The sequence below is a fragment of the Miscanthus floridulus genome, chromosome 7 (genome assembly GCF_019320115.1).
Source record: "Miscanthus floridulus cultivar M001 chromosome 7, ASM1932011v1, whole genome shotgun sequence".
NCBI classification, from domain to species: Eukaryota; Viridiplantae; Streptophyta; class Magnoliopsida; order Poales; family Poaceae; genus Miscanthus; species Miscanthus floridulus.
This window is the reverse complement of record NC_089586.1, coordinates 75,089,477-75,161,565: the sequence shown is the minus strand read 5'-3', so window position 1 is coordinate 75,161,565 and position 72,089 is coordinate 75,089,477. Positions and strand designations below refer to the sequence as shown.

General features: G+C 47.0%; 2 protein-coding genes and 2 pseudogenes across 5 annotated transcripts; all 4 read left to right on the top strand.

The window, feature by feature from the left end:
* Positions 1 to 22,688: 22,688 nt before the first annotated feature.
* LOC136465671 (uncharacterized) lies at positions 22,689 to 23,318 on the top strand. The gene is made up of 3 exons (XM_066464316.1): positions 22,689 to 22,771; positions 22,862 to 23,089; positions 23,166 to 23,318. Exons 1-3 carry the CDS (start codon positions 22,754 to 22,756, stop codon positions 23,316 to 23,318), a joined length of 399 nt encoding a protein of 132 aa, XP_066320413.1. The 5' UTR covers positions 22,689 to 22,753.
* A 3,150-nt stretch (positions 23,319 to 26,468) lies between these two features.
* LOC136463469 (1,4-alpha-glucan-branching enzyme 2, chloroplastic/amyloplastic-like) lies at positions 26,469 to 44,672 on the top strand. Of its 4 annotated transcripts, XM_066462463.1 has the most exons (5): positions 26,469 to 26,647; positions 26,751 to 26,896; positions 27,899 to 27,967; positions 43,061 to 43,129; positions 44,452 to 44,672. In XM_066462463.1, exons 1-5 carry the CDS (start codon positions 26,551 to 26,553, stop codon positions 44,542 to 44,544), a joined length of 474 nt encoding a protein of 157 aa, XP_066318560.1. In that variant the 5' UTR covers positions 26,469 to 26,550; the 3' UTR covers positions 44,545 to 44,672. The 4 variants fall into 4 exon arrangements, with proteins under 4 accessions (XP_066318560.1, XP_066318563.1, XP_066318562.1 ...); XM_066462466.1 differs by lacking the exon at positions 27,899 to 27,967; XM_066462465.1 differs by lacking the exon at positions 43,061 to 43,129.
* A 1,017-nt stretch (positions 44,673 to 45,689) lies between these two features.
* LOC136465670 (1,4-alpha-glucan-branching enzyme 2, chloroplastic/amyloplastic-like) lies at positions 45,690 to 55,376 on the top strand (annotated as a pseudogene).
* A 984-nt stretch (positions 55,377 to 56,360) lies between these two features.
* LOC136463468 (uncharacterized) lies at positions 56,361 to 57,962 on the top strand (annotated as a pseudogene).
* The last annotated feature ends 14,127 nt before the right edge of the window (positions 57,963 to 72,089 follow it).

Genomic DNA, 72,089 nt, shown 5'->3' with positions numbered 1-72,089 from the left:
TCCACATCCATTGGTACACTTTCATTTAGCTAATCGACTTTGTTCACAAAGCACTGATTCGGTGAACCAATACTAAGGCTCACAAGCTGCACTCCACGGATATAGAAGGCCACAAACTCTAGAACGAGAAGATGCATTTTTATCTATAGATTCAACAAAATTACTGTAGCTAGGTGGGAGGTGGAGTAGAGAGCAATACAAAGGAATATAGAATTCGGTGAAGGAGCAGATCCAGTCCAGTTACCTTAGATCTGGATGGAGCAAAGAAGCAGGGATGGTGCGCTGAAGATTTGTGCACCGGCAAGGTTGGAGGTGAAGGAGCAGTGAGCACGCGAGAGGCTACCTTTCGTCTGATGTTAGTAGGGTGAAGCAGAGCAAGGGAGCAGAGTGGGGATTGAATGGGAGGAAGGTGTGGTAGGACCGTAGGAGAGTGTATATACAGTTCAATAAATTGGTTTCCCCTATACCAGGGCCAGTGTCTAGGGAAGTAGGATGCCTCCAACACATCAACTGTTACTTGGATCTAGTATCATTTACAGTTCAATAAATTGAACACCTAGTTAATCACCTTGCATTTAGTTCAACAATAGTTGTACAAATGTGATAGATTTTAGTCTGACACATCATTTGATACCTGAATCTACTATCATTTACAGTTCAATAAATTGAACACCTGGTTAATCACCTTGCATTTAGTTCAACAATAGTTGTACAAAAGTGACAGATTTTAGTCTGATACATAAATTGATACTTGAATCTACTATAGTGAACTAAGCAACTTGGCAATGAACATACCAAGAACTAAGGTAAGTACAAAATAGGTGAAACAAGAACAACAAGCACATTTCTTTCTCAAAGGTATGAAATCTTCCATCATCTTCATTGGAACCCTAGCCATTTCTTCAATCTATGGCATAATCTCTTCCTCCACCTGCAGATGTTCTTCATTTGTTGTAACAATGGCCTCCGCCTTCAGCTCCCAAATCTTGTTATGTAAATCCAAAATCAAAGTCCTCAGAAATTTTTCATATTGGGGATCATGCCACTTAAAGAACCCGCAATCTAAGTCGGGCTACAAAAAACCAAATTACCATAAGTACAGCGGGATTTCAGCATTTGCGTTGCGAAAACAAAATGAATAAGAAAAAAATTGAGTTCCATTATTTGCCCTGTAGCATCTATGGTACCGACGTCTTGGGTTTCCATCACTCCACGAAATCATCGAGGCATCTTCAAGCTACAGCGACACAAAAGTGGTGGATGGCATGCGTAGGGGTGGTTCTCGACACGACATGGGATGGGCAGCCCCCTCCCATTGTAGCCTCCTCTGCTAGAAGCCGGTATTCTTCTCACGACAGCACACTGGGATAGTGCCGACCACTGGGAGGAGTTGGAGCTAGATGTAGCCATGGAGCAGTCAGGGTACAAAGTATTGCACACTCTCAGCTTAGGTCTTTTGTCTATGCTTTTGCCTCCCACCAAGGCACCAAAACATCCTTGAAAACCCTCACACTCCCACCAAGATGAAATGTTGTGTCACTGACGGTTCAGGGTACTATCCGCCTGTAGAAGAAGGCCTATTTTGGATCCTCTGTGCTTACATAGAGGTGTACGCATGGACCACAATCAAGACCAACTGATTCAATTAACAGTTCAACCGAAGTAATAGTTCAATGATTATGCAGTAGTCATACATACTAATCTAGAGGTTTCATCAGTACATATAAACTTCATTAACATAAAAGTTTCACAAATTCTAAGACTTAATGTTGGATGGGTAGGCAGTTGCTAAGGTACTCAATTGGTTGATGCGGTCCCGAAAGCCAAAGGTAGTGAATAGTAGCTAATATGATAGCATCTCCATCCACGAACACATTGTATCTATAAAGTATGTCTACTTCCTATCTAGTCCTGCAAAGCACAAAAATCTCTCTAGAAATAGGGTCTTGAACGATTCTTGACAAATTTTGTAGTCCGAGAAGGTGATGAACAATGGCTTCAACAATCAACAGTCGGTCCGGGTGAATGCTCTATCTCCAAGTAGCAAACAACATCATCTGGGTCCTAGTACCATCCCTAGCCTCCAAAACGCAAGGTTGCTCGCACTAAAATGGCTTCTTTCGAAGTAAGACATCTGTCGCAATGAAGAAATTCCTAATATGAACAAAACTGATTCCAAACCCAAAACCAATTGGAACCAAATGTAAACAGGGGGTAACCGAATCCATCTAACCTTCATGGGGCATTGTCCACGATGACAATGCAAGGTGCTCGTGGTAGGGCAAGTATAGGTGATTTGTCAAAATTAAGATGAAGCAATAGGTGGGGAAAATGAAGATGAAGCAACAACGGGTGGGGAGAACTAATGGATTCGTATTGGGGGTTTTTAGTTGGTTGAACCGCCACCAAGGCGGCGACACGATCCTAGGGGAGTTGGGTACGGGCCGGGCGCTTCTAGGCTTGTTTCTAAATGGACAGTCCAGATTGATCGGCAGCGAGAACGGACGGCACGGGATAACTTGAACAGTGTCCGCATTAAACTGACCATTGCCACGGTAATCCAACACTATAATACGGCGATTGTCAGCAGTTAATCTGCTTTTAAATTCTCCTGAAAACAATCGCAACCGTACATGACAGTTTTTTCCCTTTTCATTCACAAATATACAGAAAAATTAAAAAACATTCGTTGAGAGATCAAATCCGTGCACTGGCATTTTGGAAGTAGTATTGGAAAGAACTTACTTTTCATTTCATATAAAAATGTGGCATTGAAGAGATCAAATCTGCGAGAATTGAATTTTTTTTCATTAATTGATTATATATATCTAACATATAGATACAATTTGGACGAGTATATGATTGTACTCGTCCAAAAGCATAATAACTAACCTAAACTATTAAAACTACTTATACTAATTATAAACTACTTAATCGCCTCACTCGCTTGGGAGGAGGCAAGGCAAAGTCAGAGCCAGAGTTGTTGTTGGAGTCAAAGTCATCGTCTTTGGCGTCAGTGTCAGCATCGTCCATGTCCTCATCCTCTTCCTTGGGTCCTCCTTCTCGGAGCTCCACAGAGGACTATAATCAGACATCCCATCGACAAAGGAGACGTTCTCCTCGGAGGAGTGTTGGAAAGGCAATTCGTCCTCGCTGGAGGATGGGCTGCTTGGAAACTTGGTGGGGTTGTCCGACATTTTCTTTGTAGATTGGAAGAGAAGGGGATGATGGATGAAGAAGAGGGGTCATTTCACAGGGCACCAGACTTGAAGGTATGTAGAGCAGTGGGTACATGGCTCTTAGGCTTCAGGCGGCGGAAGTAATGGTGATTTGATGGCCTTAGAAGTTGAGGTAATTCAACACTCACGCTAAATTTACCGCCGGTTGACCAAATGCTACTTTAGGGCCGCCAAGCAAAATGCATATCCCAGTCAGCCCAACTTTTCATGTGATGGAGGAAATGCAACCCCAATACCACTGCCACATCTATCGTTAATCTATTGGTGGTAGAAGTCTAAACTGCCGTTTTAGTCCTAGGAGGCCTCGCTATCGTTCCAACCGATGGTGCAAGTATCACACCGTCACTTCTATCGCTATGGCAGTGAAAGTGGCGATAGTGATAAATCAATCTGTAGAAGTGAGAGTTTGGGTGAGAAGGTACAAGATGATGATTTCTCTTATCGGTTCTTGATGTGCCTACCTACAAGGTTTGAAACATTGAGATTGATCATCATAAGAGGAGGATTGAAGGATATAACCCCTAACCAAGTACTAGGTGATATCATGACACAAGAGACATACCATGTGAAAAGGGAGGGGGTTGATAAAGATGAGAAGAAGGATGAGGACAAGAAGAAGAAGAGTGTAGCATTCAAGGCTAGTTCATCATCCAAGAGCAAGGGGAAAGCAAAGAAAGTAGAATCAAGTGATGATGAAGATGCTAGTGACATTGATGATGAAGCCATGGCTTTCTTAGTGTTCAAGATGGGCAAATTCATGAAGAAGAAGGGTTATGGTGCAAGAAAGAGATGAGATCATAACAAGGAGTATGTGAGAAGATGCTACAAATGCAAGAGTAAGGATCACGTCATAGTGGATTGTCTTTACAATAGTGACAATGATGAGGATGAGAAGAATAAAGAAAAGAAGAAGGAAAAGAAAGAAAAGAAGATGACATTCAAGAAGAAGAAGGAGGGTGGAGGCTATGTGGTCACTTGGGATAGTGATGGCTCTTCAGATGATGATGACTCTAGTGATAATGGCAAGAAATCCATTAGGAAGGCACTGGCAAGCATTGCCATTAACAATAAGCCCTCCATCTTCGACACTCCATCGACTTACCTCATGGCAAAGCCCACCAAGGTAAAATATGATATGAGTGATAATGATGACTATGAAAGTGATGATTGTAGGAGTGATGATGATGATGAGGAGTACTCAAAGGAGGAGCTCATGGACATGTTGGATCAAGTTCATACTTGCTTCGAGATAAAGAGAAAGGAGTGCAAAGAATTGCACAAGAAGGTTAAATCTCTTGAGCAATCCTTTGATGAGCTCAATACCACTTATGAGAGGCTAATGGAAGCCCATGAGAAGATTGGCAAAGCTCACTCTAAGCTTGAAAAAACTCACTCCCCTCTCTTTGAGCAAGCCAAGAAGGACGACATTGTGACTTATGATGTGGGTTCTACATGTGATCTAATTAATGAATCTTTCTTTAAGCCTATTGTTGTTTCTCCTACTAACCCCTCTGTTAGCACTTTCACTTTTACTTCACCTTTGAGTGATGGTTTCACTTGTGATGCTTCACTAATGGTGGAAAATGAAACCCTTAAGGAGGTGAATGAGTTCACTCATGCCTTAGACAATGCCTATGGTGGAGATGCCCGCTTGCTAAAGTGCTTGGGTAGCCAAAGGTTTTCTCTCAACAAAGAGGGATTAGGCTATACCCCTAAGAATGACAAGGCAGCCTTTGTCACTCTCAAGACTAGTTTTGTGAAGGGCAATGGTCGGTTTTGCAATAGATGCAAGCAAGTTGGGTTCATAAAGCAATATTGCAATAACAAGAACAAGCAAACTAATGTATCCTCAATTAAGTTTGATTCCTGTTATTTGCTTACCAAGGGTGCCAATGGTGTGCATGCTAAGTTTATTGGTACTCCAATTGTGAGCTTAAAGAAGAAATCTATTTGGGTGCCAAAGACCTTAGACACTAACCTTCAAGGACCCAAGCAAGTTTGGGTACCTAAAAAGAATTGATCTTCTTTTGTTTGTCAATTATAAAGTTGGAGGAAGGCATTGGGTGCTTGATAGTGGGTGCACACAACATATGATCAGTGACTCAAGAATGTTCAATTCAATCAATACAAATGATAGCAATGGGTTTGATAGTATAACATTTGGTGATAATGGCAAAGGCAAGGTAAAAGGGCTTGGTATGATTGCAATATCCAATGACTTGAGCATATCTAATGTGTTACTAGTAGAGAGCTTGAACTTCAACCTATTGTCAGTAGCACAACTTTGTGATCTTGGTTTCAAGTGCATATTTGGTGTGGATGATGTAGAGATCATAAGTGTAGATGGCTCTAACTTGATATTCAAAGGATTTAGATATGAGAATCTATACTTAGTTGATTTCAATGCTAGAGAAGCTCAATTTTCAACATGTTTGCTCACTAAGTCTAGCATGGGTTGATTATGGCATAGAAGGTTTTGTCATGTTGGAATGAACCAATTGAACAAATTGATTAAGCATGATCTAGTAAGGGGCTTGAAAGAGGTCACATTTGAGAAGAATAAGCTATATAGTGCATGTCAAGCCAGAAAACAAGTTGGTAACACACATCCTAAGAAGTGCATGATGAGCACATCTAAGGTATTTGAGTTATTGCACATGGATTTGTTTGGGCCAACGACATACATTAGTATTGGTGGAAACAAATATGGATTTGTGATAGTGGATGATTTCACAAGATATGCATGGGTCTTCTTTCTTATTAATAAGAGTGATGTGTTTGCTACATTCAAAACATTCATCAAGAGAATTCACAATGAGTTTGAAACTACAATAAAAAAAGTGAGAAGTGACAATGGTAGTGAATTCAAGAACACTAGAATTGATGAGTTATGTGATAAATTTGGAATTAGACATCAATTCTCGGACAAGTATACTTCACAATCAAATGGCCTAGTTGAGAGAAAGAATAGAACACTCATTGATATGGCAAGGTCTATGCTTAGTGAGTACAATGTGAGTCATTCTTTTTTGGCCAAAGCAATCAACATGGCTTGCTACTATAGCAACCGCCTCTATTGTCATCCATTGAAAGAGAAGACCCCATATGAGATATTGAATGATAGAAAGCCCAACATTGCATACTTTAGAGTCTTTGGTTGCAAATGCTATATTTTGAAGAAAGGCACTAGATTTAGTAAGTTTGAGAAGAAATGTGATGAAGGATTCTTACTTGGATACTCCACTACTAGCAAGGCCTATAGAGTTTGGAATTTGGCAAGTGGTACTCTTGAGGAGGTTAATGATGTTGAATTTGATGAAACCAAGGGTTCACAAGAAGAAGATGAGAATCTAGATGATATGAGAGGCACTCGGTTGGTCAATGCAATGAAGAACATGGACATTGGTAATATAAGGCCTAGAGAAGTGATTGATGCTAAAGATGACAAGAATCAAGTGTTGTCTAACTCAAAAGTGCATGCTAGTGGTTCTCATGATCAAAATCAAGCTAGTACAAGTGGTGCCCAAGTGCAAGATCAACAACAAGTGGCTAGTTCATCATCTCAACCAAATGATCAACTAAGTGCAAGCAATCAAGTTCAAGTGCTTCAACAAACCAATATTACAAGAGATCATCCATTGGACTCTATAATTGGTGATATCTCAAGAGGTGTGCAAACTAGATCAAGATTGGTATTATTTTATGAATATTTCTCATTTGTGTCATCCATTGAACCAAAGAAGATAGATGAAGCTTTGAAGGATGTTGATTGGGTCAATACCATGCATGAAGGGCTAAATAACTTCACAAGAAATCAAGTATGTGAGTTAGTTGAGAGACCTAAGGATCATAATGTGATTAGAATCAAGTGGGTCTTTTGTAACAAGCAAGATCAAGATGAGATAGTAGTAAGGAACAAAGCAAGATTGGTAGCACAAAGCTATACACAAGTTGAAGGTCTTGACTTTGGTGAAACATATGCCCCGGTTGCAAGATTGGAAGCAATTAGGATCTTGTTGGCCTATGCTTGTGCCCACAACATCAAGCTCTATCAAATGGATGTAAAGAGTGCATTTCTCAATGGGTACATCAATGAGCTAGTCTATGTTGAGCAACCACCCAGTTTTGAAGATGAGAAGAAACCCAACCATGTTTATAAGTCAAGAAAGGCATTGTATGGATTGAAGCAAGCACCAAGAACATGGTTTGAGAGGTTGAGGGACTTTCTACTCTTTAAGGAATTTAAGATGGGCAAGGTTGACACCACTCTCTTCACCAAAAGGATAGGCAATGACTTGTTTGTGTTGGAAATCTATGTTGATAATATCATGTTTGGATCAACCAATCAAGACTTTTGTGAAGAGTTTGGAAAGATAATGGCTAATGAGTTTGAGATGTTCATGATTGGAGAGTTGAGTTACTTCCTTGGTCTTCAAATCAAGCAATTGAAGAATGGTACATTTGTGAGTCAAGAGAAGTACATTAAAGACATGATCAAGAAGTTTGGCATGAATGAAACAAAGGCCATTAGTACACTAATGGGGACAAATGGAAACTTGGATAGTGATGCTAGTGGCAATATGGTGGATCAAAAGTTATGTCGCTCTATGATTGGAAGCCTACTCTATGTGACCGCATCAAGGCTGGATGTGATGTTTAGTGTATGCATGTGTGTAAGATTTCAAGCCTCACCAAGAGAAAGTCACTTAAAGACAACAAAGAGAATATTGAGGTACTTGAAGCATACATAAAATGTTCGATTGTGGTATCCCAAAGGAGCTAGATTTGAGTTGATTGGATATTCAGACTGTGATTATGCGGGATGCAAAGTTGAGAGAAAGAGCACATCGGGCACATGTCAATTGTTGGGAAGATCACTTGTGTCTTGGTCATCAAAGAAGCAAAATAGTATAGCACTTTCAACTGCCGAAGCGGAGTATATTTTGACCGGTAGTTGTTTTGCTCAATTACTTTGGATGAAAGCTACTCTGAGTGATTTTGGAATCAAATTCAAACAAGTGCTATTGCTATGTGACAATGAGAGTGCTATGAAGCTCACCAACAACCCGGTTCAACATTCAAGAACAAAGCACATAGATGTCCGTCATCATTTCATAAGAGATCACCAACAAAAAGGGGACATTTGCATTGAGAGTGTTGGCACCGATGATCAACTTGCTGATATTTTCACCAAGCCACTTGATGAGAAGACGTTTTGCAAGCTAAGGAATGAACTGAACATACTTGACTTCTCAAATATGTGTTGCTGCACCATCATTATATGACATGCCTCTTCTTCGAGCAAATCAAGGTAAAATTGATTGACATGTCATTCATCCTTTGCTAAGGACTTGTTTAGTCCATCTAGTCATTCCTCACATGTCTTAGGCTCATTCATAAAAATCAAATGAATTTGATGCTTGTTGGTACCACTATTGCCTTTATGCTTGATATGATCTAGTGGTAGCATATGACATGTTTGTGGGCTTGTGAACCAAGTGTTTAATCTAAAAAATGAGCTCTAAGTGTTTAGCTCAACATTGTCAAGATAACCCTTGAAATGAGGTGTGAAGAAGCTTGCCATTGGATCAAACCGAGTTAAATATCTTTGGTGCATGATCTAGATTGAACCAAATATGGGAAAATGATCCCCACTTCACATGGTTTCACACCAACCTATCTAAAATTTGAGCTCACCTTTTGTGTTAATTAATGACAAAGGGGGAGAGAAATTCCCAAAGATAATTAAAGGGGAGAGATTTACAAAGATAGATAGGGGATTAACAAAGGAAGGGGGTCAATTAAAATTTAACGCACACAAGTAGGGGGAGCAAGCTCATAAACTTGTATGTTGCATTTGTATGTGCATTACATATGTTTGCTTGCATAGCACAAGGTCTTAATTCCATGTCCATGCATGTGTGGTGTATGCTAGTTGTAGGAGTGATTGATGAAATGGAAAACTAGCATTCATAGGATGATAGTTAGATGTGCCTTGCTTACATTACAAGTGGTACTAGAGCCTTATTTCTAATGTGATCTCACGAGGTATCTAGTGTTTGTGTTTTGCAAGTGCTATCTAACTACCCATGATGCTAAGGATGGTATTACTGGCAACTCCGATTGGTATCATGCTTCAAAGGTCCATTGTTTACACCTTAGCACTATTTGGTAGCCATTACTCTCCCACACTTCCTAATCCATGCATATGTGCAAGCTTTCAAATCCAAACTCTTAGCACATGTATAGGGGGAGCTAATGATACCAATTCGGGTTTATGAAACTTGTTCATATCCTTTACACATGGTAAAATGCTTGGGCAAGCAACATGAATCCAAGAAAATTTTATTGAATATCTTTGTGAAAAGGTTGTCATCAATTACCAAAAAGGGAGAGATTGAAAGCCCTAGTCTAGTTTTGGATAATTGATGAAACCTAGTGTACTAACCCTTGTTATCTAGTGTTGTGAGATAGGGTTGTACACACTAAATGGTGGGGCTAGATGATGGTCATGGTGATGGTGGTGACCAAAAGAGTTGATCAAGTGCTCCAACTTGGAAAAGAAGAAAGAAAAAACAAAAACCAAGTGTTGATCAAGGCAAAGGTATCAAATAGGTTTTTGTTTTGGTGATCAAGACACTATAGAGAGTATGACCACATTTAGGATCGATAGTCGTACTATAAAGAGGGGAAATCTTTGGATAAGCTATTATCGAGTGCCACTAGGTGACATGATTCTTGCATATGCATTAGGGACCTAGTGTGCTAACAATTAACCCTTGAAAAAATGCTTGGAAAAATGCTAACACACGGGCACATGAGTTGTACACTTTGTGGTTAGCAACTTGGAAGCAAGGGTGAAGTGTTTGAGGAGATAGAAAAAAGGAGGCGATGGTCAGTGACCGGACTCTGGCCCGACGCATCTGTTCAGCGGTCCACCACTTGGCCAAGAGCGCCTAGGAGGATTAGACGCTGGACCGAATGCATGCATGGCGTCAGATCACACGGTCCAGAGAGGGTGCAGCGTGGCTTCACGATCAGATGTTGGTGGCATTGCAAGATCAGATGCGCAGGGGGTGCGTCCGGTTACGATGGTGTGGTGCACGCAGAGAAGAGTGGGTGACGATCAGACGCTCGGCGTGTCAGGTCATCGTTGACTGGACACGTCCGGTCACAAAAATACCTCTCTGTGTAGTTTCTGTACTCGACTGGACTCTACGTGTTGGTACATTCGGTCATTCGAGCAGCGCATCAGGTCACAACTTAACCACGCTAGCGATCGGCTAGTGACCGTTGGAGATGGACGGGCAAGGTTTAAAGGGAGGACACATGGCGGCCATCGGTTGACCAGATGCTAGGGTGTGTCCGATAGCACCTACGCAGAGGAACAGCTCTATTCGTTTGAGGGGGTCTATAAATAGACTTTGGCTGGCTTGGGGCTCACACTCTTGACATTTTGACATACTTGACATCCTTGTGAGCCTAAGCAAACACCTCCCACTCATCTCCATTTTTTTCATCATCATAGTGAGATTAGGAGTGATTCCTAGTGCATTTTGCTTGCGTGATTGCATCTAGTGGCACTTGGGGATCGTTGTGGTTGTGGAATTCTTGTTACTCTTGGTGGTTGCCGCCACCTAGACGGCTTGGAGCAGTGGAGGAGCATTGATACGAGTTGGTGATTGTTCATGGCCATCTCCGGGTGATTGTGAGGGGTCTTGTACCCTCCCCGGCAGAGAGCCAAAAGGTAACTCTAGTGGATTGCTCGTGTCATTGAGTTACCTCACTTGTGGGTAGGTTCTTGCGGCGCCCATTTGTTGGGCTAGTTTATGAAACACCTATTAGCCGCTGAACCACCAAGTGTTGGTCGACACAACGGGGACTAGCGTGTCGGCAAGCATGTGAACCTCAGGAGAAAAATCTTGTGTCAAGTTGTGATTGTAATTCTTCCAGTGATTCATTTGGTATTCATTGATTGGTTCATCATCTCTTGCCACAGCGGTATAATCACCCTACTCACTCTCTTGTATTTACATTCTAGTGTAGCTAAGCTTTTTAGTGTAATTAGTTTTGAGAGCTAGCTTGTTTTGTTGAGTAGTGTGGTTAGTGGGGCTCTTTAGTCTAGTCTTGGAGAGCTCACTAACTTAGCCTGTAGCGACTTAGCCTTTGATTGTTATAGAGATCATAGACAACTAGAATTGTGGCATAGGTGGCTTGCAACCCTTGTAGAGCTAGATCAAAATTACATTTCGCCATTTAGGTTACTAACCATTTGCTCTAGTGATTTTGTAGAGATTTTTATAGGATATTCACCCCCTCTTGCCATTTAGAACCTTTCAGCCCGCCTAGGCCGCAAGACCATGGAAGCCGCACCATTGCTTGGGGACGTGTAGAGCCACCTCCTGGTTGTCATCGCCCCTCTCGCCCTCCCTTTCTCCCTCTCAATAATAGCCCCGGGCGTTGTCGCCACCACCCTCATGACGATCGCCGCGTTCGCGCACCGCGGACGACAGTTCACAGAGTGTGAGACTATTGCGCTCTTAGGAGCGCACAACATCAGAAAGGTGCGGTGCAGGTTCTTCGCAGACAGGATCTATGTCTCTACGACTTTTGCTTGGACGGCGCACCGGACGACTCCATCGACCCGGACATGGTCGGCGAGATACGTGGTGTGCGGCGGCGGCGACGACGACGCGGCGCCGATGGAGATGGTGTACTAAAGGCAAGGCTAGGAGGTGGACTTCAGAGCGCACTACTACACAGAGCTACTAGAGGGTCGGGGCATTCTGCGCGTTGACCAGCAGCTCATCGCGAGGAGCACCGTGCGGTGGGTGCGCGTGTACGCATCCAAAGCTCGCGGTGATAAGATGTTCCATGAGTATTTGGCACATGCCATGGTTAAGCTATCGACGCTCGCGTCGCTTACAGGGTTAGCCAGGCAGTTATAGATTAGCTGCTCCAAACCGGGGTCAGTGCACAAGCGCTCGTCCAATCGAGACGGCCGGCGAGGCACCAGGCACCAAGGGCCGCCGCACAGGGCATCCGGGCGTTGTCTTGCTACTCGTTGCTCCTCTCCTAGCGACCGGTGCTGGGCGAGGCCACAGCCACACCACCTTCGCCTAGCTCAGCGGCCACCCATGCTCGAAAAAAAGAAAGAGGTGAGGAAGAAGAAAGAGATAGGGGCATAAAGGATATTTCACTGCTCTTCTCTCTCCTCAAAACCTAGAAATAAATATTTTATTCGGTCCGATGTCCACCAGCAAATTTGACAAAAAGCATAGCAAACTGCTCTATTTGACATGCCCAGCAGAAAAGGGAGGTCACTTTGAGTGTCCCATAGCCAATTTTGACATATAATTATGCATATATGCCCTTAAACTCGGCTTGATCCGCTTCTTTTTTCATCCGGAACAGTGTTTTCTCTCACACATTCCTCCAGAATTCCTCCGAACCATCCAAATTCCTCTAGAACCATACCATCCAAACGGGGCCATAGTCATTTTGTGTAGCAGTGCAGATCTAAAATCATTTTTTCTGATATAATAAATGGTGTGCACATGGTAGATCCGGCACATACCACGTCGTTAAATAAGAATCTGACACATGGACAAACCAGTGAATGATACGTATAAGTGTCAGGACAAGACACGTGGGCCAATACAAACCAAATACGTGATACAAATCCATCATGCCACATGGTCGAATAAAAAAAGACGTGTGGGTAGCTCAGGGCACGACACGTGGCCCAATAAAACACTGACACGTGGACGTACAACATCGTGACACGTGGTCGAGTAAAAGAAAGACACGCGGGGTACTGTGGTCATACCACGTGGACCAATAAAAATACGACACATGGTCCAATGAAAGAAGTGACATCTGGTACCCGACACGTGGTCCAGTTAAATCTTAAAACGTGCAAGGACAAGAGAGGGCCACATTGTGTAATAAGAAGGTGACACGTGACCCAAACCATCTCCAATGCAATCGGCTATAGGATGCACACGTGGAAATCATCTCCAACGGAAGCATTCGCCAGCGTGGCTGCCCCTTGCCACGTATACCAAAACAGTTCTATGACGGTCAATTTTTCGTCACAAATCGAGCCACTTCTATGACGAGTTTCTAGATTCGTCACAGAAGTTCAAATATGACGCGCTTTCTATGACGAGCCATTTTTGTCATAAATTCATCATAAAATTAAAATTATGACGAATTTGGTTTCTTCAGTGACGAAAACCGTTCGTCATGAAAGTGCAGATTCCTAGTAGTGAAGGGAATTTTACTCTAAAAATTTATCTACCTCTTCTTTTATAATCTTTAGATCAAATCAACCTCACAACTCAGATATATAATCCAGCTTCTAGCAATCTAACTTTTAAAATTTAGCTTCCACAATCTACGATGTATCAAAACAAGGCCTATGTCTAGTCCAATACTCGTATAAATGGTACGCCCACAAGCATGTTGGAAAAGATGTCAAACAAGTGATGGTTAGGATGAGCTTTGTGCCATTGGGTGAGATGCAACTCTCCATTATTTGAGGAAATATATGTAAGAAAAATACCGGCCACCAAAAAAAGAGAGTTACCGAAGAATTGCTAAAACAAAAAAAACATCATTATCCCTAATATAGTTCTATAAAATAAAAGGAGCTATTGAGGAAGTGCTAAAGATGCTAGGTTGTTAGTTTTCGTGTGCCTAAAGCTGCCAATGCACACAAAAACATATCTAAATCAAGATGAACAACGATGGGTGTAGTCTTATCCCAAATCCCATGAGTTCCATCTCAAATCATGTGTTTTTACTATTTTCTTCATTTCAAACTGTAAGATATTTGAATTTTTTAGATATATATAGTTTTTACTATACATTTAGATATACATTATATCTAGATATATAGTAAAAATAATATATTAGAAAATAACACATATTATAATTTAAAATAGAGGGAGTACTATAGAAAACAGAGATTAACTAAGACCTTTGAGCTTCACGAAATTCATGCATGGACGTTGTGGTGCCACATCTTTATCCAAAAAGCTTGACAGGGAACATTTCTTCTCTTGCCCTCTTCACGTCAGGACATGAGGCCAGGACCGCAGGGCGTCGTCACCACACACCAGGGCCAGGCCATCCAAATTGTGCCTGATGCTTCTTCTGGTTTCCACATCGAACCTCGCCATGTTGCCGCCGGTGGGCACGCCGCCGCAGAGCCGGCACAAACTTAGCACACCTGGCCAGATGTGCAGTTGCAAATCAATCACCTGTGCCGCTACAAGGAGCAAAGGATGGAAAGACAAGTGCGTCTCCGTCGCAGCAGAAAACATTTTCACCGCTCATCGGCAAAGATATTTTGCCGACGGTCCAGACATCGACAAAGACAGGCCATTGCCAAAGCCGATCTTTGCCGATGGCAAAGCCATCGGCAAACCCGAGCCATCGGCAAATACTAATCTTTGCCGACGGCCAGGCCATCGGCAACGTCCGACCATCGGCAAAATTGGCCCAGGGCAGACGCCGACCGACGCCGTGCCCTTTGCCGATGGCCTTGCCGTCAGGCCGTCGGCAAAAGGGAAGGCTATGCCGACGGCCGTGGCCATCGGCATAGACAGGCCACGTGGCCGCCTCAGGAGCTGCCGGGCCCACCGTCTATGCCGATGGCTGGCCATCGGCAAACCTACTTTGCCGACGGCCTTAACATGCCGTCGGCATAGTTTGAATTTGTTTTTGTTTTTTCAGCCCATTTTTTTCCTGGTGCCTTCCTACATCAAATATAACCCAACTTCAAAAGTTGGGACAATTTTGAGTTTTTTAGCTATATTTCGTTAATTATTTCTGTTTCTTTGCATTTTTCCGGCGACTCCAAATTTGAACTGCAGGTACATGAAATAATGGGATTTTTTGATTCGAAAGATGGTATTCATGATTCTAGGAGTATGCTGAGTCTGTATCTAGGAGCTCGCATGAAATGACGACCATGTTGGCGTCGTAACATGGGGAGTTACGTGCGTGGAAAGTATTTTTAAATTATATAAAATCCATACGAAGTCCGAAAATGACGAAACTTGACGAGTTGTGTTGTCATGGCATGTGGAGGCCGTGGTAAAAATTTCAAAAAGTTTCGAGCAAGTGGTAACGTCGGATGGCCAAAACCCATACATCTCCACAAGTACGAAACTTGACGAGTTGTGGAGATGTATGGGTTTTGGCCATCCGACGTCACCACTTGCTCGAAACTTTTTGAAATTTTTACCACGGCCTCCACATGCCATGACAACACAACTCGTCAAGTTTCGTCAATTTCGGACTTCGTATGGATTTTATATAATTTAAAAACACTTTCCACGCACGTAACTCCCCATGTTACGACGCCAACATGGTCGTCATTTCATGCGAGCTCCTGGATACAGACTCAGCATACTCCTAGAATCATGAATACCATCTTTCGAATCAAAAAATCCCATTATTTCATGTACCTGCAGTTCAAATTTGGAGTCGCCGGAAAAATGCAAAGAAACAGAAATAATTAACGAAATATAGCTAAAAAACTCAAAATTGTCCCAACTTTTGAAGTTGGTTATATTTGATGTAGGCAGGCACCAGGAAAAAAATGGGCTGAAAAAAACAAAAAAAAATTTAAACTTTGCCGACGGCATGTGAAGGCCGTCGGTAAAGTTTCTTTGCCGATGGCCGGGCCCAAGTAGCCATCGGCAAGGTGGAGGCCCAGGACGGCCCCTGAGGCCGCCACGTGATGGTTCTTTGCCGATGGCCATGGCCGTGGCCGTCGGCAAACACATTTTTTTTAAAAAAAAATTAAAAGGCAGAGGCCCAGCCAGCCCATCCCAACCCTAACCCCATCCCCATCGCGCCCGACCCTAACCCCATCCGCCGCGTCTCCATTGCGCCGCCGCCACCACAGCTCCGCCGCGCCGCCGCATCTCCGCCAGCCCGCCGCAGCTCCCTGCTCCCTGCCGTAGTGCCGCCGGCCCGCCGTGTCCCCGCCGCCCCACCGCGGCCCCGCCCTCCGCCGCGGCTCGACCGGCCGGCGAGGACCGCCGCCGCCACACCCGACCGGCCGGCGAGGACCGCCGCCGCCACGCCCGATCGGTGAGGAGCTCGGGGCTCCTCTCCCCACCGAGCTCCCCCCTCTGTCCCCGCCGAGCTCCCTCTCCCCCCCAACCCAACCGGCCCGCCGTGTCCCCACCGACCCGCCGCGGCCCCGCCCCCCGCCGTGGCTCGACCGGCCGGCGAGGACTGCCGCCGCCACGCCCGACCGGTGAGGAGCTCAGGGCTCCTCTCCCCGCCGAGCTCCCCCCTCTGTCCCCGCCGAGCTCCCTCTCCCCCCCCAACCCAACCGGCCACAGGAAGAAGAGGAAGAACAAGGAGGAGAAAGAAAAAGGAAGAAGGAACAAGGAGAAAGAGAAAGAGGAACAAGGAGAAGGGAGGAAAGAGGAAGAAGGGAGGAAGAAAAAGAAGGGGAGGAGAAAAGAAGGGAAAAAGGAAGAAGAAGGAGAAGGAAGGAAGGAAGGAGGAAGAAGAAGAGGAGGAGGAGGGAGGAGGAGGAAGAACCTCGGACCGATGACCTTCCGTACCGTTCGTCCACGCCGTCGTCCTTGCGCGTCGCCGACGAAGAAGGTAAAGCCCCAGGGTTATCGGCCTTCGTGTCGATGTGTCGTTGATGGCCTTCGTGCCGGATTATGGTTGTGTGAGCCATCGTGCTCGAAATGTGGACGTCGACCATCGTGCTGGCTTTTTCTTGTAGGTTTTGGAAACCTCCCCGCACAGGGGAGGTTCTGTCGAAATTTTGTACTTATAGTGTTGTTTTTCTTGTTTTGCAGAGCAGGGCTTGTCGGAGGGGACCCGGAGCACCTCGGCAACCCTGATCGTCGACCGGCCCGCTACCCGCCTCTGCGCCCCCACCCTAGGTATAAATCACCTCTGTTACTCGCTTACGTTTGCGCATGACAGAGGATGGCTGACCGTGAGTGGATGTACACGGGGTTCAAAGACAAGACAGAGGAATGGGTAAAGGGGACCGGTCACTTCCTAGAGCAAGCATTTGGCCCAGCTGCTAAAGGGGCAATTCGGGTGTGGTGTCCCTGTAGCAAGTGTAAGAACGACAAAAAGAAAGAGAGGCGGCCGATGTACCATGATATTTGGAAGAACGGATATGTTCCAAACTATACCCACTGGATCCTCCATGGGGAACGCCAATGGCTTAGGGAGGCGGTGGTGAGACCGAACCTCGAGGGGTTTGATGCAGATGCCGGAATGGCAGACTTGCTGGTAGACATTAATGAAGCGCTGTTCGTTCAAGGAATGGAGGTGGAGGAAGAAGATCCAGAGGAGACCGCAAAGGCGTACTACACCATGATGGAGGCGGCACAGCAGCCCCTTCACGCGAACACCCACATTTCTAAACTGGATGCTATTTCACGCCTAATAGGGTTGAAGCCGTCACTGGGCATCAGTCGAGATGGTTTTGATCTCGTGTTGGCGACTGTTGGCGGGTTGCTTACGGAGCTTCACTGCCTGCCGAAGAGCACGTACGAGTCACAGAGGCTCCTTCGAGCACTCAAGATGCCGTATGACCCGATGCAAGCCTGTAAGAATGGGTGTGTCCTGTTCCGGGGAGACCACGAGACAGCAACACACTGTCCGAAGTGCAAAGCCTCTAGGTACGTGGAGGTAGAAGGCAGTGATGGCAATAAGAAACAGTCTAAGATCCCCGAGATGGTCATACGGCACCTTCCTATAGTACCGAGGCTGCAACGGTAGTACATGACAGAGGAGTCCGCGAAACAAATGACGTGGCACAAGAATGGCAAAAGATACAGTGACAAGATGCAGCACCCAGCAGATGGTGATGCATGGAAGCACTTCGATGCCATGAATCCTAGCAAGGCCGAGGAGGCTCGGAATGTACGCGTAGCGCTGGCAACAGATGGGTTCAACCCATTTGGAATGATGGCGGCCCCATACACTTGTTGGCCCATGTTTGTGATCCCCCTCAATCTTCCCCCCAGCATCATGTTCGAACCCAAGAATGTGTTCTTGACATTGATAATACCTGGACACTCGGGCAACAATATGGGTGTGTTCATGGAGCCAGTGTGGGATGAATTGCACAAAGCTTGGGAAGAGGGGGTACTGACGTACGACCGAGCTACAAAGACGAACTTCACGATGCATGTGTGGTACCAGTACTCAATGCATGACTTCCTGGCGTATGGCTTATTCAGCGCGTGGTGTGTTCACGGCAAGTTCCCTTGCCCAATATGCAAGACAGATGTGATGTTCACCTGGCTGGCCAAGGGTGGCAAGTATTCTTCTTTCGATAAACATCATCAATTTCTAGAGGAGGACCATGAACTAAGACGAGATAAAAAGCACTTCACGAAAGGTGTTCAAGTCACCGGCCCCATCCCTCAGGAAAAGCGCCCAGCTGACATCCTTGCACAGATAGAGGCTCTCGAAATTGATGAAGAGAATGGTGGTGGTTTTAAAGGATATGGTACCGACCACATGTGGACTCATATATCGGGCTTGACTAGGCTCCCCTACTACAAGGACCTTCTTCTTCCACACAACATCGATGTAATGCACACAGAAAAGAATGTCACCGAGGCACTATGGGCAACACTCATGGACATTGGTAAGAAGTCAAAGGACAACGTTAAGGCTAGACTGGACATTGAAATGATTTGCGATAGACCAAATCTAGTGATGAAGACCCCTGCTCCAAGCAAGAGATGGAAGAAGGGCCCGGCCGATTACATCCTGAAAAGGTCACATAGGAAGGAAGTACTGGAGTGGATGAAGACGCTAAGGTTCCCCAATGGGTATGCAGCGAATCTGAGTAGGAGAGTGAACGTGCAGACTGGCAAAGTCTTAGGGATGAAGAGTCATGACTTCCACATCTAGATTGAGCGGATCCTTCCTGCGATGACCCGGGGATACCTCCCCGAGCCAGTGTGGCGCGTCCTGGCAGAGTTGAGCTTTTTCTTCCGCCAGCTTTGTGCCAAGGAGTTGTCTCGGGACGTTTGTCTTGAACTGGAGAAGGCTGCACCTCTGTTGCTCTACAAGTTGGAGATGATATTTCCACCCGGCTTCTTCCTGTCCATGCAACATCTGATTTTGCACCTACCAAGGGAGGCACGGTTGGGGGGGGGGGCGTGCAGTTCTGTTGGTGCTATCCAATCGAGAGGTGTCTAAAGCTTCTTCGAAAAATGTGTAGAAATAAAGCCAAAATTGAGGCTTCCATGGCAGAGGCATTCATTCTGGAGGAGGTGTCGACATTCACATAGGCGTACTATACTGAGGCACTTCGCAGACCGCAAGATCCAACCCCTCGTTACAACATCGACGAGAATTCATGCACCCTCAGCCTTTTCAGAGGGGATCTCGGAAGAGCAGGCGCAGGGACCAACGTGTACTTGCTGCATGTTGAGTGGCACACTATCATGATGTACTTGTTGTTGAACCTTGACGAAACCCAAGATTATCAAGAGTAAGTCCTCAGCTACTACGCCACCACTATCCTCCACCTATCAATCCGACCCCCGTTGTCTATTGTTTCCCCAGGGAATATATTAATGAACACTGGAGCGGCAATACGGATCCTACTGAGGAAGAAAAAGACCATCTTCTCAGACATAATAAGCCCGATTTCGTCAATTGGTTCTGTACAAAGGTACCATCCAACTAACCTAGTTCCCACTTTGAGATTCCACTTTGCTCCTATGAGCGAGTAATGTAACTATCTACCTGTCCTAACCTTGCAGGCTAATTGTGATGCGGAAATGAGTCCTGCATTGAGATGTGTGGGCAAAGGCGCCGAGCGACATGTCAGGTCATTCGACGTTTATGACGTGAATGGCTATCGCTTTCGCACGAGAACCTACGAAGAGAAACGGGGCAACCTAAAAACCACGTGCAGCGGAGTTCGTACTCCCGGCACGGATGGGAAGGACTATTACGGCATCGTCGAAGAGATATTGGAGCTTGACTTTGGCAAAGACCTAGGTTGTAAGCCAGTGGTATTCAAATGCCATTGGTTCGATCCTGAGTTCACAAAAAAGGACCTTAAGATTGGGCAAGTCGAAATCCGACAGGATTCCAAATATGGAGGGGACGATGTCTATATTGTGGCTAACCGAGACGCCACGCAAGTTTATTACCTCCCATGGGCAAACCAAAATGACAAGCGCCTTGCGGGTTGGAGCCTTGTGCAGATGGTATCGCCACGCGGTAAAGCAGCGGTCCCAAACGATGATGATTACAACTTTGACCCAATGACAGATGAGTTCTATCAACCTGAGGGGCAAGAAGGTAGGTTGGAGATAGACATTCTTTCGCTGATGGGTATGGAAGTAAACAACGACATCGATGAGGACGAGGGTGATGAGGTGCACGATGCTGAGGACTTACGAATCCTTAATGAATGGCAGATGCGACGCGATGTAGTTGTTGCGGATGATGTTGATAGTGATGACAACTTAAGAGAGCTCGACAATATTGATAGTGATGACGACAGTACTGATGATGACGACGAGCGCTCGCCAGCAATATTGCCTTTCGCGGAGATAATTTCTAATTCATGTAATACTATATTGTTATTAATATTACCTTGCAGTTATTAATATTACCTTGCAGTTATGTTTCTTTATAGGTACTTGTTATTAATACAAACTCTTTTAATCTTTGTTATTGCAGGCACTCGACAAAATGCCAGGCGGAGGGCGGCCACGACGGAACGTCACCTCGAAGTACATGGCGCCGGTCGACCAGGACGAGGAGGAGGAGGAGCACGTGGCGGCCGACCCCTGCGAGGACGAGGACGAGGACGAGGAGCTTGAGGTGGAGCCATCGACCAGTAGGGGTGTGAGGGCCCCTAGCGGACGGCACCGCATGCCGTCGAGGAGGCTGTTTGAGATGGCCTCCCAGGAGGGGGCGACGACGACGACAACCGGTGACGGTGACGGTGGCGGCGTCTGCGGCAGAGACGCCGAGGGCGACGACGACGACCTCGGCTGCGGTGACGAGGAGACAGCGGGCAGCTCTACTTCCACAGCTTCGGCCAAGCCCTTTCAGCGCGGCCCCACCAGGCTCCCTAGCCACCTGCCAGTCACTAACGAGCGCCCGGTGATTCGGCCCGCGGGCAAGTAAGTAACCATTGTTGATTTCTCTACTTGTTCATATGACATTTTCAAATTCAAACTGCATACTAACAATTGTGTTAATGACTCGTGCAGGGGCTGGAAAAAGGTGACAAAAAGGGGTTCTTCACGCTGTCCCACTAGCATCCAGGGCCTGCTAATTAAAAAGCACTTCCCTGGCTTGGTCCTCACCGCCGAGGGTAACCACATCATGCCCGAGAAATGGCACCACTTCTCCCTTGTCAAGGACGAAAATGACGAAGTCCTTGCTGACAAGATCAAGAGGGAGTTCTGGGTGAGTCTTTGCATCGCATCGCATATCTCAATACAACGGATTTGTTGGACTTTCTTCAAACAATGAAATGATGTTTGATGCCTATGTGCAGTTGTACTTCCAGTTGGAGGAGGGGCAAGACCTCGGGCAGGCGTCATGGCATCAGGACTTGGTGTGCACTGACCGGCTCAAGGACATGTTCTACGAGGCGCGTACCCAGGCCGCCATCAGCTACTACGCCAACATCAAGAAGGTGAAGGTAGATAAGGAGCAAGCCAGGGAGATGATGTCTCATGAGGAGACCGACCTCACCGAGGAGCAGTACATGCAGGTAATATCAAAAACTTAAGTAATTGTCAGGAAACATCCGTTATGATTTCTTACATGACACATTCAATTCATTATCTGGAATATAAAAAACTTGAATGTCATGCAGATGCCTCCGGGCTGGTGCAGCAAGTACGAGGACTGCTGGCTTGTAATTGTCAGAGGGTGGCGTACGCCGGTGGCGTACGAGGAGCGCAGAGCACGTCGGGCGAAACGCAAGGCAGAGCTCGATAGGTCAGGGGTCTCACACCACCAAGGGAGCCAGATCCTGCCAGAGTTCATGGAAACATGGGTATTCTTCTATTGATGCATTTGTTATAGCACTCAATTGTCACTACTTGTAACCATGTTTGTGTTTGTCCGCAGTCGGCGACGCATGGTGGGGAGCAAATCAATGAGTTCACGGGGTACGCGCTTGCTCACATTGGCAAAGCGAAAGCGCCCACCACCGTGTACAGCTCGTCGCTCGAGCCAGAGAAGTACACCAGCCCGGTCGTCTACGACAAGCTCACCAAGTACGCCGCAGCAGCTCGAGAGCGCCATGGCGATGACTACGACCCCGCCACCGAGCCCCTAGACACTGACCTCGTGATGAGGATTGGAGGAGGGAAGCAGCATGGCCGGTACTTTATGGCCAACAGCGTCATCGACCCGTCATCTGTTCAGACGCTGAGCCAGATCCGCAAAGAAGACCGGCAAAGGGGGGCGGATCGCAGATCCCCATAGCGCCTCGGCAGCAGAGCAGCGCGCAGATGATGACGACACTTCAGGTAAGTGGAGTTTCATTCGTCGTTCACTCGTTTCACGCATGATGTACCTTGCCTTCAAATACCATCAACCATTCTGGTGTAATATTGCAGGCCACGGTCCAAGAGCTGCAGGCGGCCCAGGCAGCCCAGGCGGCTATCCAGGCGCAGCGGGATGCGGCCCATCAGGAGCAGCTGCTGGCACTTACGCAGCACTACCAGAGACAGTTGGCGGACCTGTCCCTACACTTCCGGGCCCAGATCCCGGGAATGCAGGAGCCTCCTGCCTCGATCTTCGCTCCACCACCGGTAGTTCCACTGCCTGTTCCTGTACCTGGTCAGGTGAGTACAATGATTGTCGCTTTAGCTTGTGCGGCCAGCCTACAGGTACTAATTACATCACTTGGTCTTTGTGCAGGCACCATCGGCGGGTTCGAACCCGACTCCAAGTGGTAGCCCTCCACTGGGTCCTTCTCCACCGCACGGCTGGGCACCTTACCAGAGCTTCCCCACGCAGCCGTACGTCTGGCCTCCTCCACAGTCGCAGGGGTACTCCTCCTGGCCGCAGTAGGGGCACTACGGGCCTCCAGGCGTCTGTCCGCAGCAGCTGGGGCAGTACTGGCAGTACGGTTCGGCCCCGCAGTTGGGTTGTCGCAGCGGGAGCAAGGTGGGGGCACGACTCCGAGTTGGTCTCCGTGGGAGCAAGGTGGTGGGGGCTCTGGGACCCCTAGGGACGGCGCCTCGAGCTAGGTACTACACTTGTCGCTTTTGGACCTTGTATGGATGACTATGTATGGATGACGATCGACATTTGTCGCTTGTGTATGGATGACTTGGAGGATATGTGGGTACCATGCTATATATGTGATGTGCGGATGAAAATGGTATTTTGTTGCTATATATGTGGGTCATATGCTATATATGTGATGTATGTGTTGAAATGTCGTGGAAATGCAAGCAAAACAGAAAAGGAAAGAAAAAAAAATTCCCAGGTTTGCCGATGGCCAGCCGTCGGCAAACCTGAGATTACTTGTCAGCAAATCTCAGGTTTGCCGACGGCTTCCCAGGCCGTCGGCAAAATGACCATAACTTTGCCGATGGCCGGCCGTCGGCAAAAATAGTTTGCCGACGACCGTGGCCGTCGCCATAGAAATTCCGAAAAAAAATAAAAAACGCTTTGCCGATGGCCGTGCCGCGTCAGCCGTCGGCAAAGCCGCCGTCAGCCTGACGGCGCGTCAGCTGACGTGGTGCCTTTGCCGATTGCTGATGTGGCCATCGGCAAAGCTTTGCCGATGGCCTGACAGTTGGCCGTCGGCAAACCTCCCTTTGCCGAAGAAATGTCTGCCGATGGCTCTTTGCCGACGGCCAATCCAGACTTCGCCGATGGCTGCGGACCATCGGCAAACAAGCCGGATCCGGTAAGGACGATCCATGGGAGCTCGAGCCTACTCCCTCCCTCCAGAAAGAAAATCGTTATATAGTATGCATGCAGATCTAACTTTCTTAAATTTTGATTAGGTTTATAGAAAATACATATAATATTTATATCTTTAAATAAGTTTATTATAAAAATATATTCAACGATCTATCTGATTATTAATTATGTATTATAAATATTAATATTTTTTTATATATAATTGGTTAAAATAAAAAAAATTAATTTCTTAGGAAAGTGAGAACTACTTCTATTTTAGGACAGAGGAGTAGCAAGCATGAGACGTAGTACGTTCCTAGAGCTAGTTAAAGCGAGGAAGGATTTGAAATCATGCACAAAAAACAACGCCATCCACATTCTAATCAATCGTTTTTATTCTCACGCTAGAAGCTGGTATCCAATACCTTCACTGCTCCTAGTATATTGTCCATGCTAACGCTACAATAGTAGCCAAAAGACAAGTATTTTCTACACATATAATATCACACATCTGATGAATAAGGAAGAAATATGAAGGTTTTACTTGAGTATCTTGTAAGGTAACTTTCGCAATGAATTTCAGGCAAATTGCATGTTTGCAGCACACAATGCTAGGGACCACAGCTTTATTATCAACTAACTGTATAAATAATGTAAAACCATGAATGTTGCTATGTGATACATTAGCAAAAGACTCCGTAATTTAATTTTGCAAAAGACACCATTCAGGAATATCTGTATCTAAAGGTAGTGCATTACTTAACAATAGTACATCGAACATCAAATAAAAAATGGAAACCAGAAAGAACTTGCTTCTAACTTTGTTTCTGCCATATATCATATCCACTAAAACCTTCAAGCAGAACAAACACATCTATATGTACAGAGAAGAATATCTCATATGTATATGTGCAAAGTATCAGTATACAGAGCACTTCAAATCCCATATATTGTTGCCTTCCGTGTGATCAGAATTACTCTGCGACGGACCAGGAAAGCACCTGTGGTCACCCGTCGTGGTGAATGTTGCGCCCTGGTGCTCCTCCCACCAGAACTACACCAAATATGAAAATATTTCATGATGATGAAAAGAACCAGCAATGTCAACTCCGGATAAGTAGTGCCATGCTCCTTAAGCAGCACTATTTTTTTTAGAAAAGCAAATATATTAATAATATTCTAACTTCTACATCGACTAATGCATATATCTGTTCCTTATGCAGCACTACGATTGAAGCAACAGTGCCCAATCATTCCTGTTCTTTCTAGGTGCCCAATCATTTATTTTTTTAACAGAGGAGCAATTATTTCTTATTTGAAAAGTGTAGGCTCAACTGAGTCGACTCTAAAATGCTATCTTGTTTCAACAAAGCCTAACAGGTGCATTGCGATACACGGAACAAATACAAGTGTAGGCTCAACTGTAGCACTTTTATTGTTATTTGGTAATTAGTGTTCAATCATGGTCTAATTAGGTTTAAAAGATTCGTCTCATGAATTTCGTCTAAACTATGTAATTAGTTTTATTTTTTATTTATATTTAATGCTTTATGCATACGTCAAAGATTCGATGGGATGAGAAGGCACTGAGCCGCAAGCCCGCAACGGCGCGGCGCGCGCCAGGAAAAAGCATCGCCCGCTACGCGAACTCCTTCACCTTCGTCCTTCCCCTGCGCCTGCGGCCAGCGCGACCCATGCGCGGCGCGCTCCACCTGGCCGCGCCTGGGCCCCACCTCGCCTGGCACCTGGCGCATTGCCCGCCGTTGCGTTATATATAAATGGCTGCCTCAAGTGTCAAGATCCTCGGTCGTGAAGTTTATCTTAATTCTTGCATGCGTAGTACCAGTAATTCTTCATGGTTTTGCTGGAAGGTCATATGAATAACTAGTCAGGTTCGTTTGCACCTGCAATCTTTCATACTGTCTTCATGGTTAGTGTTCCATATGGTTTCACCAAGCATCAGAATTGAGGCCCCGTTCGCTGGTTTGAAACTTGGCTGAAACTGGCTGAAAAATAATGTTTCTAGCTAAATTGTTGTGAGAGAAAAACGCTGTTCCGGCTGAAAAAATAAGCCAAAAAAGTCGAATATGGGGTAAGTCGAACAAAGCCTGAAGGGACTAGATCTGTTCCCTTTCAGGGGATTTTTACATAAATATTAGGCAGATAATATAGAGGCAACATTGGGTTCTAATCCTTTGGCAACCTTCATTTCCATCCCTTCTGTATTCTTATATAACACCCCCCTCCTCGCCGTGCTATATAGGCAGGCAGCCCCGGCTCCTAATTGTAGCCCTGCAGTCACCCAGAGCAGACCCGGATTTCGCTCTCGCTGTCGCTGGGGTTTAAGCATTGGCTTGTCAGTTGGATCCGATCCGGCTGCGTAGGCGAGATGGCGTTCGCGGTCTCTGGGGCGGCGCTCGGTGGGGCCGTAAGGGCTCCCCGACTCACCGGCGACGAGGAGGGGAGTCTGGTCTTCCGGCGCACCGGTCTCTTCTTAATCCCGCAACTACTCCTCCCCCTCCGATCAAGCGTGGGCCTGCCTCGGGTCTGTATGTGAGTGATGTGGTGGTGAACTGGTGATGTATGCAGGGGGTGCTCGAGTTGGAGGTTCGGGGACGCACGGGGCCATGCGCGCGGCGGCCGCGTCCGGAAAGGCGGTCGTGGTTCCCGAGGGCGAGAACGACGGCATCACATCAAAGGCTGACTCGGCTCAGTTCCAGTCCGATGAACTGGAGGTTCGTCATCCACTCATCCCTTCCCTGCATTTTTATTACATAATTCACCTGAAAATTCTGTGCTGCACTGCTAAGGCTGCATCTTCAGACGAAGGAGATAGTAGCGTGGACACGGTCCACCACAGACTATGTCTGCGGTCCATGGACCGTGAACGCCAATCTACCATGAACCACACAGTGCGGGCCGCACAGTAGACGAAGCCCAATGGAGGCCCATGGCAACGACGTGGCAGCGCCACAGCATGCCACGTGTCCAGGCCGGCCCGGCCCAGACCGGCCTAACCCAAGCCCGCCAGAGCCCGTTTGAGACCCGGTCCGTGTTGACCGTTGACCGGTCAATGTTGACTTTGACCGGACCCACATGTCAGTGTCACAAGGACTCGGGACCCACATGTCGGTAAGTGACGTCATGCTGACGTCATGTCGACGTCACGCGGGTCCCACCAGTCAGTAACAACACAGCCAAGGTGACGTCATGATGATGTCACGATGACGTCAGCTGCTGACATCAACAGCACTGGCCCCACACGTCAATGACCCTGATCCGTTGACTGTTGACTCACCCGTTGACTTGACGTTGACTTTGACTGGACTCACATGCCAGTGACCCAAGAGCCCCTGGTCCCACCTGTCGGAACTGATGACGTTGGTGACATCATGCTGACGTCAGCAGGACCCCACTTGTCAGCTCAGAGCCGAGCCAATGACGTCATGCTGGCGTCATGCTGACGTCAGCAAGCCACGTGGACCAGTCACAACGTGACACGTGTCAGCCCAGGATTAATTCGGCCTTTTCTATTTTCAGAAATAATTTAAACTTTGGAAATTCATAACTAATTCATACGACCTCAGAAAAATACAAAACCAGGACCAAAATTCATCTAAAATCAAGCTCTACGTAATGAACCCATGTTTGAGTGCATTTGGCTCTTTTGAATTTCTATTGCTTCTTTGTGCTATTCTATAGACGTCGCTAACGCGACTATATTACGATCGTTGCAGACTCGGAGGAGAACCAGACGGACGAGGATCGTGAGTACCATGAGGAGAACGGAGACGACTACACTGAAGGTGCCACATCCCACCCAATCTCGTAGCACCTATTACGCATGGCTAATTTAGAGCTGCTATTGCTTTACTTCATTGTTATAATCACTATGATAGGACATGCATGGTAGTATGCTTTCTTGATGACCTTTACCTTGACGCAATCTTACCCTTGCTCACCCTGCTATTAGGCTAGACACACGCTTGCTGCTATATTGCATTGCTTATTACTTCTACTACGCTTGTACTACACTGTTGCGTGGTGGAAACTGGAGTTATCTAGACTACGAGGAGAGTGCTGCGTGTGTGACTTGGGTGCGTGAAGGGTGAGGGTTGTGTCAACCAAGTTGGAGTATATGATAAGCCTGGGGCAAGTCTTGCCATGGGGTGCTACCTAGGCACCCTTGGAATGGATACCTGTGGTGGGTAAATAGTATACAAGGTGGTCCTAGGTGTGAACCTGTGATGGGAGGAGCCCGGGGTGGAGGTGCTGTGGTGGCACGATAAATGGAAATCCTGATGAAGACATTCTGGCTTGGTCAACCCTAAGGACTTACTAGTACTCAGATTCACCGGGAAGCCTTACGTACCACTCGCCCTATATGGTGCGGGACGTCCGGACTACTTGGTAGGATATTGCCACTACTGCTAGGTTGATAGCGAATAGTGTAAGGAGGTACGGGACGCGGAGGATTTCTCCCACACCCTTCCGAGACTTCATGGAGACCTTATGGACCCGGCTCATGACTCACAGTTTCAGCCACCCCAGACTAGACTTGGGGTGTACCAGGGCTGAATGGTAGAGTGGCATTATCCTAGGCTAGCAAGCGGCCGGAATCAACCCAGTTGACGACGGTCAGCGAGGAAGGCGGATCTTGTGGTTATGTAAAACCTCTGCAGAGTGTATGGTTGATCGATCGATACATGTGCCGACTTGTCGGCTATGGACCTTTCTAGGGTTTCGCTTAAACTAGATAGTGAGATGAGTCCTTCTCTTCTCCCCCTGTGAGAGAGTGTCGGTCATAGCCAGGGGCTACGGGCCTTGAGACAGTGCCGAGAGGGAGTTGGCCTGTCGACTGAGAGATGGTATGGTGATGGTGTGGATGGTGGTATATCGATCCCAGGATCGAAACCTGGCTCTGAAAAGGGAATGGGGTGGAATGTGTGTGGGAATGGTGTTAAAACTTGACCAACTATTATTATATACTCGATATGCTATTGCATAGGAAACCTCAGCCTTATAGGTTCCTTTTGATTATATCCAACATGCATCCAATTTCCACAAAGCAATGCTCATAGGATGAGAGTGGCCAGTACAAATCGTACTAATAAATTTTGGCACACAGGTTCTGCTGAGGAGTATAGCTCCGAGGAGTTTGACGGTTAAGGGGTTCGTGCCTACGCTCGAGTTTGGCGATCTTATCTTTAAGCTATTCTGAATGAATGCTACTTTTGATTCCGCCAATGTGGCGATATAATAATTTATGTAATTCCGCACTATTTGTACTCTGATTTTATCGTTGTATGGATGTGATATTCGACTGGAATTTGGGTAATATGATCTACAACGGTCTTATTACACTTCGACTCTGTGGATTTCCCTTCGTGGAAATCAGGGTTGCTTTAGTTGGTATCGAAACATACTTGACATAGGACGAAACCCTTAGAAATGGACGATAGAATAGGACGTGAACAACCCTTCTTTCGGTTATATACCGACCTTGCATTTACTTTTATGCAAGGCTTATCTATTATTGACCTGCTAACACCTATTCCTTAAAACATGCAGATGGCAACGAACGTCGACTGGCCGCCTCTAGGACCGCTATCTCTAGACCACACCAAGCTCACCTTCGACCTACGTGAGCTCGGGGGTTTTGCACAGACCCTCTGCCGAGTTCTCATCACGTTAGGTGTCCACGACGAGCTTGTCAAGGTCACCTGCACCGGGAAGTTAGCTCAGGAAGGAGGAATCGAAGGACCGATTGTCACCTCAGTCAAGTTCCCAGCTAGCACTACCTTACCTTCTGTCCTAGCTTTCACCGAGTTGACTATAGAGGACACAGTCGAGGAGGGACTACAAGCTATCTCACACAAGGCACTCCGCAAAGTGATGAGGGACCACTATGAGCATCTGAAGACGACAGAGTTCCGTCTACTTCCCCAGGTCCTCGACCTCAGCCTTACCCCTAGTGAGCAGAGCTTCGCAGCCGGCAGAGTTATCCTTGCCGAGGAGGATAGATGTCTTCGTGTCTCGACTATCCACCTACTAGAGCAGGACAGGTACGTGACCCAACTGGAGCAGAGGAGACGTCAGGACTAGGCCCTTCTGTGGGAGTACCAGGAGCGAGACTCGCAGGGAGCACAGGAGCGAGCTAGTCTACTTGAGACAGTTGCCAAGCTACAGGACGAGCTCAACCGTCATGAAGAAGTCCATAGAGCCAAGGTCGCTGACTTATAGGACAAAGCAGCCGACCTAGGCAACAAGAACTGCTACCTCGACATCAAGGTCTTGGAGTTGCAGAGAGAGTTAGACGACAAGAAGGCCGAGTTCAACCGTAGAGGGGACAGAGAGAGGTTCAAGGGGATTGATATGCTGAAAATCTAATCTCAGAACAAGACCATGTCCCAGGAGCTAGAGGAGTTTAGGAAGAAGGCCGTTCGCAACCAGGGTCACCTGATCGAGGCACTCAGACAGACCGAGTACCTATAGGACAAGTATGAGAGGACATGGTAGGCTTGGCAGAAGTTTGACAAGAAGCGCCTCAGGGAGATGAAGGGTATGTGGGATCAGCTACCCAAGAAGATTCATAGCAAGACGAAGCCTAGGATAGAGGAGTTCGAGTTAGCCCCGACTCACCTCAACCTAGATGTCTGCCCTACCCTACCTAGAGCCAAGCCTACTGAGGAGCTCGCCGAGGCCTTGAAGTACGTGTCCCGACTTCACAAGTCTGACGAGGAGATCGAGATCGAGAACAGTCGTATCCCAGCTGCGGTGTACAAGTTAGAGTAGATGACCCTGCGTGGTCATGAGTCATGTTAGTGGCTTCCATAGGTTGTACCCCATGATGTACCCCTTATGAGATGTAATATGAGACACTATGCGTAGTACGATTCTCACAAGTCTTCAAGTGTAGCTACTGGAGATGATGCTATGTAATAAAACCCATGTAATGAATCTTTTGGATCTTATTGCATCTTATGGATCCTATTGCTTCTTTGTAATGAGTGTTGGATAGTATAAATGTTTTTCTTTAAATCATCAAAATCATGTAATCATATCGAATTATAAGCACTTATGGCACAAACACTAAATTTCTATGACCCGTGTTGCAGATGCCGAATCGCCGATCTAATCGCCTAATGAACCGTGGACGTGCGCCCACCCCTGAACCAGTTGAACCAAATGGGGGACGTGGTGGCAACAACCGTGGCCATGGACGTGGAGGGATACCCTTCAACCTGGAGAATACCCCACCGCTTGAGGAGAACCTTCCTCCACCACCACCACCAAACCTGGCAGAAGTGATGGCACAACAGACCCAACTTCTTGCAGCTCTAGTTAATGGAACAAACTGTCGCCAGGGAGGTTAGTAGAATGACTTCCAAAGGAAGCTGGAAGGATTCCTGAAGCTAAGGCCACCTACCTATGATGGCACCAACCCTGACCTGCTTGTAGCCGATGACTGGCTCAAGGAGATGGAGAAGAAGCTTGACCTCACTACTTTCACTGACGATGAGTGTGTTGGAGCAGTCGCACACCAGCTCATAGGTGCAGCACACGCCTGGTGGGACAGTTTCAGTGATTCCCATGAGGATCCCGCTAACATCTCGTGGGATGAGTTCGTCGAAGCATTCACTGAGTATCACATTCCCAAGGGTATCATGGAGGCCAAAGCTGAGGAGTTCTGCAACATCAAGATGGGAAAGGATAGGGTGACTGAGTACACTACTCGTTTACCAATCTTCTTTGCTATGCACCTTCCTATGTTGTGAACTCTGAGAAGGAGAAGCTATACTATTACCGCAAGGGACTTAACCCGCACATCAAGCTGAAGTTTGACGGTATTGAGAGTAACACGTTGCGTGCTCTGGTGGATCGCTGCATCCAGATCGAGAAAGATCGTGCTGAAGCTGGAGAGGAGTACAGGGAGAGGAAGCGTAAGCCTGAGGAGTCCTTCCGTGGCCGTGATCGCAAGAGGTTTCACAGAGATGCACCATCCAGGGAACGCTCTCGCCACAATAGGGATGACAACCCTAGATCGAGTAGGGGTAGTGGAGGCTACACCGCCAAATACTCCTGCCCTGCTCAGGATCGATACACCCAGGACCGTTATGCTCAGGACCGCAACACTCAGGACCGTTTCAACCGTTCCCACTCTGTGAATGAATGCCTAGCACAGAACCGCTATGCACCAAGCACTGGAAACTAGAAGTCACCTGCACCAACCCCTATAGGCGGTACGCCTTTCACCTGCTTCGCTTGTGGCCAACCGGGTCACAAAGCCGCTGAGTGCCCTCAGAACTCAGCTGCTCAGAAGTCTCAGTTCAAGGGATCTGCTACCTGTGGACGTCTCAACCATCTGGACGCCGAGGAAGCACAGGCTGCCCCTAACATTGTGTATGGTATGTTTTTAGTTAATGGCAAAACTACATCAGTTCTGTTTGACTCTAGAGCAACTTGTTCTTACATATCATCCAAGTTTGCACGAGAGCATGACCTGCCTGTAACCCCACGTGAAAAGCCTATCATCACCAGTTCCCCTTTAGGAAACCTAAAGTGCACCCACATCTGTAAGAGAGTGAGTCTTACCATTGAGGGTCTTATCTTTAAAGCTGACCTAACCCTGTTACCTTCCACGAACCTAGATGTCATCTTAGGCATGGATTGGCTAACCATTCACCGAGGTATTATATCATGTTCACCTAGATACGTCCAAGTGACCCACCCATCAGGCCAAGTTATTAGATGTGAACCCCAGTCCGGAAAGTCCACCTCTATCCTATGTGCCCTTAAAGCCAGTTTAGAATCACAAAAAGAGGAGAAGATAGTTCATGATGTGCCTATGGTCAGAGACTATCCCGATGTATTCCCTGAAGAATTACCGGGTATACCACCAAACCGTGATGTAGAGTTCATTATTGATCTTTTGCCGGAAACAGGACCTATTGCCAAGAGACCCTATGCATGTCAGTTGATGAACTAGCCGAGGTCAAGAAACAGCTTGATGAGCTCATCTCGAAGGGATATATTAGACCCAATGCTTCACCCTGGGGATCCCCTGTTCTATTTGTTAAGAAGAAGGATGGCTCAATGAGAATGTGCATTGATTACCGGAACTTGAACGCAGTCACCATCAAGAACAAGTACCCCCTGCCAAGGATCGATGATTTACTTGATCAGCTTCGAGGTGCCAAGTATTTCTCCAAGATTGATCTCAGATCTAGCTATCATCAGATGAAGATTCGAGAGAGTGACATCCCGAAGACAGCTTTTATGACTAGGTATGGGCAGTTTGAGTTCACTGTGGTGTCCTTTGGACTCACGAATGCTCCCGCATACTTCATGAACATGATGAATAAGGTTTTCATGGATGAACTGGATAAGTTCATGGTAGTATTCATTGATGACATCCTTGTCTATTCATCCACCGCTGAAGAACACAAACATCATCTGAGAACGGTGCTTGAGAAAGTAGCCCAACATCAGCTCTACGCAAAGTTTAGCAAATGCGAGTTTTGGCTATAGAAAGTTGCCTTCCTAGGCCATGTACTATCAGCCGAAGGTGTCGTAGTTGACCCGGCCAAGATTGAAGCTATGAAAGAGTGGGATCAACCCCGTAATGTGATAGAAGTCAGAAGCTTCTTGGGATTGGCTGTATATTATCGCCGATTCATTGAGAACTTCTCCAAGATAGCCCGTCCAATGACCAACCTTCTGAAGAAGACTAAGGAGTTTGAATGGACGCCCGAGTGCAAACAAAGCTTCCAGGAATTGAAACAGAAGCTTACCACAACTCCTGTGCTAGCATTGCCTGATATCAGCAAAGAATTCGTGGTCTATTGTGATGCATCCCGTCAAGGACTTGGTTGTGTACTGATGCAAGATGGAAGAGTGATAGCATATGCATCTCGGCAGTTGAAAGAACATGAGAACCGTTACCCAACGCATGATCTCGAGTTAGCAGCTGTTGTGCATGCCTTGAAGATCTGAAGACACAACTTGATAGGCAACAAGTGTGATATCTATATGGATCACAAGAGCTTGAGGTACTTTTTCACTCAGGAAGATCTAAATTTGAGGCAACGCCGATGGCTAGAGTTGATCAAAGATTATGACCTGGAAATTCACTATCATCCGGAAAAAGCTAATGTAGTCGTAGATGCTCTCAGTCGTAAGAGTTACTGTCACACCTTGATCACTGAATCCGTACCACCTGAGCTCAAGGATGAGATTGATGATTTCCAACTAGAGATACTATCGCATGGCTTGTTGAATGAGCTCCGCATATAGTATGATCTCACAGATCGCCTCCGTCAAGCTTAGAAAAGTTGTGAAAAGATCGAATATCTCCGTGGCCTGATGAAACTAGGCTACAAGACCAACCACTAAGAAGATGAACAAGGAACCATCTGGTTCAAGGACAAAATTTGTGTCCCTTCCGATCCAGCACTACGAGAGGAAATTCTGTCTGAAGCACATAATTCTAAGTATTATATTCACCCTAGAAATTCAAAGATGTATCAAGACTTGAAGAAACACTTTTGGTGGAAAGGCATGAAGACAGACATTGCAGGACATGTGGCATGATGTGACACCTATAATAGAGTCAAGGCTGAACATCAAAGGCCTGCAGGATTGCTAAAGCCTCTTGACGTTCCCGAGTGGAAGTGGGAGAGCATATCCATGGATTTCATAGTTGGATTGCCCCGGTCACAGAAAGGCAATGATTCCATCTGGGTGATTGTTGATCGTTTGACCAAGATTGCTCACTTTGTACCAGTTAAGACCAAGACCAATGCCGAAAAATTGACAGATCTATATGTTGAGCATATTCTCAGACTGCATGGAGCTCCCTCTAGGATCGTATCTGATCATGGTCCTCAGTTTGTGTCCCGATTCTAGGAAGCTCTGCACAAGTCCATTGGAACCAAACTTGATTTCAGTACCGCTTATCACCCACAGACAGATGGACAGATAGAACGAGTGAATCAGATCTTAGAAGACATGCTTCACGCTAGTGTACTGAATTATGGCTCTGATGGGGAGAAATGCCTACCCTATGCAGAGTTCTCTTACAACAACAGCTACCAAGCCAGTATCAAAATGTCGCCATTTGAAGCTTTGTATGGCAGACCTTGTAAGACACCTCTAATGTGGTCCCAATCGGGAGAAAGATCGTTCTTTGACTCCGCTAAGATTCAAGATGCCGAAGAAGGAGTTGCTCAAGTAAAGGAGAATTTGAGAATTGCTCAAAGTCGATACAAGAGCTATGCTGACAAAAGGAGAAGAGAACTTGAGTTCAATGTGGGAGATTTCATCTATCTCAAGGTATCCACGCTACGTGAAACTATCAGATTCCATGTGAAAGGAAAGCTTGCCCCTAGATTTGTTGGCCCATACAAGATTTGCAAGAGGATAGGAAAGCTCGTCTACAAACTTGAGCTACCTGAGGAATTGGCGGGTGTACATCCCGTATTCCATGTCTCACAGCTACGCAAGTGTTTGAGAGAACCTGATGAAGTAGTTCCAACTGATACACTTGACATTCAGGACACTCTCGAGTATAAAGAATATCCTATCAGAATTCTGGGCAGAGATACCAAAGAGACCCGAAGCAAAACTATTCCTATGTGCAAGATCCAATGGAGCAATCACACAGAGAGGGAAGCAACATGGGAGAAAGAGTCTGACCTCCGGCTACACTATCCTTATCTTTTTGAAGAGTACGTTATGCTTTAATCTCGGGGACGAGATTCTGTTAAGGGGGTATGACTGTAACAACCCAAAAATCCATACACCAAAAATACCAACTACAAAATTTTTCTCAAAAACTTCCATGTGTTGATGAGTGTCATGTATAGAAACCCAACCTAAGAGATGCATTAGGTCTAACCCCAACCCAAGTCAACACATAACTCCTTTAAAGAAATACACCATAAAGTAATTAATACTCAAACCAAAGAATAAAGGTTTAAAGAGAAAACTAATTCTATTTTTTTATAACAAAACTACACCTATTTTTGTTATACAAAATAGCTAAATAAATTCCTAATATTTATATAAGAATGTTGTGGGCCTCATATCCAAAACTCCAATGAATATGGTGCACCAAGTTGGAATTCAAATTTCAAACCAAATTTGAATTCAAACAAAGGAGAAGAAAAATAAAACAGAAAAAGGTAAAGAAGGAAAGAAGGCCCATAGCAGGCTCGGCCTGCTCGGCCCGCCAGCGCACAGCAGCCGGCCAGCCCAGCTAGCGCGCGCAGCAGCTGGCCAGCCCAACTCGCGTGGCTAGCCCAGCTTGCGGCCCAGCACATCGCCCACGCCCGCGCGCCTCCCCGCTCCCCTTGCTGCCACTGCCGCTGGACCCCACCCGTCAGCCTTCCTGTTCATCTTCTCCGCCCACGCCTCAACTGCCCGCGCGACCGGAGGCCGACAGCACTGGCAGGAACGGGCCAGGGGGTCATGCCCGGGGCAGGCCCTGTCCCCTTGGCGCCGTGCCCACGCAACCATGCGCGGGCCATTGGATGCAATGCACGCGCCTCTGATCGCCCCTCGATCTCCATCCGCCGTTCACCGAGCTCCATGGCCGAGCTTCGGCTATAAAAGCCTCGGCCCCGGGTGCCCTAGAGCTCTCCCATCGCCCCGCTGCCACTTTGTGGCCATCCACTGCGCACCCGAGCCAAGAGAGAAGAGAGAAGAGGAGGGAGAAGGAGGCGCCATCGGAGCACCACCGAAGCCGCTGGAGCAGGAGACGACGCCACGATCGGCAACAGCGGCGCTGCACTGCTTCCGGAGCTACACGGCTATGACCCGCCGCTGCATCGCCTAGCCTCGCCGAGCACTGCACGGTGAGCACCTTGCTGAGACCTCTCCCCAGCCAACTGGCATGAGCTCACTGCCATTTGAGACCCTGCCGATGCCTCTGTGCACTCGGCCAGCCACCACCGGAGGCCGCCAGGGCAGCACTAGAGCACCGCTGTGCCCGCAATAGCTTCGTGAAGCTCACACGCACCACCGAGTCGCCTCTCCGAGGCCATAGCCACCTCACCAACGCCACCATCATGCCCGTAAGACCGCCGCCATGGCCGGTTGTAACAGAACCGACCAAATCATAAGAACGTAAGTACAAAAACAATCACCGAAGCGATCAAATTCCTATACTTAAGCTCCCATAATCCCGGTAGTCCAGAAATCACGAAGGATTTCAACCAACTCTCGACATACAAACCAAGATCGTAGTGATTCAACACAACACATCATCCGTTACAACATTTCATAAGTAGCATTCGGATTACATCCATCAGAGTTTAAATAGAATATTACAAACCAAGTTTGAGTGTGCAGAAGCAACATAGTTTAGTACAAAACATCATGGTTTTCAAATACATTGCCAAGTCTGAGTCATGTCCCACAAAAGCATTATCAGGTACGAGAGCTAGTAGAGACCGCGCCCAATGGTCTAGTCTTCATCCCTAGCTGGGAGAAGGCAGTACTTGCAGCAACCAAAGTAGAACTGGTCATCTGCAACAGGTGGGAGATAAACCCTGAGTACGAGAAGGTACCAAGCTAGACTTACCCGTCAAAACCAGAAATAAAAGACACCAAGGGTCATGCAAGGCTTTTGAGGTGGGCTAGCTTGATACAGTTGCATAAAAGAGCTTATGATTATAGTAACCAATATAAACTTAGCATCAAGCTTAACATCATTTACCTATCCACTAGATTAGCACCTGTACTAGAGCACTCACTTATTAGGAGCAAACAATATTAACCATAGCAGGTATAATAAGGCTGTCATCATCATATCATCATTTCCGAACCATTATGTTATTAAGTGTATCTACTTTGGAGATAAGCCCGTCAAGTTCTCACTAACCGGGAGAGACAGCGACTCGAATCGAATTACAACTCAGCTGAGGGGGTATTCCTAACTCTCACCCTAGCATACTTAGCAAGGGTAGCCGTGGGTCATCTTTGGAACAACTCAGGAACCAAATTCGCGGGTTCGATCAGCGCCAGCACTCTCAGGGATTACCCTTCTACCAGGACGATCAGGACTTTTAAATCACTTGCCCTTGGACTCACGCCTACGGCTCCCTTCCGAGGCGCACTTTATACTTATCGACTCCCGGCCTGAGGTGAGCTACTCGGCTTCGCGGTCGGTCATCGGACACGGCCAACTAAGAGAGAGGCATGCGTTAAACATGAACAAGAAAGGCTCTAAGAATCAGTCCTTAAGCGACACAGACGGAGTCACTGCAAACCGGCAAGCCTCCGTCCGGTCTTCATTTCAAATTAAGACTGGTTCTTTTCCACGATAGCAAATATAGCCAACCGTGCCACATGTATATTCCTATATCTCGCAGGTGATAGGAAATCACCCGACTTCTATCGCATTTAAGCAGGGCTAAGCACTACACGAACCTGAGCTACATAGGATTCAGGGTAATAATATCTGGACAAGGATTGGGTAACCAATGCAGCAATTGTTTGCATCCAACACCTAAACTTAATGCAACAATATATATATGTAACAATAATACTGTAACTGCATTTCGGAAATTAGGAGGCTTAATATGCTCCGGGGCTTGCCTTTCACAAAGTTGCAAGGACGGTGGTCCGGGCACTCAACGGCGACCTCGTCTGGCACTTCTCCTGAAGGCTGCACCTCCTGAACCTCCGGTGTCGGCTACTGCTGCTCGCTTGGTTCCTCGAATTCCAGCAGTGTTACTCCCTCCGGTACACCTATTGCATGCCGATGCACGAGATAAATATCATGGATGCATAAGGAATGACATGATGCTCATGATGAATGAATCACAGTAAGTGTTTTACGAAAGCATCACTGGACACTCGTTTACCGAGTAAAACAGCTCTATTCAAATCACTTTAAGCATGTATCTAACTTAACTTAAAGAACAAGATCAACTTACCTAACTTGCATAACCTAAGATAAAGATGCTCATCTTCAGTTAAAGGCCTAACACCTAGGAATATTACCACAAACTTAGAAATAGTAAAGGCATACATAATTTATCATTTAAAGTTTCATATGCACACAAGTAGTCCCTTAATTTAAGCACAATCAAAGTTCTACAATTCCAATTGGCTTGCATAAGGACATTCTGGAAAGCTTATGAAATTCTCTACAAATCAATTGTAAACAGCAAAGCATGATTCTTATGTGAACCAAATCAATTTCTAGTAAACCTAGAATCTGTCCAGAATGACAAGGTTACTAGCTTAATTATTTAATGATGATGCAAAAGCATAATTTGACCAAGCCAAGTTAACCAACTTGTTGCACATACCAGAGAAACACTAGAAAGTATAGTGCCAACTTCTAAATAAATTATTTAATATCCTTTTTAAATTTATTTAGTTAATTAAGTGATTAAAGCAATATATAGTAAAACTGCTCATAAAAAAATCTACAAAAATTACAGTAGTTATCTCATGCTTCACATAGACTACCATAAAAATTTCAAAGCCATTGAGCAAGCAGAACTTGCTATATCCAAAATAACAAGTGGCATGCCTATTTTTAGCATAATTAGGAAACCCTAATGAAAAGTGTCAAGCAATAGATTTCACATTTTTCCTAGCATCATTCTAGCATAAGAACCTTACTCACCAAATTTTACCTATACTGGATCTATAGAAAAATTATGAAAATTCACACAAGATCCACCTATTGATAAAAAGGAATTCTATAACTCAAGAACTACACATGCAACAGCTCTGAAATTTTAACCAGAGATTCTACTAAGCAATAATATATTACCCACAAAATTTCATCATTTTTGGACCCCAGAAACTCAAGATAAAATTCAAACAAGTTTGCATGTATCCAAAAACACATTTCAAAGTCCTATTTAATTCATCCAGAATTTCTAAAACATGTGCTCATATAATATTTTTATTAAATACTAGACAATACTAGGAACTCAACAAAATTAGAACCATAACATTTGGATCTATATACTAGGAAATACATATTTTTGAATATCAACACAAATCTGTGAAATAATAAAGCAAAACAAAATAAGGAAACAAATCACAGCCACTGTTGGGCCGGCCCGAAGGAACGGCGGCCCATGACGCGTGCGCAAGCGGCCTAGTCACTCGGCGCGGCCCAGGCTGGCTGCCTCCTCAGCAGCGGCGACTGACAAAGGGACCCGCGTGTTAGTGAGAGAAACAGGGGAGCGGAGGAAGACGACGGCGCAACTCGCTGCCGGGGGCTCCTCCGGTGAAGGCAACGGTGCCAACGTGTTTGCCTCACCCAAGCGGACATAGGGGAACCATCTATTGCAGCTAATGACGCAGCTAGAGGGGGTGGCGATGGCCACGGTGGCGCTCGGCCATGGCATGGCCGGCTCCGACGATGCTACGGTGTCACGGCCCCTAACGGTGACCCTACGAGCTTCCTCAGTGCTCCTTAGACCTAGCGCGAGGCAGAGGAGGGGATGGGAGGGTCACGATGGCGGTTGTCCACGTGGAGCAACAATGCCGGCGAGGTCAGCCATGGCGGCGGTGGAAGAACAGCGATGATTCACCCTTACCGAGGCTCGATTGGACCGACGGTGAGGTGGAGAAGGTAGAGAAGACTACGGTGAGGCTACAGGCAGACTAGGCAATGTGTTTTCATGGTGGCGAGTGCACACGACGATGGCGACGCGCGGTCGGCAATGGCAGACTGCTTGAGCTCGCTTGCAGCGCGTGGTGGAGGCGAAGAAATGAGAACTGGAGCGGGCGAGTGCGTCGGGCAGGCGCGCGGGGTGCTCAAGACGCGGCTGGCCGTGCCAGGGCGTCCATGGCATGTGGCCTGCGCGCTTAGGTGAGTGGCAACGGGTGGCGCCATGCGGCATCGTCTTTCTAAACCGGTCGGCCACGTTCACTGAACGTTTTCTAAAAACGCGATTCAGAGATCATCGACGGTGATTGACAGAGCGAGTTTGACGGTGATTTGCTCCTAAACCGTGATGATTTAGATCATGCCATAGTTAACAAAATTGATCATCTATATGTGAACTACAACTCTTATCATAGGAGCTCAAGCTGGTTTGGCTTTGTTAGGGAGATACAAGTCTCCAAACATTGGTACGCGAAACTGTACTTCACTTTAGGACTTAGAAAATTTGCTAAGTATGAAATCAGCATGGACATGTGACTTGTGGGCCATGTTTGAGCATGTTCCACACATTTTCATGAGTTGGTCATAAAACAACTTTTGTTCTTTGATAAATTGGCTACAATTTTGGTAAAGAGTTCACAGCCATGCAAGATCTCTAAGTTGGTCTTTTGAATCAGTCAAACAGTGACACTCCAAGGGTCAATTCAAGTCAAACCTCCACTTGAGGGCATTTTGGTCATTTTGATCTACATGAACAATGTCCCAACAAGTAACCTAAGTATAGTTAAGGTGTAATAGACCATGATCAACCACTTTACCAAATTATTATACCACTTCTAAAGATCACATGTGATAAAGAAATTAAAACAAGCAATTCATTCATATGTTTCAATTCCATGTTTCACATGTTTCATGACCTTGTGGTTATTTTATACGTGTCACATTTCTACCATGTTGCCATGTTTCATGGTATAAGAAACTCAGGTTGCATTCACATGTTACACCATTACTATTCACAACACTCAAGTATGAAACACACACAATTGGAAAATGTTGCATATGCATGTTTCAGTAACAAAGGCATGATGAGATAGATGATGCACATGTTTATGAAATGAAATGCAATTAGTGAAAGCCAAACACCTAGGGTGTTACAGCCGGCACACTACGGGACCCCGCACGCCACGTTAACCATACCAACGAGGACGCCGAGGCTTAGCGGAGCTTTCACCCACATCAATCGCGCACCAGCGAAGCTAGCGAGGCTCACCGGGCGCTCGCCGCCGGCGTGTAAGCTGCCGTGGGAAAGCAGAGGAAAGGGGTGAGATGGGCAGCGCAGCCCTGTGCTCGGTCCACCGTGAACCAGACGAAGGAGACAGTAGCGTGGACACGGTCCACCATAGACTGTGTCTGCGGTCCATGGACCGTGAACGCCAGTCTACCATGAACCACACAGTGCGGGCCACACGGTAGACGAAGCCCAATGGAGGCCCATGGCAACGACGTGGCAGCGCCACATCATGCCACATGTCCGAGTCGGGCCAGCCTAGACCGGCCCAACCCGAGCCCGCCAGAGCCCGTTTGAGACCCAGTCCGTGTTGACCGTTGATCGGTCAACGTTGACTTTGACCGGACCCATATGTTAGTGTCACAAGGACTCGGGACCCACATGTCGGTAAGTGACGTCATGTCGACGTCACGCGGGTCCCACCTGTCAGTAACAACACAGCCAAGGTGACATCATGCTGACGTCACGATGACGTCAGCTGTCGACGTCAGCAGCACTGGCCCCACATGTCAGTGACCCTGATCCGTTGACTGTTGACTTGACGTTGACCTTGACCGGACCCACATGTCAGTGACCCAAGAGCCCCTGGTCCCACCTGTCGGAACTGATGATGTTGGTGACATCATGCTGACGTCAGCAGGACCCCACTTGTCAGCTCAGAGCCGAGCCAATGATGTCATGTTGGCATCATGCTGACGTCAGCAAGCCACGTGGACCAGTCACAGCGTGACACGTGTCAGCCCAGGATTAATTCGGCCTTTTCTATTTTCATAAATGATTTAAGCTTCGGAAATTCATAACTAATTCATACGACCTCAGAAAAATACAAAACCAGGACCAAAATTCATCTAAAATCAAGCTCTACGCAATGAACCCATGTTTGAGTGCATTTGGCTCTTTTGAATTTCTATTGCTTCTTTGTGCTATTCTATAGACGTCGCTAACGCGACTATATTGCGATCGTTGCAGACTCGGAGGAGAACCAGACGGACGAGGATCGTGAGTACCATGAGGAGAACGGAGACGACTACACTGAAGGTGCCACATCCCACCCAATCTCGTAGCACCTATTACGCATGGCTAATTTAGAGCTGCTATTGCTTTACTTCATTGTTATAATCACTATGATAGGACTTGCATGGTAGTATGCTTTCTTGATGACCTTTACCTTGACGCAACCTTACCCTTGCTCACCCTGCTATTAGGCTAGACACACGCTTGCTGCTATATTGCATTGCTTATTACTTCTACTACGCTTGTACTACACTGTTGCGTGGTGGAAACTGGAGTTATCTAGACTACGAGGAGAGTGCTGCGTGTGTGACTTGGGTGCGTGGAGGGTGAGGGTTGTGTCAACCAAGTTGGAGTATATGACAAGCCTGGGGCAAGTCTTGCCATGGGGTGCTACCTGGGCACCCCTGAAATGGATACCTGTGGTGGGTAAATGGTATACAAGGTGGTCCTGGGTGTGAACCTGTGATGGGAGGGGCCCAGGGTGGAGGTGCTGTGGTGGCACAATAAATGGAAACCCTGATGAAGACATTCTGGCTTGGTCAACCCTAAGGACTTACTAGTACTCAGATTCACCGGGAAGCCTTACGTACCACTCGCCCTATATGGTGCGGGACGTTCGGACTACTTGGTAGGATATTGCCACTACTGCTAGGTTGATAGCGAATAGTGTAAGGAGGTACGGGGCGCGGAGGATTTCCCCCACACCCTTTCGAGACTTCATGGAGACCTTGTGGACCCGGCTCATGACTCACAGTTTCAGCCATCCCAGACTAGTCTTGGGGTGTACCAGGGCTGAATGGTAGAGTGGCATTATCCTAGGCTAGCAAGCGGCCGGAATCAGCCCAGTTGACGACGGTCAGCGAGGAAGGCGGATCTTGTGGTTATGTAAAACCTCTGCAGAGTGTATGGTTGATCGATCGATACATGTGCCGACTTGTCGACTATGGACCTTTCGTGGGTTTCGCTTAAACTAGATAGTGAGATGAGTCCTTCTCTTCTCCCCCCGTGAGAGAGTGTCGGTCGTAGCCAGGGGCTACGGGCCTTGAGACAGTGCCGAGAGGGAGTTGGCCTGTCGACTGAGAGATGGTATGGTGATGGTGTGGATGGTGGTATATCGATCCCAGGATCGAAACCTGGCTCTGGAAAGGGAATGGGGTGGAATGTGTATGGGAATGGTGTTAAAACTTGACCAACTATTATTATATACTCGATATGCTGTTGCATAGGAAACCCCAGCCTTATAGGTTCCTTTTGATTATATCCAACCTGCATCCAATTTCCACAAAGCGGTGCTTATAGGGTGGGAGTGGCCAGTACAAATCGTACTGATAAATTTTGGCACACAGGTTCTGCTGAGGAGTATAGCTCCGAGAAGTTTGACGGTTGAGGGGTTCGTGCCTACGCTCGAGTTTGGCGATCTTATCTTCAAGCTATTCTGAATGAATGCTACTTTTGATTCCGCCAATGCGGCGATGTAATAATTTATGTAATTCCGCACTATTTGTACTCTGATTTTATCGTTGTATGGATGTGATATTCGACTGGAATTTGGGTAATATGATCTACAACGGTCTTATTACACTTCGACTCTGTGGATTTCCCTTCGTGGAAATCAGGGTTGCTTCACAAGAGGTCTAAAGTGCTGTCTAAAGTTTAGCCAACCTCACAAAAACTTTAGACCACACAAGTGAGCTAAAGTGGTCTAAAGTTTTAGTCCTTAACTTTAGCCAACTAAACTTTGGACCATAGGATCAAACAGGACCTTGGTTATAGAAAAGTTACTTTGGATTTTAATACGAAGTGCACACTAAGTTACTGATTAATATTATTCTTCATTTATTCGAAGTTTCAGTCTATTTCAACTCCATTTATAATAATGTGCTTAGCAAGTTACTGTTTTAATTTTACATTAATATATAATACAACAAGATCATGCTTTACAACATGTGTGTATATTAGATAAGTAGTTCATACATATAGAATGACTACTTTGTGAAGAAACATATAGAATTACATTTAAAAAACTATTTGAAATACATGAAGAAAGTTAATGGCTGAACCTAAATTATAATGGAGAGAATACTAGAACTTTTGGGTTTATACTGAGCCTCGACTATAAAGAATATTTCTCTTGAAGTTCAGAGGTTTACATTCTCAACTCAAATATTCTTTCCAAACTACTGGATGGATACCAGAGGATACCCAAAAAAAAAAATTGTAAGCCACTCTGTTGCCCTTGTTTTGGCTCCCAGATTTAATTAAAAAAATTTAAAAAAAACTCAACAACGGGGAGAAGACATCCCCTTGGATTGGCTTTAAAGAGAGCAGAGTACTGAACCCTTTAGGGAAGTAATCACCTGAGCCTGACCTGTGAGCACCTGGGTTCAAGCAGGTGGATAGGATCTCAGCTAGAGGCTCTACCAACCAAGTTATTGCTCGGTTCTCACCTAACTTTAATACAGAGAAGAGCATTGCCTGATGTGGAATTAGCAGGTTGCTAGGTGAATATTAGCTTCTTCATGCTAACCATCTGCAAAGTTCCGAAAAAATATCTTGAGATTTTAATCCCTTTTGAAGTAGAAGCATGTTCCATATTGATAACATTTTCTTTCCCTGGAAGGTCCTGATTTACTGAATGTCAGATTAAGTATACACATATACAAAATATTTTTGGGGCTATAATTTGACAAAAATAGGGCAAGCCCTCCACATCATTGGCTTACATAAACCAATAGGAATTTGAATGTATCTAAAATAATCTGTGACTTTTCTATTGGTTATTTAAAAAATTATATAACTTGTTCAGGTTAGTGGAATGCCTACATTTGCGCTTCCTGTTCACGATGGTGGGGTAGGTTTTGACTATCGGATGCATATGGCTGTGGCTGACAAATGGATTGAACTTCTCAAGTAAGTATTTCATATGTCTGTGGATGATCATTATTTTCTTGTATTGGCCTGCATTTCGAAATAATTCTCTTTTTTTGGCATAAAACATTCAAGCATATACACTAATGTTTAATTGCATGGGCCATGTGCATATGCATTTTTTGTTGTATTTGTCATCACTTTTGTGGTTTAATCTACATAATCATAAAAATAATAGATTTTCACATGAGATAATTTTTATGCACATTTGCATGTGGCTGCATACATGATTAACACCACCAAATATACCTTGAGATTGATGTATATTTTTCAAATTTGAAACCAGCGAACCCATCTGATACTTATTGTAATATTGCTGCACAAATCTTGAAGTTTTTTATGCACAGTACCAACATATATCGGCGGTGCATATATATTTTGTACAACTAACATTACACTATTCACTACTTTCATATGTTTTGTGTTTAATTTTCTATACAAAAAGTCTCCCCTTGAATCTGGTGCTCAAATAATTTGTATAAGCTTTTGTTTCGAAACGAGGAAGCTCTATCTGTTATATACCTTGCGCGTTCACTTTGAGTTATGTGGTGAGTTTCAACTCTCTCTTTAACCGCACAGGCAAAGTGATGAAGCTTGGAAGATGGGTGATATTGTGCACACACTAACAAATAGAAGGTGGTTGGAGAAGTGTGTAACTTATGCTGAAAGTCATGATCATTAGTTGGCGACAAGACTATTGCATTTTGGTTGATGGACAAGGTTACCACTCATTAATTTTCTTGGTGTACTTTACATATTTTTTCTACAATAATTAATTATATTTATTTTCTTCAAGTTCATGATGTATTCATGGTTCCCACAAAACAAATGTTATTTAGAAGCAAAGAGTTAGAACTTTTGTTAGTTTTCTTTAATTTGGACTTGTGTGCCCTGATTTTCTGTCATGACTCATGAGCATTATAGTTGCAATTTCATTTCTTTGACAGTTCTGAGTGAACTATGATTTATTGTTTTAATACTTCATTGAGTTTGTAGAACATATCGGCTCTTCCTCATCCTATACTTTCAGAAAATTATATTTGGTCTTTTCCTTCCACTATTCTCTGAAAAATACATGTAGAAACACAGAACAATACTAGAGGGTGACATGAGAACCTCACTGGTTCTATTTATGCAGGATATGTATGATTTCATGGCCCTTGATAGACCTGCAACTCCTACCATTGATCGTGGGATAGCATTACATAAGATGATTAGACTTATCACAATGGGTTTAGGAGGAGAGGGCTATCTTAATTTCATGGGAAATGAGTTTGGACATCCTGGTGAGATTTAACTATTTTGTTTCATTTAACATTCTTTGAGTCTTGTAGAACAGTACCTCATCTAACAATTATCTTGCAATTTATCTTTTGTTAGTTATATTGGTGTTGAGGACTTGAGGTCATTGTTCTACTTTCTCTTTTGCAGATTGGATAGATTTTCCAAGAGGTCCGCAAAGACTTCCAAGTGGTAAGTTCATTCCAGGGAATAATAACAGTTATGACAAATGCCGTCGAAGATTTGACCTGGTAAACTTTCTTTGAGCTATTGTGCTTGTGCATCAGTAAAGTCCAGTTTGTATTTACTTTTACCACTTATCGAGTGCTTTAATCAGCAAGGTGCCATTATAATAGTTCCTTCTTTATTCATATTAGTGTGTTTTCAAAAGTAAAAATATTACTTTCTTTGCAAAATTTTGCTTTAATTTCTGTTGTTATGTTTGGTCAATAATTGATCATTATCGGAATTGTGTTATTTTTACATTGTCAGGGTGATGCAGACTATCTTAGGTATCGTGGTATGCAAGAGTTTGATCAGGCAATGCAACATCTTGAGCAAAAATATGGAGTATGTTCTGTATTTATTTTTTGATTTGGTTCTGCAAGTTTGAGTTATTGTTTCTACTAACATCATACTTGGTGGGCATTCTACTTGTAATGTCATTTTAAAAAACCATTTCTCTATTTTACTGAGCTTTTAAGCTAGGAAAATTTTATTATGAATTCGTTGATGTTGCATCAGCAATTCTATTTCATGGTGCTTGATTTTAGCTGTCCTTTTGTTGCAATAATTTATGCTCTAGCTGAGTTGGTTAGGTGGCTTAAGTTCGACTCCCTGTGGGAGCAAATTTTAGGCTGGGGTTAAAAAAATTCCCTCATGTGTCCCACGCCAATGCACAGGTCTAAGGACCGACCTAGGTTCTCACATGGGCAATGGTGCCGCTGTGTATGGCTGTGGCAGGGGTTTAGGGATTTTCTCGACCTGTGTGAGATGGTTGCCTTCTATCTTAAATAGAATGCCTGGGGTTTGTCTTACACCTTGTTATGGCGTGTCTTGCTGCGTAGGGAGTACGGAGGCGAGATGAGAGGGCGAGGGTCAGGAGCACGACGGCGTCGGACGGGCGCCGTGTTCTCGCGAGGAAGAGGACTCCAAAATGATGACCCACAGACTTAGGCTGGGCGCCCACGGGAGACGTAAGTCTCAATCCCAGGCTAACCTCTTCCTCCATCCAATGTTTGGCCATATAGGCACTTACAAGCATGCGCTAACGAACGCTAACAACTCCACAAATTACTCCTGTGATCTAACAAACTGACTGACTCAAATAAACTAAACGCTAACAAACTCCACAATTTATTCCTGTGATCTAACAAACTAACTGACCCGAATAAACTACTTGTGAGTCAGCCTTCAGCCGACTCAGCCCCCTGGTGCAGCCGCCTCAGCCACTGCTGTGGCGTCTCTTGCGTTCATAGGTCCGGCCGACCATAACATCTCTCCCCTCCTTTTGAAACAGCTCGTCCTCGAGCTGGAATGAAGGGTGGGCCGCCCGAAACTCATCCACCAGCTCCCATGTGGCGTCGGACACCGGCAAGTCCACCCACTGGACTAGCACGTGCCATGCACCGTGGCGAAGGCTGGCGCGCAGCACACGTTCGGGGCACAGAAGAGGACGTCCATGGCGAAGCGGTGGCAGTGCTGGTATTGTTGATGGGGGCGGGCCACGGAGCGGCTTAAGCACACCGACATGAAACACATCATGAATTCGAGCGCCTTCCGGCAGCTGTAGACGGTACACCACCGTTCCGATGCGCTCAAGCACCTTGAAAGGCCCGCATACTTGGGGCCAAGCTTGCCACGGCGACCCGGAACGAGGGACTAGTTAGGCCGGTGGAGAAGACGAAGCCACACCCAGTCCCCAACCGAGAACTCCAGCGCGCGGTGTTTGTTGTCGTAGTGGCGGCGCGTGTACTCCTGTGCCTGAAGAAGCCGAGCACGCACCTCGGCTAAGAACTCGTCCTGGTTGGCGAGCATGGCGTCTACGACGTCGGTCTGCGCCTGTCCAGGCGCATAGGGCAGGAGCTCCGGTGGTGGACGACCATAGACCACCATGAACGGCGACATCTGGAGTGCGGTGTGGTAGGCGGTGTTGTAGCAAAACTCCACCCACGGTAGCTAGTCAAGTCAGTCGCGCGGTCGGTCTCTAGTGAGGCAGCGGAGGTACATGGCGATGGTCTTGTTCACCGCCTCCGACTGGCCGTCCGTCTGCGGATGGAAAGCCATGCTCATGCGGAGCTGTACCCCGGCCTGTCGGAACAGATCGCGCCAGACGTTGCCGGTGAAGACGGGATCACGGTCGCTGACGATGGAGTCGGGGAAGCCGTGAAGGCGCACTATGTCGTGGAAGAATGCGCGCGCGACGGAGGACGCCGTGTACGGGTGGCCCAACGGAATGAAGTGGGCGTACTTCGAGAACCTGTCGACGACGGTGAGGATGACGCTCTTGCCATGGACCCTCGGAAGCGCCTCGACGAAGTCCATGGCAATGTCCGCCCAGACCCGGGACGGAACCGGCAGTGGCTGCAGCAGTCCCGCAGGGTGCAGCGCCTCCGTCTTGTTACACTGGCATGTCGTGCAAGCGAGAACGAAGTCTCGGACCACACGGCGGTCGTGCTCGACGAAGAACTCGGTGCGGAGTCGCTGTAGCGTCTTCTGGATGCCCTCATGTGCCGCTGTATGAGCCAGCTGGAGGACGTCGTCGAGGACGGCCGAGGAGCTAGGCACGAACATGCGTCCTTTGAAGAGGATGAGGCCGTCCTGCACCCGCCACTCGGCGCCGTGCGCTCCAGCCGCTACGTCATCCCGGTGGGAACGTAGCTCATCCGATGAGCTGAGCTCCCAGCGTAGGTCCTCGAACAGCTGGAACGTGGGCACCGATATGGCTGCCAACGCCAGAGCCTCGGCCGGAAGCGTGGACAGGAGAGGGTCATCACCATCCCGGCGTGAAAGAGCGTCAGCAACGGTGTTGAGACTGCCAGACCTGTACTCCACCCTGAAATCATACCCAAAGAGTTTGCTAATCCAATGGTGTTGGGGTATTGTAGACAAACGCTAATCGAGCATGAACTTCAGCGCGTAGTGGTCGGTGCGGACGACGAAAGCACGACCCCAAAGGTATGGCCTCCAGTGCCAGACAGCCTGCACTAGGCCGATGAGCTCCCGCTCGTACGCCGTGACCGGTCTGCTGAAGAACGCGACTAGCCCGGCGCCTTGATGTAGGACTGCACCGAAGCCCGAGCCCGACGCGTCGCAATCGACGGTGAACTCCTTGTTGAAATCCGGCTGGTGCAGCATAGGAGCCATAGATAACGCCTTTTTCAGGCCGTCAAACGCCGTTGTTGCGGTCTCCGTCCACCAAAACCCGTCCTTCCATAGGAGTTGGGTCAGTGGCGCTGCGATGGTGCCGTACTCCTTGATGAAGCGCCGGTAATACCCGGCTAAGCCAAGAAATCCCCACAGACCCCGAGCTGAGCACGGCTGCGGCCAGGATTGGACCACTTCCACCTTGGTCTCGTCCATGGCGACGCCCTCCTGCGAAATCACATGGCCCAAGTAATGGACTGAAGACGTGGCGAAGGAGCACTTCGAGCGTTTGATGTGCAGCCGGTGCGCGCGCAGAATGTCAAAGATGGCGCGCAGCTGCTGTAGGTGCCCGGTCCACATGGCGCTGTAGATGAGGATGTCGTCGAAGAACACCAAAACACAGCGGCGAAGAAACGGCCTGAGGACGAAGTTCATGAGAGCTTGGAACGTCGACGACGCGTTGGACAGGCCGAAGGGCATGACCAGGAACTCGAAGTGGCCATAGTGAGTGCGGAACGCCGTCTTGGCGACGTCCTCGGGGTGAACCCGCACTTGGTGATACCCCGAGCGATGATCGAGCTTTGTGAAAAATTTGGCGCCATGGAGCTCATCCAGCAGCTCCTCAACAACCGGAATAGGGAACTTGTCTTTGACTGTTGCTGCATTCAGAGCGCGGTAGTCGACACAAAACCGCCACGATCCATCCTGTTTCTTGACAAGCAGCACCGGTGCCGAGAACGGTGATGTGCTGGCCTGTATGATGCCTTGCTGGAGCATCTCCTCACATTACTTCTCCAGCTCATCTTTCTAGAGTTGGGGGTACCGGTAAGGGCGCACTGCGATGGGTTCTGTAGCCGGCTTCAGATGGATCCGGTGGTCACACGGGCGGGCTGGTGGCAGCCCCGCCGGCATGGCAAAGACATTGGGGTAGGAGTCCAGCAGGCGCTCAAGCAGGGCCGGTTCCGTGACCTTGGCTGTGAATAGGCGACGAGCTTGGAGGCGGCCAGTGGGTGAAATATCGGTGCGCGTGGACCCGATCCCCTTTCAAAGCACCCGACGACCATGGTGATTGAACGCCATGCAAAGGTCGTCGAAGTCCCACAGGATGGGCCCGAGGGTGCGCAACCATGTGGTACCGAGGATCATGTCATGGCAGTCGAGGCCGATGGAGTAGCAGTCGATCGTGAAGAACTCGTCGCCGATCTGGATTGCGACATCCCGCGTGAGACCACTACAGGGCACGCGGTCGCCGTTGGCGACCGTGACGTGGGCGCCCTGGCTGTCGTGGAACCGAAGGCCGGCACGGCGGGCAGTTGGCAGGCTGATGAAATTATGCGTCGAGCCAGAGTCGATCAACGCCGTGAACTCCTGGTCACCCATGCGGACACGGATCTGCATTGTGTCCTCCGTGCGGATGCCGGTGATGGCCGAGAGGGAGATCAGGGGCGCATCAGGGTCGAACGCGAGTGGCTCCTTGCCCGCGGCCGCTGGACCCGCTGGTATGACGTCGTCGTCGTCTGGCTCCTCAACGATGTAGTCCTCCGCCTCGAGGTAGAAGAGCCGCGCGCACTTGTGGCCGCGGACATAGGCCTCGTCACAGTTGTAACAAAGGCCTTGCTTGCGACGCGCTGCCATCTCGTCCGGAGACAGCCGCTTGAAGGGGCGCGGGGGCGCCGCCGTCGATGACGCAGCCGAGGTCGGCGCGCCCTGGGGGGCTGCTGGCGCTGACAGGGCAGCCTAGGGCCCTGGAATGCGCCGTGGTGGCCGTGGCGGCGGTGCCGGAAGAGCGAGGAGGTTGGCCGCATTCCGACGTTCATAGGCACGCGCCAGCCGCACGGCCCGCTGGAGGTCCTGTGGCTCGTGAAGCTCGACGTCGACGCGGAGAGCCTCAGGCAGTCCCCCGTTGAAGAGTTGGGCCTGCTGTAGTGGGGAGAGGCGACCGGCATGGGCGAGCCACGCCTGGAACAGCTCCAGGTAAGCCTCGATGGTGGAGTGGAACAGCAACCGGGCCAAGTCCGCCAGGTGATTTGTGCTGATCGGCGGCCCAAATCGCTGGTGACAGAGACGCTTAAACTCGTCCTAGTCAGGCTCGTCAGCGTCGCACTCCAGGGTGATGTACCACTGCCGAGCCGTGCCGCTCAAGTGGTAGGAAGCGAGCCAGACACGGTCGGCGTCCGGGGTCTGCTGGGCGCGGAAAAATTGCTCGCATTTGTTGAGCCACCCGAGCGGATCCACCTTGCCGTCAAAGGTGGGAAAGGAGAGTTTGTGGTAGCGTGGCACGGTATGGCCCTGCGGCCCTTGTGGAACATGAAGGTGCGGCGGCGCGCAGTGCATGGTGGCAGCCGGCAAAGCTGTGTTCTGTGGTGTATAACAGCCGCCATGGAGGATGGTGGACATAGATGGCACTGGGGATGGCGATGGGGGGAATGATATCTGGGTGATAGGAACCCCCATCGATGGCTGTGGAGGCAGGGATCCGGCCGCCGTGATTGGGGCGGACGGGGCCGGTGGTGCAGATGCAGTGGACGACGCCAGGGGCGCCTCCAAGGGGATCGGCGCAGAGGCCGGCAGCGAAGGGATGCCGCCGTAGCCGGGCAGCCTGTACTGGAACGGCGATGATAATGGCGGCGAGCGGCGCTCGAGTGCCGCCATGCGCAGCGACAGGTTGCCCAGCTGGTGCTGTATCTGGTAGATGGCCACCGTGAGGGTATTGAACGCCTCGGCGGGGGACGTCGGCGGCGTGTACAACTGCTGAGCGACCGAAGTGGTCATGATGGCATCGGTGGCAACGGGTGTGAATGGGTTGACGGTGATGGCGAGAGCAGATGGGTTGATGGTGGGGGCGGCAGCGGATGGGTGACCGGTGGCGGCGGGTTCGGCGGTAGATGGCGCAGCGGGGGCCGAAGACGACATGGTCTCTGATACCAGGTTGTTACAGCGTGTCTTGCTGCGTAGGGAGTACGGAGGCGAGATGAGAGGGCGAGGGTCAGGAGCACGACGGCATCGGACGGGCGCCGTGTTCTCGCGAGGAAGTGGACTCCAAGATGATGACCCACAGACTTAGGCTGGGCGCCCACGGGAGACGTAAGTCTCAATCCCAGGCTAACCTCTTCCTCCATCCAATGTTTGGCCATATAGGCACTTACAAGCATGCGCTAACAAACGCTAACAACTCCACAAATTACTCCTGTGATCTAACAAACTAACTGACTCAAATAAACTAAACGCTAACAAACTCCACAATTTATTCCCGTGATCTAACAAACTAACTGACCCGAATAAACTACTTATGAGTCAGCCTTCAGCCGACTCAGCCCCCTGGTGCAGCCGACTCAGCCACTGCTGTGGCGTCTCTTGCGATCATAGGTCCGGCCGACCATAACACACCTGGTAGGTCAAGTTTTTAAACTTGGCAAATCTATCTTAAGTATTTCCATATGATCATTAGTAGTACTCTGGACTCTTGAGACAACACGCCATAACAGTAGCGAAAACTTTTCTGATGAAACTTGCTTGTATGATTGCAGTTCATGACGTCCGATCACCAGTATATTTCTCGGAAACATGAGGAGGATAAGATGATAGTGTTTGAAAAGGGAGATTTGGTATTTGTGTTCAACTTCCACTGCAACAACAGCTATTTTGACTGCCGTATTGGTTGTCGAAAACCTGGGATGTATAAGGTATGCATCTGTCGTGCATTCCCTATGCTCAAAGTGCATATCTTTTCTTGCTAAATGAGTTTGCTATACGTAATATCATGCTGCAATTTATGAAGTCTCATTATTGATCTCTTTCTATGATGAAGCTAGGAGCAACTAAGCTGTTGGTGCCACTTTCAGCAATTCATGTTGTAGTTAATTTAATTTGCTTGAAAAAGTAGGACACTAGATTTGAATGTTTCCATTTTGTTGTGCCATACGAGCAGGTAAAAGGTAGCAAAATACTAGTGTCATACTTATATATATATATAAAAACAAAAAGTATGAACTAGGCGTACCTGTTATGGATGGGGATGGCCGCATGCTCGTTCTCTTGGTGCCTCTGATACTGGAGCACATCCGTTGTTCCAAAACTAGCTGGAGAAGTTTCTGAAAATCCACTTGCTGAGGTGCTGACAGCATCTGCTATTTGTACTAGGTGGTCTTGGACTCGGACGCTGGACTATTTGGTGGGTTTGGCAGGATCCATCACGAGGCAGAGCACTTCACCACCGTAAGTTTTGTGGCGCATGATATTGCTTTCGGTACGCAGATGTCAACTTGTTCCTGACAGAAGATGTGAGCTAACTTCTGTTACAATATTGGCCATTACCTGCAGGACTGTTCACATGATAACAGGCCCCATTCCTTCTCGGTTTATACACCAAGCAGAACCTGCGTCGTCTATGCTCCAGCGGAATGATAGCAAGGTACTGGTTGCTGGGCGGCATGTGTGGGGCTGTCGATGTGAGGAAAAAAAACATTCTGCCAACACCGGCAGATGCATGCATGGCACAATAAGGTTCTGAAACTTCAATCGATGCTGGAAAGCCCAGACATCCTGCTGCGTTGTCATCTCTAAATATTTAAGACCTTCAGGATGTCAATTAAACATAGCCTTTTCTTTCTTTTTCGTTTTCCTAATGCTTGATGACTGATTGTTTGCGCTTGTTTCATTCCGTTGAGCACTGATGATCTTAGAGTTAAACAATCGACTGGAGCGCCTAGGTCAGACTGTGTTGCATGTCTGTCCAACTACAGAACAGTCAGCAGTGTGGCCCTGCTCTGCTTATTCTTGACTGCTACTCCTCCCAATTACCGAGTCACTCATATTCAGACACGCTCGATCAGCACTACCACTCAAATGTCCCTGATGACACTGCACATTCCCAACTTGCCGTTGCAGGTATACCTCGCCTGCCCGCCTGTCTTAGATGTTAACCCTACAATGATAGACATGGATGCGGAATTGTGAAACGAAATGGCTGCAAAGCTAAGTGACTGTTTTCACTAAGACACTAACACTTGGACGCATGCCGTATCGTATCCTCAGAGGAAAGCAGGAGACGATCACGCGTGCATTTTGGTCACACCAACTGGTGACAGCGAATGTACACTAGATTGCTCAAGAGTTACTCCTACTCGGCTTCTTGGATCGCCGCAGGGTCTCACCTAACGCTTTTCATGATACTTGGCTGTTGTTCTTGGGCCAATCCGGAGCCGCTCTCCAGCACACATCACATGTACGTGGAATGATGCTGTCTCAGGTCATGGCATACAGCTTTGTTGGCTTTATTTCCTCCATCGATGCCCAGGAAGCTTGTGCTATCATTACATTAAGCAGCGAATAGTATGAGTTATAAGTGACAGGTGACACCTGCATGAAGATAAATATAACATCAAACAATATAATAATTCATACAAATCACCGGTAATCATGGACGAAGCCAGCGGTGGGGCTAGGGGGGCTTCAGCCCCCCCTACCCATCCTGAGCACGTGGAGTTCCCCTAAGTTTTCTCTTAAAATTTTATGCATATATGTATTAGGTAGGAGGGGCTAAGATTAAGAGAAGATAAAAAAGCCTCTATTCTTTTGTTCGGCCCTTCCTAATTTTTTTTCGAGCTTCGTCACTGCCGGTGCTTGCTTAAAGGTTCAGACTCGGAGTAGCTAGTATAGGACACTAGCTGGTACTCAGCTCTTGATCGGTTGCAAAACAATAAAAAGGAGAAAGAGAGAGAGAAGACGGCCGGGGAGCACAGGGGGAAGCCGGAGGAATAAATAGACGAACGGTTGTTAGATGCAGGCTACTCCTACTACAAATTTCTTACACGACTTAGGGCGCAAGAGGCCTCTGCTGCTCTGCAGCTGTTGGCAGCTAGCAGCGACGACGATGCAGCAGGGTGATCAGATGGAGTGCAGCGGCAAGGAGCAGCAGATGCAGATCGTGTGCGTGCGGAGCGCGTCGACGGGCGGCGCCGTGGTCGGCGAGGAGGTGGGGGAGTGGGCGGAGGAGCAGTCGTCGCGGTCGGCGCTGTCGCTGTTCAAGGAGAAGGAGGAGGAGATCGAGCGCAAGAAGGTGGAGGTGCGGGACAAGGTGTTCTCCATGCTGGGCCGGGTGGAGGAGGAGACCAAGCGCCTGGCCTTCATCCGCCAGGAGCTGGAGCTCATGGCCGACCCCACGCGCCGGGAGGTCGACGCCATCCGCAAGCGGATCGACAAGGTCAACAAGCAGCTCAAGCCGCTCGCCAAGACATGCCTCAAAAAGGTACCCTACTCTTTTTTGACTGCTGTTCCTGTGCGGCTGCGCATCGGAACGACTACTCCTCATGTGTTGCTTGCATGCTGATTGATTGATCAAATGGCAAGTCGATCGATCAGGCAGATAACACGTACCGAATGTATGTACATGAACAGGAGAAGGAATACAAGAGATGTGCCTCGAGGCGTACAACGAGAAGAGAAACGAGAAAGCCACGCTGGTCAACAGGCTAATGGAGGTTCACTCAAACTCAACTGCTCGATTCAATTCCTTTGCAATCCGCGCGCTATAGCTTTTGTTTTGAGAACCGTTTCAGTAGGCAGATTTTGTTTTGCGGAAAAGAAAAAGATTGCTGTTTACAATGAGCCCAATCCGAAGGATAAAATTGGTTGGGCCATTTCCATATTATTACTGGGCCTAATTAGAATTGGACTTGGTCCTCTTTCTTTCTTTTTCTTGACAACATGTCCGTTGACACGAGGTTGGTCCACTAAAACAACAACAATAATATTTTTTTTTTGCAGCTCGTAAGCGAGAGTGAGAGGTTGCGGATGAAGAAGCTCGAAGAGCTCAACAAGACGATAGAGTCCCTCTACTAGATCTGCTCTCACGGAAGAAAAAGAAGAAGGCGATGGTAAGGTAGTCGTGGTATCCCGGCCACACAGGAGGAACTAGCGTTGCCAGTAGCTCAACTAGCGTTACCATTCGATTTGTGTATTTTTACACGTGATTTGTAACCGATGGTTCACTATCCTTGGCTTGTAATTGGTTTGTGGCACTAGCGTCACAGTGTACAAACGAACGTTCCTCTAACAAATGTATTGTGTAAGCAGGGGACACGATCATTTACCTATCATGATAGATAGAGGAGGTGAAACTTAGAACTGCTCGGTACCCTTGTTTTTTTTTTTTTTTTTTTTTGAAACTAAACTGGCAGGCTTTATTTGTCCAGAATTGTTACATCATTTGTCAAGAGATCTAGAATAAAGCTAAGGGGGTTCATCAACCCAAGTACAAGTTTGGTTATATTGCATAGCTCTTTTTTGCTAGGTTGTGAGCTACCTAATTTACCTCCCTACTGTAGTGCTCAATAGATATATTCTGAAATCCGCTCTATATAATATTACATTCATCATACAGTGCAGCTGCCGAATTCGCTGAGAATCCTCCATTGTTCATTGTTTCTACCACCTCCATACAATCTGATTGGACGGTCAATCGATTACACCCAATGTGTTGTGTGAGCATCAAACCTTCTTTCAAGGCATACGCTTCTGCCATAGGTGCATCTATTACATGAGGCACGAAGCTGTGAGTAGCAGCTAATGCCCCTCCCGAGCAGTCTCTAATAATAGCACCCACGCTGCCACATTCCTCATCTTCATTGAAGGCTGCATCAACATTGACCATAACCTTTCCTTCCGGAGGTTTCTTCCGTCCCTGTCGTAGTTTTGATCCTTTCTTCATTGCTGCTTTGTAATTCTTAGTTAACGCCACAATTGCCATGGCTGACCTTGAAGGTCTCTGGACGGTCTCTCCGTGAACAATTTGCCGTCTTTCCCACCAAATATACCAGCCGGCAGCCAGGATTAATTCCGCGAATCCCACCTCAAGCACATCTATCTGTTCGACTCTTCTAATAATTTCCTCTAGGATCACGGAGCCTGATCGGTCTTTCCCACATACCAAGCGAGCACCAGACTTTCTTGGCTCGGTCACATGTGACAATCAAGTGCTTGACATCTTCTGCTCCATTCCGGCAAACTGGGCATCCTCCTTCCCGACATGCCTATTAGGAAGAATAGCTTGGCATGGCAGTAGCCCTTTGACTGCCTGCCACCCAAATATCTTAATCTTCCCAGGTAGATTCAGCTTCCACAAATTCTTCCATAGCTTGGTCCTTGATGCAGTATCGGCTTGCACCCGATTACATCTCGGCCCAAATTTGCTTTCCCATTGACAATGGCAGGCCGATCGAACCGAAAACAAACCACTTCTATTATAGTCCCAAGCCACCACATCTTCCCTATCAGAGGTGATAGGTATTTGCAAAATTCGATAAACATCAGTCGGCCAAAAGATAGCTTTCACCAGGTCCACGTCCCATGTTGAATTTATTGGATTAATCAGTTCATCAACCGTAGACACAATATTGTTTCCTCGGGTCATTTGGATTTCCAAATTATGACTTGTCAGTATCCAATGATGCTCCCAAATTTTTATCTGGGTACCATCTCCAACCCTCCAAATATATCCTTGTTTGAAGCAATCCCGTCCAGCTAGGATGCTTTGCCAAGTGTATTAGCTTCCACTTTTCACTTTAGCCTTCAACAAATTGCCATCGAGATAGTATCGAGCTCCAAGCACTCTAGCACAAAAGGAGTCCGGGTCACTGAGCAGCCTCCAAACCTGCTTTGCAAGCATGGCCAGATTGAAACACTGTAAATCCTAGAACTCCATGCCGCCCTTAGCTTTGGGTAGACACATCTTCCACCACTCTTGCCAATGCATTCTCTTATGGTCTTCTTCACCCTCCCCACCAGTCATGCAAGATGGCACTTGTGATTCCTTTAGAAATGGTTTTTCGAATTTGAAACACCATCATCACATATACTGGGATGACCTGAGCGATAGACTTGATAAGAGTTTCCTTCCCTCCAGAACTTAGTGTCTTCTCCCTCCATCCATTAATTCGGGTAACCACCCTATATCAATCAAATGGCAGAAACAATCATTGCGATCAGCTCCCACCAAAGTTGGAAGCCCTAGATATTTATCATTTAACGATTCCGTCATAATATTTAGCACTTGGCATACTTCTGTCTATACTTCAACCTCTATGTTACTTGAAAAATAAATACTGGACTTTGTTTCACTTATCTTTTGCCCCGAATTTGCACAATATGTACTTAATATATTTGCCAAACAATCAGCATTTTTCATGTCCGCTTTCATCAATATTAGCGAGTCATCTGCAAAAAGGAGAGAAATTGTCGGAGCTTCTCTACTACAAACTTTCACCCCCTCCAAATCTCCCCTCTCCTCACCTTTTCTAATCATGTAGGAAAACCTTCGACTACCATCAAGAACAAATATGGGGATAATGGGTCCCCTTGCCGCAGTCCTCTAGTGGGAGCAAAGATATCTGTCTCAACATTATTGAAGTGAACATTGTAGCAGATTGACGTAACACAAGCCATTACTAAATCCATCGTTGATCAAATCCCAGCTTAGCCATGATCTTTTCTAGGAAGCACCATTCAACTCTATCATAGGCCTTATGCATATCTAGCTTGATTGCACAAAGGCCATTCTTCCCCTTGTTCTTTTTCATTGTATGAATACACTCATAGGCCAGCAAAATATTATCTGTGATCAGTCTTCCCAGCACAAATGCGCTCTGATGATCACTAATAATCTCTGGTAAAATTACTTTGAGTCTATGTGAAAGCATCTCGAGATGATCTTGTACACCACGTTGCAAAGAGATATAGGGTGAAACTGAGTTACCTTGTCAGGATTATCAATCTTAGGAATCATAACAATGGTAGTGTCATTCCACCCAGTTGGCACCGCTGCAGTCTATATCGCCCCTAACACCTCGTCAACTAGATCATCCTCCAACATATCCCAGAATCGCTTGAAAAATAGCGTGAAGGCCATTAGGCCCCGGGGCCTTTAAATCCCCTATACTGAAGATAGCTTTCTTCACCTCCTCCCTACTGAAAGGCACCTAGAGGAGTTAGTTCATGTCGGCCGAAAGTTTCTGGTCCACGTCATTCAGAACCCCATCATCAATCTCCTGTGCCTCCCTTGTAAATAAATTGCCAAAATATTCTTTAACCATTGCGCCCATCGTCTCCATATCTTCATGCCGCACACCCTGCTCATCCACCATTCCCTTCACCATGTTCTTTTTCTTACGGCTGGAAGCAAAATGATAAAATAAATTAGTGTTTCTATCACCATGTTTGAGCCAATTGCCCGTGCCCGTTGCACCCAATAGATTTCCTCTTGTTCCAATAACAGTTCCAATTGTAGGAAGATCTCCTTCTGGGCTACTACCGACTCATCTGTCATTGGCCCAGACCTCAACCTCTCTAATTCCCTCTTAAGCTTTTTTATTCGGTGGACAGGTTTCTTCAAAACCTCCTTGTCCCACATATGTAGGTCCGAATGCACTTGGTTCACTCTTGTCATCAGAGGAGAACCCTGGCCTTGGGCTAAAGCCCGCGCCCATGCTGTTTGGACAATTTCCTATACAGTCTCTTCCTTCGACCATATAGCTTCAAAACGCCTCGCCTGCTATTTGATTGGGCCGGTTGTGCACCAGCACTCTCTGTATCAACACAAAGAGGTCGGTGATCAGATTTCAGGGTTTCTCCATTCACCAACACCGCCTCAGGGAACATGTTGCTCCATTGGACATTCGCAACACCCCAGTCTAGCCGCTCTCGAATTGTCCATCTCTGCCATGTGAACATATCTCCAGTAAAACTAATATCCAACAGTGCACAATCATCCAAAGCATCATGAAAATCTTGCAGTTGCCTCTGCGATCTTGCCCAGCCACCCTCCTACTCATAGTGATATAAAATTTCATTAAAATCACCTATTGCCAGCTAGGGTAAGGAGGTACTCACACTATTCTTCAAAAAGCGCATCGCTGCCCAAGTGCGATCCTTATGATCCCAACTTGGTTCCCCATACATTCCAGTAAGTCTCCAATCCTCCCCATCTCCTACAACTACATCAATATAATATTGTGAAATATTCAGTGGTTTTATCACTACCTCTTTTTTCCATAGCATCAACAAGCCCCTGCAGCGACCATCACTCTCATGAATGACAAAATTATCGCAACCTAATCTCCTTTTCAAGTTTTCTGCCCTTGCCTTCCCCAGATGTGTCTCAGACAGAAAAAGCACATCCAGTCTTTCCCGCTTCTGGACCTCCAGAAGCGCACGAACTGCCCAGGGGCTCGCCAGCCCCTGGCAGTTCCAAGCTAAGAGTTTCATTGTGCCTGGTCACTCTCCTCGAAGGAGAGAGCCGATTTTGCATTTGGGTTTATCATCTCATCAACTTTTCCATCTCCATCCCTCTGTGGCCTCTTCTTCTCCTGCTCTTTTAGAGGATTTATAGAAGCCTCCTAGGAAGGATGCTCCAGAAAATTAACTTGTGCAGCAACTCTTCTGGCAGTAGCACCCGTCTCACTACTCTTCCTAGATGGGTTACCATTTGGATCTTCATCATCCCCAATAGAGGTTTCCATCTCAACAACGTCATCATCCATCCTAATGTAGCACTGGGCTCGATCTTCCAAAAGGTATGATAGCGTCGATTGGTGGAGACTTGACGTTCATGATCTAGGCTTTGAACCAAGACTGATTTGGACCCCCACAACCGTTGCACCACTGCTCCATTGGTTATCAACTACGCGAACACGATTGACCTCGTCGAGAAGGCTTTTCTGCAAGCGAATCGAGAATACAAGCAAGAACGGGATAAACGCATCTGAAATTGCAAATAAATATGAGTCTTATGATAACAAGAAGGAGTTCAAATCTTTATTCGAAAGGACTAATCGCCACAGGCGAACAAGATCAAAACTAGGGCCCTGGTTCACAGCAAGCAGCCTTGGCGGCACAGTTGCAGCAAAACGATGTCTGCTTCACAAGGAAATCAAGAACTAAACAAAACCCAAACCCTAAGGATAGCGGCGGCTACTATTTATAGAGTTTTGGGCGTCACCCCCCTGGACGCGCCCTCTAATGGGCCCAAACACGATACAGGTCCAACGGACCAAAAGACGGTGTCGTAGCACCCTGGCAGATTCTGAATGCTGAATTGTTTTGACGATTCCTGTTGATTCTGAAGGTCTTTTGATGTGAGACCACTTGTATTGGCTTCCTTTTCAAATTAGCTTTCCAACCATATGTGGATCGTCAAAAACGGAGTCCGGATGCGTCCTAGGTGACCAGTTTAAGGCAGACTGGTCCTGGAGGCCGAGGCAGACTCAAACTTGAGTTGCTTTGGGCCTCCACCTCGGGGATTCAAACCGAATTAGCCTCGGACCTCCTTCTTGACTTGGACACCCTTGCTGGCCTCCTAACCCTCCATAACATGCACCAAAACATGATCATATGCATGGGTGTCATGTCCTCATCACATCCACTCTCCATGCCCCACACCTCTTCCACGCCCTCTTCCTCGGCCCCTACCTCTTCCTCCCCGGTCATCCCTCTCAGACACCATCGATAGGAAAGGAACTCACAACCATTCTCCCCAACCACAGCTCTCCTTGGGGTGAACTCCATCTCTACATTCCGTTACTTCATGCCCCATACATCCATAGAAAAAGCAAAAACATGGTAGCTTTTCATATTCTACCAAATACTTCATGCTCTCCTTGACCGTAATCGGCACCACATGCACTAGGGGCTTCTTAAGATCAAGCCAAACCCTAGCACGCAAATATGGTGTGGGGTTGATCTTCCCTTCATTCACCACCGCCATAATGGGATCCCCAACTTTCTTTGCTACCTTCTCCGCCAATTCCCTCTTCTTCATAAGCCCCTCCAGGACTCCTTAGATTCTCGCCCAAACTGGAATTTTATCCAGCTTATATGACAGCACATTGGAGAAACCATCATATTCTTCCAAAACTATGGCCGCTCCTCTGAAAAGCCATGGGCTACCTTCCATCACCCTCGACCAATCTCCAAGGCAATGGAGCTGGACCAAGAACAAATTAGGACCAAGAGCTTTGAACGTCACCTCCTTCACTGCTTCCCATCCATTCCTCAACGCACTGAACAATGCCACATGACTAAACGGTTTCATCGTATGAACCCTAAAAAGGGCTAGCCATCGGACCTCCTTCACAAGCTCCTCAAATTCACCAAAGAAATCTAGATCCTCTTTCTCCTCCCTTGAAGCGTCATGACCTCCAGATGTTTCTCTAGACTCGGCAAACTCCCCTCCTCATCCATCACCATCCCCTTCCCCTTCTCCTTCTTGGATTGATCCGCCATATAGGCTCGCCGGTGGCACCTAGGCTACCCACAGAGGGGCGCGCAGCACGAGCGTATTTTTTGGGTGGAGAGATCACACGATCTCATCACGTTTTTTGGTGGACTCCGACGTCACCGCCTGTAACACCCCAAATTTTGCACTTTTAGAAATAGAGTAAAAATGATTTATTTTGTATTTTTGTGCTCATGAAATATAGGCAAACTAATATTTTTCTCTAAATTAAAATGTATCATAGGCTTAGCAACGTGGTTGTGCATATATGCTGGTGCATATATTTTTATTGTGATGTATGCGTGTTGTGTGACTTTATGTTGAGAGTGAGCAAAGTTTTCAAAACGTGTTTGGTAAATCGATCTTCCTTCTCTGGTATGTCTGCTTTTTTTCTGTCATCGAAATTGTCTCGGCTCGCTAATCCATCTCCTATCAATTCTATTTTTATGCTCCTTGCATTTCTTTCCTTAACGTGATGGTATAATATAATATAAAAAATGATCTTTTAAGGAAGCATCCATCCTTTTGTCTTTCTTAGCTGGATGATGGTTTTTCTTGTAGCCGACTAGTTCTCTTTCCTTGGAATCATCCGATGACTAAGTTGTAAGTCGTGTGCATCAAGGACTCTCACGACGTTTCTCATATGCCATCTTTATTCTATATAAATAGCAGGCATGTGTCATCGTTTCTTTTCTAAAATCCCAAACCTAAGCCAATCAATCCTGATCTAGCTGCCGCCCATCATCTTCATCTGCCGCCGCTGCTTCGTCGCCGCCCCGAGCTATCTACCGAGCTTCGCGTCGTGCCTCACCGAGCCGCTGCTGGAGCTGGACGCTTCCTTGTCGTCGAGTTCTTCGTTTTGCTTTTCATCTGGAGAACCCATGCAAGAAGCCGTCGTCATCCCTCCGAGCACCACGCCATCGTTGTTCGTTCCAGATCGTCAAAATTCCTTGTGGTGAGTTCGCCGAAATGCATGTGCCTGCTCCATCCCTGTGTTTTTTTTAACGCAGCAATCCAAGGCTTGTATCATCGAGGCTCCATCACCGACCATGGCGCATGGCAGCACCGTGCATGCTCGGCATGTTCGTAGCTGATCCGATTAGCTTGATGACATCAATCGATGACATCATGTATGTATGTTTTGTGGCCGTTTTTCATTACGAGAATAAATGTAGAAATACTATAGAAATACACATAAATATAAACACTCATCGTGAGACGTCCATTCTAGGAGCTTAGCTTTGAGCCGACGTGGTCTACGTGTCGATGTTTATGTGCCACATGCTTTTGTAATATATTTATTTAAATATTAAATTGGTTAATGATTATGCAAACATGTTTCTAAATAAAAGCAATTTAGGGCGAGGTCGATCATTTTATATTTAACTGTTAACTTGATTAAAGTCAAATAAAATGTGTTTCAGTATATTATGCCTATGCTAAACATGGACATATCATATTCGTTTGGATATTTTCACGTGCACTCGTCTTTCGCTAAGTTAAAGTTTAATAATTTGATCGCGTGCTTATAATTAAAATATAATCAATTATACTTTAGTTTTCTTTATTCAAATATAAATTTGACTTATCGAATATGTACTTTCACTCGCTGAAAATTCTTCTAAAGTTAGCATGTTCACGCCGTAGCTTTTCGGCTTGTTCTTCCATATATAGTTAAATACCAAATTGATTAAATGTTATTAGTTATATAATTAAAAACAATATAGGTTATTATATGACGTTTCTTTTACAAATAAATATTGATTAGATTAATGGCAACTTCAATATATTTTATAATCGTAAATTTCTTAAAGCTAAACGTGGTCAGATAAAACTAATTTAGATGTCCTCACGTATTTGTTTTACAAAGATAAAGTTTAACTTGCTCAATAGATTATGTGATAAAATATATAAGGTAAGATATGATTAGATAACTCGTCTTTGAGAATTATAAGACATAATTGGACTAATCTGGATTATTAGGTTCCTCATGGTTTTTTTTGTAATTAAAATAAATCAAGCATGTAGAGGTTTTTCTTTTCTTTTGACGATAAAATAAAACACTGGTAGTCGTTTCTTTTGACGATAGTTGTATAGCCGGTGTTTCTTGTGATCTAGTGACCGTAGCATCTAGTTATCTTTTAGTACGATGTTTTCTCTCGTGTGATGTATTGTTCTTAGTTGTCTGTATTTGTTTGCTTGTATGTTTGTCTATGCATGGTGCTTGCTTCGAGTAGAACAAGAGCGCTGGAGATCAGAATCTGAAGTGCCGAAGCTGTAGAATGGAAGATGAAGTTGATGCTTCTCTAAGCAAGTTGCTATGGGAGTAAAGCAAGTTTAAGGCAAGTATAGTTTGGGTTTTCTTCCTGTGACCATGATCTTGGGCTTGTTTAATGAAATGTGATATAAACATAAATGATGAATGTTATCCTTTGGCAAAAGCTGGAACTTACAGTACAGCTGTGAGGGCTATATGGCTCTGGCTCTAGTTGCTTAAGAAACCATTTTCTAACTGGTTAGAGGTCTGCGAGTTGGGTATAGGACAGCCTCTGTCCTGTTGAGCCTAGCTTTGGAAGCGGCCTTTTACTTTATTTTTGGAAGGAGGGTTCCTATATCTAATGACCCTGCGGCCCTGGCCGGTTAGACGAGCTTTTGGGTGGCTTTATATGGTTCTCTGTGTTTTGGGCTTAGCTAACCCGGGTATATGAGAATCATGACTCACAGTGAAAGTGTACACCTCTGCGCAGAGTTTGATAAACTAGTATACTAGCCGTACCCACGGATATGGGCGGCCCCCGGCGACGCATCCTGACAGTACTGTTGGGGAAGAGGCCGGAGAGGCACTAGGCAAACTGTGGGAGGAGACGGCATGGTTGGCTTGGGTGGAGGAGGGAAGCAATGGTGGCGTGCCCGGGGCTATGCTGTTGCTAGCGGACACGAGAGAGACCTAGAGATAGGGAGGGTGAGATGGAGTGGAGAGATAGAAAGACGGGCGAGGCGAAGTGGAAGCTACGTCTGAACCCATGCGAGCGGACAGATGGCGGCGTCCGAGTATTTCCGTGAGACTATTAGTATGTAGTACTCCATAATACTCATTATCGAGCTGCTACGGCCGCTTGCCGTGGCTCTAGCAGCTGCATCACCACTCGCCGCAAAGCCCCCGTGGATTCTAGAAGTGGTGTGTTCATGCCGTGGCAGAGGACGGTCTAGCTTCAGAGGACTGTGCCGGAGGGCTGCGAAGGCATCGGAATGGATGGCTATGAAGACCGGGGCGTGAGCACGGGAAGGAATGGCTACGAAGTCCGAAAATTAACTGACTCAGAGGGATTGAAATTACCGAACTACCTTTTATTTTTCAATAGTAATCTAAAAATTACCTAAAAATTTATAGGTACTGATCTCGCATGTTTTGGTACAGGTCTTGCGTGTTTTGGTATTTCCCGATTTATTTTTCTTGGTACTTTCTATTTTTTCACCATCCCATCTGAGCTAATGGACGGTTCACATATTTTTCAACCACCGTAAACTCTTACTTATAACAATCTTAAAGGCTATAATTTCTGACTTATCTTCCGGATTGTACTTGAAACTAAAAACTTAGTTCCGTGTGCTAAACAAAATACCTGCTCTGTTTACACAGCCAACACATGTGCTCATCTTTGGACCTCGATCATAATTTTGCAAGCATATTAAGATAAATGAATTGCTATTTTTTAGAACATACCAACTATTAAAGCTTCCTTGTATTTTGTGATGAAAAATCAAAACCTAATGTTATTTTATATCACAATCCGTCTACATGTGAAACTACATTTTAGAGGCGCGTGTATTATTGTTGAGGTGATTTAAAATTGAACACAAGTCCTTGGGTCCACCAAATCGGTGTGAGGGCAAGGAGCAGTGCACAAGATTCCTCAGACTTATCTACAGGATGTTTAAATGATACTTCCTCGGTCTAGAAAAAATACAATTATCGTTTTTCGACGTATAAAATGATTTGAACTTTAACCAAAATTATATAAAAAGTAGTAACCCTTATGATACAAAATATACTATTAATTAATTATATAATATATTTTCATAATAAACTTATGAGTTAAATGCATCATTGGTCTATTAACTTTTGTCCATATTTTACTTAGGTTCATTAACTATGAAAGTAGTTTTACGAGTCCATAAACTTTTAAAGTGATGCACCGCTAGTCCATACCCCTTGGTTTCTATTTTTAATCTGATGTGGCTGTTCAAGTGGCGCTGACCGGTCTGACATGGCTGCCACAGTGCTCGCCTGCATCCTCAAGAAGCTCGGCCTCCTCGGCATGCCTTTCGGCGAGTGGGCCATGGTCGTGGCCGCGGTGAAAGACATCTTCGCATGGGCGCCCCCTGCCCTCGCGCTTTCTGTCTCCGGTGGCGGGTCCAAGCGCACACCACTCGCCCCGGCCGGCCATGACTGTCCAGAACCCGCGCCCATGGTGCCATGTCGCACAACCACATTCCTCTCCAGCCCTCGGTTGGGCCACTGCCGCGCACAGACCCGGTCAATCGCCCTCCTCAGTCCTCGACGCCATTGGCAAGCGTACGGCAAAGCCCACCGCCACTAGTGAGCTAGCTGGTAAGGTAGTGATCGGCAGCCCCGTCCCCGGCGCTGTCGCGGCCAGTCAAAGGTCCTTCGGCCTCTGCACCTGCTACAAGATGCATGCGCAGTTTGGCCTCCGTGACATCTGCAGCTGGAATTGTTGTGTCCAATTGGCCTCCGCGACATCTGCAGTTTGGATGGTTTCAGCCTAGGCATGACACGGGCAAAGGAGAAAGTTCCCGAGTAGCAGAAGGACGGCGGCGGCGATGCCGGACGTACTCGCCCCAGTCGCCCATAGGCTCTACTCCTGCGCCACACGCGCTGATCAGCTCAGCTGCCCGGCCATGCGTCGGCGCCCACATGTCTCAAGACATCGATTAGTTGACAGGGCAAGTGGCCCACGATACATCAGCTAGCGAAGGCCTGAACGACCGAGGCCTAGCTTAGACAAGTGCAACGGGTCTGACGCCAAGGCCGGGGTCAACCACGACCCCTCCTTCTGTCTTAGTCGCATGACATGCAAGAGACTCATGACCCCTGGGAGGAATAGGGAGAGGTCGAACCTAGCCAGGCGTGCCTGCTTTGACAAGAGTAGACACACCGCACTAACCCCGCAAGGATCGATGGGACAGCGGTCACCTCAGTCTGATCAGACGTCATCCCTGCGCCACACAGTTTAGACAAGACAACATCACCCAGCAATGACGGCCGGTACAGTACCCACCGTCCAGATACGGCCCGACAAGATGCATGCACGATTCTACCCACTATGGGATGGGATCCACGACGAAGGCCTTGACTTGGAGGACATCCAGGCCAGTGGGAGCCACGACCTCGGGGCTCGGGATCGTGGACACCTACTCCTCAAGATAACCAAGCGATCGATGACCTGGGGTGGTCACCAACTCCTGTAAGACGCCCCTAGGAAATTGGGAGACGATGACGAAGACCACAGTGGAGATCATGTCGCACGGGACGGCTGGCGAACCACCATCGTGCTTACAGTGCTGCCACGGCTAGCATAGTAGCACCACGCCACACCTTACCGCAACGTGGGCACAAGACCATGACGACAACCACGTCCAGACGTGCACCACAAGATGGCATAGCTTTCAAGCCAAGTTAGCTAGGCTCCTCCCTCGGGATCATGGCCCCTCGGTAGGAAGAAACTTCTGCTTTGTACATGCCCTAGCCTTGAACTCTATATAAGTGCAGCCAGGGCATCTTTCCCTCCATCTTAAATCTTAGACACCTCCTGACTCTTGAAGCTCCTCTTCAAGCAGTTCATCTCTTAGCTTTAGCTCTCCTACCTCTTCCACCATTCTTGCACCCTCCATTGTAAGAACTTTAGAGCATTCAAGTGAGGAACACACACTCTATCATCTCTGAGATTGGAAATAGGGCTCTAGCCTAAATCAGTATAAATTCTCGTATCTTTTGGATGCTACAATCATCTTACTAGAGCAGCGCGGCAATCGTATAAGTTCAATAGTCTGATTTACAAAACACTGACAGTTGGCGCGCCAGGTAGGGGACAGTTGCGCACTCTTATTTGTTAAGAAAGAAGCGATGGCTCCTCGCACCAATGGTGGACTCGCTTGTGGAATGGCCCACGGCGTCCACATCCACCACAAAAACTACGAGTTCACCGGCGTCGGAGGGCCAGCGCCTGCATCCGCCTTCAGCAATGCCCCAGACCTCGCGGTCTACGGCGGACACACTCTCTAAACTAACCTCAGTGGCAGCATCATAGAGTTCACCTACATATGGGGGCCAGTACCCTCTCTCATCACTAGCCATGGCCAAATCTTCCACCTAGGAAGCCAAAGACCCATGGCTCAAGACGAGTTCACCTAGGGAATGGCCTTGACCGGCCACATCTTTTTGGGGGAACCACAAAACTATCCACACCAATGGGTTAATGGCCATCACTAGCTTCTACCCTATCTAGGCCGACCATGTGGGAAGCCTAGGTCTGGCAATGGAAGTATGCCCCGATCAACGTCCTCGCCACTAGCGGAACACAACATGTCAGGGCATACATGAGAGATGAAATCGCCCGCCACCACATAGCGTTGTCGTTGGTGATCAGGTGGCTACCTGGCGCCACGCCTCACAAGGCCAAACCTGGAACAAGGGCCCAGTCCCATAGGACAAACAAACCATCCGTCACACCTTAGCGAACTGTTAGTTCTCACTTAGAGGCACATGCATCCGAGAAGCGGGCTCCTTGAGGGCACCACACGCCGCGCCGAGTGAACCGAACTGCGTTGCCCTCAGAACCTACTTCCGAAGTGACAGGTCACGCCAGCTCTTCATCGAGAGCAGCAGCCACACCCAAAAGCAGAGACACAATGACCGTGATGTCATCGCGCCACGAAGGCTCAAGCACCAAAATGTGCAAGCCTTCCTGGACAGAAGCTACAATAGGCCAAACATGAAGGGATCATCCTTGGGGGCTCGTGAGCCCACCGAGGATGCCCAGCTAGCAAAGGTCAACCCCAAGCCGCTCAAGAGGTTAGCCCACATTAGCTATGACCACTCCAAGCGATAAAGAAGCGCCCTCCCCATCTCATGGCCAAGGGACCACAACAACTCCGCCACGAGTAGACGCTCGGGGGCTTGCCGTGCCCCGAGCCATGATAGCCAGGTTCACACAGCTTCCGGTACATCGGTCAGTCACATCCACCTTGACCTTAGCCTCTCTACCCAAGCACGTCCACTTACACATACAAGCCCGCCAATAGGTGTACAAAGTGAGGGCCAACCCATAGAGCAAACTAGATAGCATGATGTCCACACACTTCGTCCCAGCAATGCTTGAACCCCCGAGCAATTTGACCTGGCTCGCATTAGTAGCCAAACATGGTTAACTCGCGGGGGTAGTACACATAGTCACATATACATGATCCACAGCGTAGCACTGCTTGTTATCATCCCGGTGACTCACTTGTTTGAGCTCTTTCTAATCGCGCCTCAAATCATGATGAATCAGTGACCCAAACACATAGTCCCCCTAGCTAAGCCTCATGGGCTAGTTCACGAGTATGGTTAGACACCCATGCACGAGTCTGAAAGAAAACGGGGAACTCGTTTGCTCAAGGAGTGGGGAACAAAAAGAAAGGGAACTCTAGCCGCTCGCTCGTTTTCTTCTTGCATCGCACCGAATCTACGACCTTTCCCCGACGTCTCGTTGCGCGATCAGGTCATGTGCTTCTGTAGCCCCGCAGGCTAGCTCCTAGGCTAAAACACACACCCACATGCACAGGACTAAGGAGGATGGTGTACATTCCTAGCTCGAACTAGAAGAGAGTGAGGAAACAGCAACATGACAAAGCGAATGCGCCGATCATATGCCATACATACATAAAACACATAAACATGTTCATCATAGCTAGATCATCAATACAATACCAGACATCCACATAAAAAATTCACACGCTGGAAGACTAGCACTGGCGACGAATGCTGGCAACCAATATCTTGCTCGCGAGGACCTCCGCACATCGAGCAGCGGTGCTACCAATGGCGAGGGCATCACTCTCGGACCTCCCTAGCGCACATCC

Coding starts and splice junctions, on each gene's coding strand:
- LOC136465671 (XM_066464316.1), top strand. Junction 23,090..23,165: donor CTGTTCCTGTACCTGGTCAG/GTGAGTACAATG, acceptor GTCTTTGTGCAG/GCACCATCGGCGGGTTCGAA.
- LOC136463469 (XM_066462463.1), top strand. CDS start 26,551: ATGGCGTTCGCGGTCTCTGGGGCGGCGCTCGGTGGGGCCGTAAGGGCT. Junction 26,648..26,750: donor TCTGGTCTTCCGGCGCACCG/GTCTCTTCTTAA, acceptor TGATGTATGCAG/GGGGTGCTCGAGTTGGAGGT. Junction 43,130..44,451: donor CGGAGACGACTACACTGAAG/GTGCCACATCCC, acceptor TTTGGCACACAG/GTTCTGCTGAGGAGTATAGC.